We start from the raw sequence: 53,973 nt of genomic DNA on the forward strand, positions 1-53,973 counted from the left end.
GAGAGAGGGAACACAAGCAGGGGGAGTGGGAGAGGGAGAAGCAGGCTTCCCGCGGAGCGGGGTGCCCGATGCGGGGCTCGATCCCAGGACTGAGCCACCCAGGCACCCCAAGACTTTTCTCTGGAAACAATGAATGGGGCTTGTGGCTGGATTTTCAGAGAAATATTTCCAGCCTTGACTTGTTCCTTTAATGACCTGCCACTAGGAGGTGCTGTTTTCTCATTGAAGGGGGTTTGTTTACCTGACCTCTGCTTATAGCACTTTATGCCTGGGGCTGGTTTTCACTAGTGATTTGTTTTTAGTGTCTGGCTACATGTGTAATAGTAAACTCAGAGCTAATCTTAGAGTCCTCACCCCAGTTGAGCGTAATGCCGGTTTACATTTATACTGCAGTGAAGGTAACACTACATGTATGTACATATATGATGCATGTATCTTGCTTAGGGTACTCAAATATAATGACTGTGCATCTTACAAACCTGCTGCCAGGAAGCACCATGGGACAAACCTGTTGAACAGGTTGGTTCTTTGTAACCATCGCTCGGCACTTCCCTATCTGCCTCTTCCTCCTCCATTGACCACTCAGATTGCTGCCAGGAAAGTCATGAAAAAAATGAAACTTTGAATTTGTAAAGCCAGTTTCTGGCAGAGTGATATGAAAAGTATTGTCACTTGACCTTCTGCGGTATCAGCTGGAAAATGTAGATGGAGCATTCCTTATCTGGTTCCAAATCGAACAGACCAGCTTCATTTATTTTAGGGCCTGCCATCTGCTAGCTGCCCTACATGCAGAGCCTCCTTTAATTGTCTTAACCTTTATAGCGTGCGTATTCTTATCTTGGAGAAAGCTGAGGTTTTCCGACTGCTAAGGGATGGAGCAGAGATCCAAGCTCAGCGCTGTTACAGTAATTCCCTGGCTCCCTGTACGTTGGTCCTGGAGGATAGCGGTCCCTGGGGTCACCCCACAGGCTGGTGCCAGTCAACTAGGACCCATCCAACTGGTCGACTAGTAGGACTTCTATCCGTTACCAACACTCCTGTGGATGATGGGCCCCGGGGGAGTTTGGGGCTGGTGAAATTGCAGTGTTTCCGTTTACACATCCGTTACCCAAGCAGGGTCAGTGCAGAGGCAGTTGGGATTAGACTCGAATGTCTTGGCATCGAGGCTCGCATACCTCCCTCATCTTGGACTGATACAGATCTGCAGATACGGTAGCTATAAAGAGTCTGCTTCTTCATTTTGAAAGGAAACGCCCATGGCGATGAGGCGTGTGTCCGGCCTGGACTGCCCAGCAGGCCTCACCCTAGGCCAGCTCCACTCTGCTCCTTGGTGGCCCCGGCTCCTGTTTGGGGACTGAGAGAAACTTATTCATCCCCTGGTTTCTGCCTTGGTGACTCAGCTCTGCCTTCTGAGGAATGTGGCCCTGCCCACCTTGCCGTGGGCCTCGGGTGCCCGCACCTTCCAGCTGGCTTTGGTGCAAGGTCCTCCACCTCCCTGTCTGCTCTGTTACAAACCGGAACCCGGCCCCTGAGGTCAGAGCCAGCCCAGATGTCCTGGCAGTCTCCTCTGGTTTCCTTTGCTGTCACACTGATACCCTTACACTAGGAGACACAGATTGGGGGGCCATGAGTCTCTCAGATTTGGGGGGAAGCCCAGAGGCTCACTCTCAAGGAACCTACTGTCTTACCTCACTCATTAGAAGTGAGGGACATGGAGAAAATGGATGGAAGGAACTAGAAGGGCCCTCATGGCATCTCTCATTTCACAGTTCAAACATGACCACAGGTCACAATGCTATTCAGTGCAGAACCAAAGTCTGTGGTATGGGCAGCCGGTTCTTTTTTCTGGGACAAAAGGTAAAGTGGTTCTTTTAAAATAGTATCTTGCCTGGCTACCCCATGGGATATGGGGGTACTTCTGTCTGGGGATAATTCTATCTAGAGCTCCTTAAAAATCACAGGCTGTTAGTGCAAAACCACTGTGGAGAAGCCCAGGTGTCCAGAGGATGGGACAAAAGACATAATTCACAAATACTTGTTTCAGGATCCTTGAAATGGATGGGGCACGACTTGGAGACTCTTCAGGAGTACTTTGGCCAAGTTAACCCAGGTCCGAATGAACTTAAGATACTGAAGTGAGTGGCTCTTTCTGGTTAGAGCAGCAACATCCATCAAGAAAACATCTTGATAGGTGCCCTATATATATAGTTATTTTAAGATTAGATATATATACAAAGTCATAAATAGAAACTTGGAAAGCATAAAAAAAGATGAAATTATTTTTTCTAAATGTTATTTAATGAAGCCTCTTGGGTCCAGTAAAATATTACGAGCTTCAGTGCAAGCAAAGTGATTGCTTTCGTTCTTTTGTAACCAAAGTCCACAGTTGGTTCAGGTTGCCTTAGTTTTTATTGCTGTCCTTGTTCTGTCTCCGGATACCACATCATATTCAGTTGTGTCTTTCTAAGCTCCTCTTGACTGTGGCAGTTTTGCAGACTTCCCTTGTGTTTGATGATTGTGACAGTTTCGAGGTGTGCTCGTCAGGTATTTGTAGGACGCCCCTCTCCTGGGGTTTGCCTGACGATTTTCTCGTGATAAGACCCCGGCATTATGTGCTGCTGGGGAGGAAGACCGAAGTGCCATGCTCATCATGTCTTATCAAGGGTACATACTGTCACCATGACTTTATCACTGTTGCCGGCATTGCTCGCCTGGCCGGGGCAGGTCTGGCAGTGTCTTCTGCTGTGAAGATACTCTCACCAACCCCCGTTCCCTCGTTGGAAGGATGTCACTACGTGCCGCCCACAGTTAAGGAGTGGAGTTATGCTCTTCCGTATTTATTTTTAAATTGTGTTTTAACACTTAGAAGTAGAGCAATTACAAGTCTGGCTCAAAGTCTACTTGTTTCATCATTTAATGGCTATCAAAGCTGAAAGAGTTCTTTTCTTTTTGAAAGATTTTATTTATTTTTGGGAGAGAGCACGAGCGGAGAGGCAGAGGGAGAGGAAGAAGCAGACTCCCCGCTGAGCAGGGAGCCCGGTGGGAGGCTCAGTCCCAGGACCCAGAGATCAGGGGTCCAAAGGCAGATGCTTAACCGACTGAGCCACCCTGGCGCCCCAAGAGTTCTGGATTGTAGTGATGGTTTTATGAGTATATAAGTTGCACATATGTACAAGCTTGAACACTTTTAATAGGTGCAGTTGATTGTCAATTAACCTCAATAAAGCTGTTTAAAAAATCAAAAAGCCGGGAGAGGCACCTCGTACAAACAGGCTGGAATGAGAGGTGCGTCCTCAGCTCCGCCTGTTAAGCACAGTCCGATCTGTCAATTCTGTGTCTGAGTTTAGGTATGCGAATAGGTCTTTTAGGGGAGGCATCACTGTCCACAACAAAGTAACCTAGTGATGGAAACCTCTCTAGGTATTTTCAAACTTCCCCATAGCATGAGCTGCTTTAGAAAAAGCAAATCACGGGGCACCTGGCTGGCTCAGTTTGTAGAGCCTAAGATGCTTGGTCTCGGGGTCGTGGGTTTGAGCCCCACATTGGGCCAAGAGCTTACTTAAAAAAAAAAGAAAATTGGAACAGGTGTTTTTAGCTTAAAATACTTACAACAAACTGCAACATCTTTAAGTTCAACAACTTTTTAAATACTTTGTCACAAGATGAATCTCTGCGTGGGACAAAATGTTTTCTTGGTCACTTCCAATCTTATTTTAAAATATTGCAAAGATTCTACCATATTTTAAATGTTCCCGATTTTTATCAAAATAACTACATTGAAGACATTTTGTAACATATTGTGCACTTAAGGTTTTCACGTGGTCTAGCACCAGAACTTTATCTGGAAATATTTCTTTATTCTAACCAAAGCAGCCAATCCAATAGCATTTCATTTTCTGAGATTTTTCATAATCCATTCTTTTCCACAAAATACAGATTAAATTTAAGAGGAAGCTATAATGCTACATGTGGGAATTTTGAAGCCAAAACTGCCTGGCTCTTTTCCTAATTTGCCCACCTACTAGCTAGGGGACCTTGAGAAAGTTACCTAACTGCTCTGTGCCTTGGTTTCCCCATCTGAAATGGGGGCAGTGACGGTACTTACCGCATTGGGTTAGAAGTGAGTGACCACAGGGAAAGCTCTGAAACGTGGACCAGTGCCCAGCACAGAGCAAGTGCTCAGTGAATGTTAAGTATCATTAAAGTATAAGAGCTATCTTTTTTTTTTCTTTTTTAGAGGGAGATAAAGCAGGGTTGGGGGGAGGGGGAAAGGGAGAGAGAGAATCTTAAGCAGGCTCCACGTCCAGCTAGGAGCCCAATGCAGGGCTCAGTCTCATGACTCTGAGATCATGACCTGAGTCAAAATCAAGAGTTGGATGCTTAACTCCACCACCCAGGTTTCCCGAGAGCTATCTTTTTAAATTCTTTTTTTTTTTTAGTAATCTCTATGCCCAACATGGGGCTCGAACTCAAGACCCTGAGATCAAGAGTAGCATGCTCTTCCCACGGAAGTGGGAAGCCAGGTGCCCCAGGTATTATTATTTTAAACGGTTGAAAACATATCTTCTCCAGGACATAGGGCTCGCTCAAGAGACAGTACTTGTGTACTTCATGATTAAAACTGGCAAAGGGACGCCTGGGTGGCTCAGTCAGTTAAGCGTCTGCCGTTAGCTCAGGTCATGATCCCAGGGTCCTGGGATCAAGCCCCACATCGGGCTCCCTGCTCCGCAGGAAGCCTGCTTCTCCCTCTCCCACTCCCCCTGCTTGTGTTCCCTCTCTTGCTGTGTCTCTCTCTGCCAAATAAATAAATAAAATCTTAAAAAAAAAAAAAAAAAAACCCTGGCAAATACTATACCATAAATTGGGCTGTGGTAGAATCATCTGTACTGGGGCGCCTGGGTGGCTCAGTTGGTTAAGCAACTGCCTTTGGCTCAGGTCATGATCCTGGAGTCCTAGGATCGAGTCCCATGCGGGGCTCCCAGCTCGGCAGGGAGTCTGCTTCTCCCTCTGACCCTCTCCCCTCTCTCTTTCTCAAATAAATAAAATCTTAAAAAAAAAAAGAAACATCTGTACTTCCATCCAAACCTTCCATACACTAACATTATTTTTTTGCTTGTTTCTTCAAGCCTATGGTCATCCAACAGTGCTTACTGACAGAAGAATGTATTATAGTGTTGCCTGTTGTTTTCTTTGTATTGTTTCAAGCCATTCTTACTGTGGCAGGAAAAAGTGATTCTGCAGGGTCTTTGGTTTATAATTAAGAACCTCAGGCTGTACATTTATCATTCTTTAATGAAATTTTGTAAGCTACTAAATTGAGTATTGTATGACTTTAAGCACTAAAAAAATGCAGTGGTTTGTCATGTACTGGATATTGATTGATTGATTATTGATTGTAGGCTCCATGTCCAGGTTGGAGCCCAACGTGGGGCCTGAACCCATGACCCTGAGATCAAGACCTGAGCTGAGGTCAAGAGTTAGCACCCAACCAACTGACCCACCCAGGTGCCCCTGGACATTTAATTTTTTTTAAGTCTCATTAATCATGTTGGCCTCATAATACTTGTTAACACCTCAAGGCCCAACATACACTTAGAGTGAGGAACATCATTATTAATAGATGTAAGTCCATGATCTCGATGATTTAGAACCTTTTTTTTTTAAAACATTATTTATTTCTTTGACAGAGAGAGACACAGCGAGAGAGGGAACACAAGCAGGGGGAGTGGGAGAGGGAGAAGCAGGCTTCCCACTGAGCGGGGAGCCCAATGCGGGGCTCTATCCCAGGACTCTGGGATCATGACCTGAGCCCAAGGCAGACGCTTAATGACTGAGCCACCCAGGCGCCCGGATTCAGAACCTTTTAACCAACTTCTTAATCAGATGATAATTGTTGTAACCATTGGGCCATTGTTGTGGCCATTGAAGAGTTTGTACTGGGAGTAGAAATGTCAGTGGGGACATTTTCTTGTTCTGTGCTTGAGGTACTGGTATTATCTACTTAATTGCAGTGAAGATAATATTTTGTAAGAATCTTCTAAAGCCACACACACATATATTTACATTATTTGATTAAAACTTGAGTTCCTTTAACTAGGCCCATGAGCACTGAACTCAGAATGTAAGCAAATGAGTCAGGGTACTTTGATTTTTTTAAAAAGCCCGTGTAGGGGCGCCTGGGTGGCTCAGTTGGTTGGGCGTCTGACTTGGGCTCAGGTCATGATCCCGGGGTCCTGGGATCGAGCCCCACATTGGACTCCCTGCTTGGTGGGGACCCTGCTTCTCCCTCTCCCTTTGTCTGCTGCTCCCCCTGCTTGTGCTCTCTCTCTCTCTCCATCAAATAAATAAATAAAAATCTTTTAAAAAATAAAAAATCAAAAGCCCGTGTAGGCCCCATGCAGCACCATGGGTCAGGGAGTGGTAGGCTGGCCATAGCTCCACATATCAGATGGAAGAAGGGTGAACTTGGATTTGTGGGTGATAAGGATAGGGCAGGGGAAGTCAGACAAAAGAAAGTGCTCAATGATGCTGTCTAGACAGAGCATCAAATAAGTAGTAGCCTAGGGTAAATAGAATGCCTTTCAGAAAGGCTCTGAGGGCACATTCCAGACGACCAGCTCAGAGCACCTGCAATCGCCTGGTTTATAGACACCAGGGTATCTTTCGAGCAGCCCTCCTGTATTTGGAGGATTTCCACATTAAGAGTCCTGCCTACCCAAGGCAGGAAACAGAACTCGACTTCTCAACTGGTTTGCAGGTAGAGCACAGGCCTAACTTAGGATTGCCAATGAGGTGCGCTCACAGGAGACTTATTCAAGAAGGAACAAAGAAAGGACACAGGTCACTCTCTGGCTCGAGTAACAGTAGAGACAGACAGCTCGGGGGCGGCAGGGGGTAGCATTACTGCCTGCAGGGCGAGTCTCACTGGGATGAGCTGTAGTGCTAACTCCCTGGACCGGAGCGGTGGGGGGCAGCGGGGGGGCTCCGTGAGTGGCCCTGTGGTGTGGCTGGCCTGCTTCCTGGCTCTTGCCTCTCTGGCCCTCCCAGAGATTCTATGAACTTCCTAAGAATCTTTTAGTAATTTCCTCTTTTTCTTTTTTTTTTCTCAAATTAGCTAGAGTATTTTGTTGTTTGTAAATTGGCAAGTTGACAAAAACTGCATTAAAAACGAAGTCACTGAACTCTAATGAGAAAATTGTACTTGTGACGTTCATTTAACAAAAAAGATAGGGAAAAAAAAAAAGTGACATGGGAACAAGGACTCTCAGTGTGGGGGAAAAAATACAGATACAAGATAGAATAAGCTCTGTCAGTACCCGGTGGTCCTGAATGAATTTCTTGTGTATTTTATCTCTTTAAAAAATTCCTAGCTCTGTCCATCACCAAAAGCCCCAGAAGCAGTGATCAACTCAATAGGAATAAATATCCCTTGTGCCCAGGTGATTGTCTTGAAATACCGTTTCTCACTAAAAAAGACACCAGGATGTCTTGAAGAAATGGCTGATTGCATGTCTGCGCGAGGGATGAGTATATAAGAAGAACCTGCAACTCTTACCAGAAAGCAATCAAGTGATCAAAGATGAGTAGAACTGAGTCAAAAGTCACAGCCCATTAGAAGAGGCTCCCATTTGGGGCACCTGGGTGGCTCAGTCGGTTAAGTGTCTGACTCTTGGTCTCAGCTAAGTCTTGATCTCAGGCTCATGAGTTCAGGCCCCACATTGGGCTCGTGCTGGGCATGGAGCCTACTTTAAAAAAAAAAAGAGGGGTGCCTGAGTGGCTCAGTCGTTAAGCGTCTGCCTTCGGCTCAGGTCATGATCCCAGGGTCCTGGGATCGAGCCCCACATCGGGCTCCCTGCTCCGCGGGAAGCCTGCTTCTCCCGCTCCCACTCCCTCTGCTTGTGTTCCCTCTTTCGCTGTGTCTCTCTCTGTGAAATAAATGAATAAAATCTAAAAAATAAAAAAAATAAAAAAAATAAAAAAAAAAAAGAAAAAGAAGAAGAAGAGGCTCCCGCTCCTCAAAGGGGACAGTTTGAACATCACTAAGCATAAAAATGACAATGAACCAAAACATAATACATACGTTTAAAAATCCAAGAATTCACAATATACAAAAACAAGCCAACAAACACCAATTGGTCCTTTTGGAAGATGTTAGGGAATTAACTATTTTGAAAACCACTAAGTAAAGGGAAAGACTCAGGCCTTTATCTTTCCTTTCCAATACAAACGTTACCCCTGGGTAACTGCACAGACGGGAAATCTCGCCCTGAAGAGGTGTTTCAATCAGTAAATAAACAAAGAATGATAAACTGAAACGTAACTGTCCACATTTCCTGAATTTAGAATCTAAGCGTGAAGCTGGAAATAGACAGCCAGATGGAAACACACCACCACATATGAAGTAATCTTCCCTCCAAAAAAAAAAAAATCATACTTGAAAAAGGGGCGCCTGGGTGACTCAGTCGGTAGAGCATGTGACTTTTTTTTTAATTTTATTTATTTATTTGACAGAGAGAGACACAGTGGGAGAGGGGACACAAGCAGGGGGAGTGGGAGAGGGAGAAGCGGACTCCCCGCTGAGCAGGGAGCCCAATATGGGGCTCGATCCCAGGATCATGACCTGAGCCGAAGGCAGACGCTTAACGACTGAGCCACCCAGGAGCCCCGAGCATGTGACTCTTTATCTCAGGGTCGTGAGTTCAAATACCACACTGGGCCTAGAGCTTACCTATAACTAACTAAGTAAATAAATAAATAAGTAAACCTGCTGTTCTGCTAGGAAAGGAGTGTCTCCTATTGCCTCCTGGCTTCCTAGAGCATCGCCGTTTATCCCATGGAGCTAATAAACGCCCCGCACACAGGAAGCATCGAGTGCTCTCATTTGAATGCAATCCGCACACAGCACTTAAGCCAGTCCAGATTAAGAGGAAGCAATGCGGGCCGAGACCCTTCGCTACAATCAGTGTGTCAGGTCAACTTCCTGAGAGTGTGCTGGATGTGTCAGAAGGACAAGTGTAACCCTCTGTCATTACATTGAACCCGTTAGGTCTAATTCTCATAAAATTATGATATATTAGGTAAATACTCTTATTCTTAAACTGTACATGAAGAAACCCAAGAGCAGAAGCCGGAGCAAGGGCTTGATATGCTGCTTTTCCCATCAGCTTCATGGGCTGTCCTCACTCACTGCTTCTTGCAACGACATTTAAAGAGCTCTTACATGGACCAGGACAATCAAATGCCCCGTGATGTAAGCCCTGCCTGAGGAGTGTACCAGTTTCTGGGGGAGCTGAGGTAGAAGAGATTAATATGCCTGAAGAAAGTTCCACAGAGTGATATTTTAGCGGAATTTGGATTTCTGCAGGAGAAGGAGAAGAAGTGGGGTAGGGTGAAGTGGTCGTGCAGAGAGAAGGCAGAATCACCTGGCGGCTACTGAATAACTCGTATTTAGAAAGCCCCTTTCCACCTTCCTCCGGGAAGGGCTAGATCTGCATGCAGCACAAAAGCAAAAGTGGTCCTAGGGGCCAGTCTGTCAACCCCGTTGTTCCAGAAGATGTGGATACATTCACAGATGACGGCTCCGTAACTGGTTCACCCTGCGCTACCCTGTTCATGCTAAACCTCCCCCATGCCCCACACTGCTTGTCTGCAGACTTCTCCTGGCAGGGGTGGAATTGGCCTCCTGGCACAATCCGCTTCAGCGGCGTTGCCCCCGGTTCTCGCCATCTTGGACGGTAACAGCGCTCTGTGACTTTGAACTGGGGCTGGGTCTACCTGATGTGGCCCCACTCTCTCCCACGTTATCACCAGCTGAAGCCTGTTTTTTGGCCTCTGGTCAGGTCCACACTTGTACAAGCTCTAAGCGGCTCTGGCCCCAAGGACATTAGCAGTGGGCTAATTGGAGAGGCCTTCAGAGGGGGTCCCAGGGACACAGACCCGACTTCCCCAGCAGACAGAGTCCTGGGGTCAGTATGAGAAAGACTGACCCATGACGTGGCTGGCAGCTTTGGAGTGGGAGGGTCTGGGGCGAGCTGGGGGATGATGGAGGCTGTGTGAGTTGGTCATTGCAGCAGACAAATGACCCCGGCCTCCAACTGAAATCTGGGTGTGAGTCTGGATTTACCCCTTAAGAGCGTGAGAACCTGGCTACATCCTTTAGGCTGCCTGCTCTTGGCCTTCTTTGCTTATGATTTAGGAATAAAAGCACTTATCTCACATAATATAATTTTATGAGGATTAAGCCAAATCGGTTTAACGTGAATAGACATGACCCAGTGATCGCAGAGAAGGGTCTCGGTCTGCATCGCTTCCTCGTAATCTGGAATCAGAGTCAGTGCGCTCACTGCATGTGTATTGTGTTCAGCGGCACTTTCTGTGGGCCTTCTGTGGGTAAGGCCCTTCTTAGCTCCGTGAGCTGAGAGATGATGCCCTAGGAACCGAGGCGGTGATCTGAGACGCTCCTTTTGCAGCAGAACAGCAGATTTTAGCGCCACGCTTGCTGTCTCCCTTCTCTTACCTGGGATCTGGCTTACTCTCAATCACCCACACTAACTGAAAGCTATTGCGTCCTTAGTAACCACGGTGCCTACAAAGCACCGTCGGTGATTCTGTCCCGATACGCAGGAAATTATTTTTGAAATCTTCTAGTTAGCTTTGGAATGCTTTCTCTGGACAGTGGCAGACTTATTTTCCATTTATTAAACAGACCCGAGTTATCGTGCTCGTGTGCTGCGCTCTGAGACTCAAAGGTGAGTGAGACGCTAGCAGAAATGCCAAGAGAAGGTGATAAATTCCATGATAAACGTACAAGCAGACCTAGTTCTGGTTTAGAGGGAAGGAAAATCTCATGGAGGACGTAACGTATCAGGGTGGGCTAGGCTTGCGGCAATATTGAACAACCCTCAACTCTCCGGGGCTTACCATGCCCGGAGCTTGCTTCTCATTCATGCTCCACAGCCGATGCCCATCAGCGAGAGTCTCTGCTCACTGCAGCCGCTCCGATCACAGGGTGAGGGCAGATCTTACCTCAACACGTACTTCACTGGGGAAGAGGGTATGGGACTGTGTATTACTTCCTTGTACTCCTACCTGGAAGTGGTGTTTACCTCCTCATTTAACAATTCCTTGTCCACAGCTGGCCATATGACCACACCTAACTTCAAAGGGGAGGGAGTGCAATCCTAGCCCGTGCCCAGAAGGCAGAAAACGAAAAACACCCAGTGAACAATGACAACACACTCATGACTACCGTGCGTGACTCTGTCCCCATGTGCAGAGACGGGTGTGAAGGAGAAGGGCTTTTCTGTGCACGAGGAGCATTAGGAGAGGTGCACATGTTGGGAAGTCTGTTTGCAGAGACCGGGTCCAAACAGGAATGTGGGGCAGCAAGGCTGCAAAAGAAGACAGGTGACACTGTGAGAGTCATGCTAAGGAGGTTGGATTTGATCCAGAAGACAGGGAAGGTTTTACAGAAGCCGTGGCTTAGGAAGAGTAACTTGACTGCTGTGTCCAGGAGGGATCAGAGGGCACCAAACTGGAGACAGGCGATCCATTTGCTTCTTACACAAATCCAGGAAAAGGGTGATGAGGGCTTGTATTCAAGGGGGTCTTTGAAAGGGGGAGGAAAGAAAGTGCTATACCTGTCAGCTCTTGGAGAGAAAGACTTGGCCAGATTTGGAACTAATTAGATACAATGTGTAAGAGGGTGGAGAGTCAGAGATAATTCCAAGATTTTGAGTCTAGGAGACTACTATTATAGCCAGGGGAAGATGGCCAAGTCTGGGAAGGAAGTTTGGGGCTTGTTGATTGGAAAGCAGCGATTTTTATTTTGTTTACTCTTGTTTCCCAGCACCTACAACAGTGCTTAGCATATAATATGTGCTCAGTAATATTTGTTGACTATGTAATACCAGGAGAACACAAATGGAGAAGTTCTCGAGCAATTATTAATGCAGAACCAGCACTCCTTCCTGATGTCAACATTAGGAAGGCAGAGTTAACCTATTTGAAGTCATTAGATGAGATGAGTTGTCCAGAAAGGGGAGCAAAAGAGCGGAGGAGGCTGAGGAGACAACTTTGGGAAACTTGACCTTTAGGGACCAGAAAGTAGGACCAGAATCCAGGGAAGGGGTGAGCATTTGAGGATGGGATCAATCAGTACGGGAAGTGGCAAATAGGTGAAGGGGGCTGGGAACAGGTAAGATGGCATTTGGTGGAGCAACTGGAGTCTCTGGTCACCCAGCCAGGGAGAGCTGGACACAGACCCCAGTAAGGGCCTCCTAGCAGAGAGGACAGGGCAGCAATGGCCACGGCCATGAGGACGGAGGGCAGTGGCTGGAGGGGGAGGCTGGGTCAAGGAGCAGTTCTGGTTTCTGTTTGGGTTTGATGGGGTTATAATTGAGGCCTAGTCATGTAGCAAGGTGGCGAGAGATTGCAGACGCCAGAGGGAGGGAGAGAAACCATGGTTGGCATCAAGGAGGAGGATGGAAGGGTTGTCTCCCGGGGCAAACGGTCACCTCTAGGAGGGGAAGAGAGCGGTGCATTCACTTTTGTTCCTCTTAGCTACTCGCCTTGGGCCCGTATGGTTAATGCTAATGGCCACCACCACGCAGGTCGCCGAGTCTTACTTGTCCCTCACCTTCCGGGCCGTGGCCTGCTGCTCCCCTTCTCCCCGGGGCCCTGCGCAGGGCGGGAGCGGCCGAGGGGGCGGCAGCGGCCGAGGGGGCGGCGGGCCTGGGAAGGGTGAGCCGGCGAGGCGGCCGGGCGGCGGGGCGGGCCCGGGGAGGCCACACCCTGAAACTACCTGCCCGGGACAGGAAGAGTGAGGGCGAGAGCGACCGCCGGCGGCCGGCACGCCGGGCAGCGACCGGAACTCGGCCCGCCCCGCGCCCCCCGCGCCCCCGCGCCCCCCGCGCCCCCGCGCGCCCCGCGCCCTCCGCGTCCCCCGCGCCCCGACGGCGATGGGAGCCAGCCGTCCACGGGGACCACGCCTCTGAGACTCGCGGCCGGCCACCGGGACCATGAAGAGCAATCGGGCCCGCAAGGGCGGAGGGGGCTCCAAGGACCTCGGCGCGGGACTCAAGTACAGCTCGCGGCCTCAGGTGGGAGAGGGGCGCGGGCTTCGGGCGCGTCGTCGGGGCCCGGGAGGCCACCCCGAGTGGCCGGAGCTGGGCGATGCGAGCGGGCGCCGAGGGCCCCGGGCGCTGCAGCGCCGCGCTTTGTCTTGGCAAAGGGAACCACTCCATTGCCCATTTGTGGCCCGGGCTCTGGCCGGCCCCTGGCCGGCCCCACAGGTGGAATTTCCTGTTCGGCGAGTGCCTGGCGGACCTTTGGTACCAGCCCTGCCGCGCGCCAGCCGGCCACGGTGGAGGCGCCAACCCCAAGGCCCTTGGAGACGCCGAATCTCTCCCCCGACCTTCCTGCCCGCTCAGTCCTTTCCCTGACCCGAAAAATGGGCTCCATCTCGGTCCCTCCATTAACTCTGCGCTATTAGTGCACATCAGGAAAAAGAACCAGGGGTGGAGGCACGGAGTGGGGTCATTTGGGCCAAGGCAGGGAGGTTTCTAGGGGGCTTTGGACCAGAGCCATCCTTGGTCTCTGCAGGAGTTTGCTTTTTTCATTCCTGGTCAGAAGGCATTTTGTGACCTTTGTAGATTGCAACTGGGAGACCAGAGCTAAGGTGGTGCTAAGGTGCTAAGGACTCCAGGGTTGGGGTTGCCTGGGCTCCTCAAAGAGGGGATGGAGCTCTTTGGGAAGGTGATTCTCTGGGAAGGGATGTGAGAACATGTGTCTTGAGCCTTTTGGAAGCTCCCAAAGCCCGCAGCTCTTGTTTGACAGACAAAACAATGAGAGACCTCTTGAAAGATCTCAAGGACATTAAACCTTAATGCAAAGAGTTGGGGATGGGTTGTTCCTTTATTGAAGGACACCAAGGTGGCAGCATCCAGGCGGGACTAGCAACCAGGCCTCTACCTCTGTCTAGCTGGAACCCCGGGTTTCCCAAAATGCGGGTGAACTCCAGCTCACAGCGGATGCTGAGTGGGCGCTGAGAGGCAGGGGCTGTTTTGGGAGGGAGCTTTCCCCTCTGCAAATGATGGGGGGCTCTGCTGCACCACCAGCTCTCACTTTCTCTCCTGTCCTGATCCAGGAACATCTGCTGCCCCACATTGTGGCCATTGCTCCAAGTCAGGCCACATTTTGGAGCTCTCTGAAATCAATTCCTTTTCTCCAAGGGGGGGCCTGGTGACTTAGGGAGTTTGCAGAAGACCAGATCCTGGGGCTGCTGTGGTTAGCCGGATCCCAAATAGCCACCGAGGCTGGGTTACTCTTGTTTTCTCCACCCTGTGTGGAAGGAAGCACGGACAGGGCAGCCAGCCTGGAGGCTTGGGACTGGGTTCCTGCTGAGCCTCCCCGCTTGGCCGGTTCACCCCATGTATGCCTTTTATCTTCCCTTCTGTAACTGCCATGTTTATGAATCCCTGAGAATTGCCTGCTGGGCCTCTAGCCTCCTTCCTCCTCAGCAGAGGGCCTGCTGTTTGGTATTTGTTATTTCAGGGCTGTTTTTTCCCCCTCAACTTCCCTTTCTGGGGTTCGTCTTGTCTGTGCAGCCCCTCCACCCACACTCCCTCCTGACCAGGGGCCAGGCCTGGGGCTCATCTCCACACTCCTCTTGGAGCCCCCGACAGCCAGCTTTCTCTTGTCACTTGCAAGCCCTTGCTTATTTTTCCCCTTGGTCCCTGCTGGTTTTCTCATCTTTTGTGAAGCTCACACGTGCTCTCTTCCGTTGGGTTCTCCCCTCCACCTCTGATTCTGCGATTTTCCTTCACACAGATCACTCTGTCATGTTATTTCTCCTGCCAAGCTCCATTGAACCAATTCTGTACCTGATCCCAGGCCAGGAACTTTTGGAGGAAGGGTTCTCAAAGACAAATAAGAGATGATTGCTTCCCTTAAGGAAATCACAGTCCTGAGAGCCATGCTTAGAGACATGTGCAAAAATTAGATGTGATGCAGTGTGTCCTGAAGAAAGTAGCTGACTATGCCCAAAGCTCGTTTCCATTTCCCAGGAAGTCTTCAGATATTCCTTCCCATCCCATGCCTTAGCAGAAATCTCGTTCCCCGGATCACCTTGCAGTGTTTGCCGTCAGGGTCTGCAGACTCGGCCTTGACCTGTTCCCTGATCAGCAGGTGCGGCTGCTGCCCCTGGTTTTGCCCTGGGTGTCAGCAGAGCCTGGCTGGGTCATGCTGAGCCCTGCAAGGGGACTATCGCTTTCAAGTGCCATGTTCTGGCTACTTCCATTCCTGCATGGATGGAGAAAGGTCCTGTCTGGAGGTTCTTGTATATGGCTGCATCCTTCCCCAGGCCGATGACTGTAGCCCTTGCCCCACCCCAAGCTGTTCCCATCAAGCAGGAAGTGGCCACCTCAGTGTTCCCTACTGTCCCCAGGGCCCTGACGTACACATTGTGTCTGGGGATTGTGTGAACCCTCCCTCCATGATAGCAGGTGTACAGATGCCAATTATTATGGCCAGCAATGAGAACTGGGAAGCCTGCCTCACTGAGTGTCTGGGCCCTTGTTGAATATTTGCTGGATCCATTGGTGCCATCTCAAGTCAGGAGTGCCCTGGGTGGGACTCAGTATCCCCTAGGCGTGTGGAGACCAGGACTGGGAAATCAGGTGTGGGGGCTAAGCTGTACCGCTGCGGCTATTCAGAGAGTCATCTCTTTGTGAACTGGTCACACGTTCACTCATCCATGTAACAAATATTTATTAGATACCCACTGACAGCAAGTGCCAGGCACTGAACAGTAATGCTGAGACAGACCCCAGTCAGGGAGCCCCTGCCTGCAGGGAACACCCAGTATGCGTGGGATACGGGGAATTAAGTTCTGTGTGAATGGTAAGCACTAGATTCCAGAGAAGCCGGGGGCGGGGGGGCGGGCATCACGTAGGAGGCATCCACCCCAGGCCCGAAGGGTCAGGGTAGGGGAACTGGGGCATGCGGCCATCTGTGATGTGGTGGCCGGAGCGTCCAACATGATGGAGCCAAGACCTGGTGCCTCCACTTTCCTGGCAGGTTCCTGCTGAGCCTCAGTTTCTGTGACTATAAAATGGGGATGACATGTGTGTTACAGATTTGTTGCAAGGATTAAAAGGGATACTTTACATCACAGCCCTTTGTAAGTTGCAGGGTGGTGTACACATCACACAGGTTGGATTTCTGAGTTGGAAAAGGCCTAGCGACCAACAGGAAGGTGCTGTCTTATCGGTAGCAGGCATGCGCAGAGGCCAAGAACCCGGGCCGGCGCTGGGGCGCTGGCCTCCCAGAACAGCCGGCCTGCCCTGCTGACCACAGGGACTGTCTTAGAGGAGTTGTGGGAAATGAGAGCACCCTTTATGCACCTTCTATGGGAAAGATCCTTCTACGGGAAGGAAATGTGAGCCCATGACCACTGTAACTGACTCCTTCCCCTCTTCCTCCTGCCCCCCCCCTACAACACAAAACTTTTTAAAACAACTTCCTTCTTTCTGGGTTCTCTTGAGTGCGTGCCGGGCTCTCTCAGAGGCCCCTGTGCTGGGAAGGTGTGTGCAGGGGGTGAGGGGAGAGCCGGGAGGGTGGGCAGTGGGAAACTGGGATGGTTCTTTAGGTGGGGACTCGCCTCCCGGGTACTGTGAATGAACAGGGAGCCTACATACTCCAGGGGGCCTCCCTGTACCTTGGTCCTGGGAAGATCTGGACCTTCATGGCTTCATTTAGAAGATGGGGAAACTGAGGCAGGGAAGACAACCCTAGCTTAGTCGCTGCCCAAGTCAGAAGCCTGGGGCGTCTAAACCTGTGGGACCGTCCGCCGTGCCGGGGGGGGGGGGGGGTCTGAGTCATCGGCCTTGGGAAGGATGCAGCCATATACAAGAACCTCCAGGCAGGACCTTTCTCCATCCATGCAGGAATGGAAGTAGCCAGAGCCGGCTTGTTGGTGGGGCACTGCATCATCACAGTCTCCCCCATCTGGGCCTCTCACTTGCACCCCCAGGGGCTGTGGCTGCCTGCACTGTGGCCGTGGCCGTGGACGGTGGCTGCTGTGGTGCTGGAGTTCCCTTGGCATCAGTTCCTTCTCTGGCCTCTGGTCCTGCCCAGACTGTTGGCTCCTGTCTCTCCTAAGAGAGAAAGTCTGTTCGTAGAAGAAGAGAGTGTGACCCAGCCCCTCAGCCCAGGGCCTAAACATGTTGCTTCTGACATTGTACATATGCTGCTGGAGTGTTGAGATCATTGCTAGCATTTGGTGAGCATAGACCATGTATTATATACCTCTTAGTATTATTATCCCCCCTTCATAGGTGAGGAAAGTGGAACACAGAGAGGCTAAGTAACTTGCCTAAGGTCACAGAGTGAAACAGTAGTGGGATTGGAATCTGAAGCCCAGCTCAGTCTGCTGTACTGGGCCTACTGGGAGCGTCAGACAGTGCGTTCGGGACTGGACGGATTACTAAGGGTCAGGATTAGTTTGATTTGGGTAGAAACTGGATTTCTCTTCTTAGGATGTTGCTGAGACGTTGGCGGCTTACCAGAATTATAATGGCCAATTCGCAGATGGGAATGGGAATTTCTGGGCTTCTCCGAGAATTCTCACTCAGGCGGACCGTGGTGAGGTGTTTGGGGTTTGTTCAGAGTTCTCAGATAGTAATTGCCTCTTTTTCTTTGTTAAGAACTTTTCCAGAAGCAAGTCTCTACTAAAATTTCTGTCTTGGAATCTCATATTTTCTGAACTTGCTTATTCTGTTCAGGCTTAGCAACAGAATCCTTAGATTCCTTGGGACAGTTGGCAAACTGGTCAAAATCTCAGATCCTTTGTTTCTCTGACTTGGTGATGTTAGTGAAAAGGTAGATCGGACTATGATTACAACCATTTCTACCCATCAGTCAGTATGTGTATTTCAGTTCATCATCTCTCTCTCTTCTCACAGCAACTAAGGGAAAAAAAGCCCAGTTTACAGATGAGAATACCGAGGCTCCAAAGGTTTGCGTAATGGCCCAAAGGCAATTAGAGGTATACCAGGGTTCAAACCTAGATCTGTGTGACTTCAAAGCCTAGATCTTAACCGCAAAGCCATTATACAGTTGTATTCCAAGGATGATGGTGATTGATGCATATCCCCAGCAAAATACCGGAACACGTCATTAAACAAGAGAGGGGTGAGCATCAGGCGGCAACACAAGTCCACAAAAACCTCTCACACCAAACTTGTCTGGTTTCCCCTTTTGGTGAGGTTACTCATCTGGTAGACCAGGAAACTGGCTGGAGATGTGATTTCAGCAAGCCTTTGAACAAAATGTAGCTTTATTTATTATACACATGATTATGATCATAAAGGCAGTTTTAAAATGAAAAAGGCAAAGATTCGCCTACCCAAGCCAACAAATCGGGTTGTTTACATTTTTCATGCCCCCTTACCTGCCTTACCATATGCATATGTTTTATCGAGTTCCTTGTTGCGGAGACAGTTTGTGTCCTGGGGAATTTCTGTACCAGCCTTCTATCTGCTTGGCGTGGTGGAGGCCCAGGGGCTAGAAGACAGTAAGAGTGAGGTCTGGTTCAGGTCTGACAACAACTGTGCCCAAGAGGGTCCATTCGCGGACCACGTCACTCTATGCCGTGGCCTGGGGGCTGCTTCTGCTTAGTTCCTGGGTTCTGGGCCTTTTCTTGTTTACTAACAATTCTCATGAAGTCTTGGAGCATTTGCTTATCAGCTGTGTAGATGACAGCCTCCTTGGAGGAAAAGGCCAATACCTTGGATGACTTAATTCTGAGTCAGAAGGACCTGGACGGCCTGCATGGTGGGGTGTCAGGAATCGTGTCCATCTGCCTTCGGAGTAAATGCTGTGCTTTAGTGCACCACCCTAACGCTGGAAACCAAAACTACCTCCCTCCCACGGTTGGGATGTGAGGAGGAGACTGAGAAGGAACAAGCTGGACACCACGGTAGAGCCAATATTTTGAGTCAACGGCAAGCTCAGTAGAAGCCAGGCATGTTCCGTGGCTCCCTAAAATGTAAAGGAAATTCCTCCTTCCCCGTATTTTTATTTGGTTAGACCCTTTAAAATTATTATTAAAAAGATGAAGATATACATATTTAAAGAAAATTTGGATAACTCAGATAAATAAAAAGAATTGAGAAATGGGGGAAAGTGCCCTGGAAAGACATTTTTATAATTTGGTATTGCCTATGCATTTTTTCTAAAAGAAAAAAGTTGCTTTTTTTCTGAATACAAAAGTTAGGAAGGTTGTTTTGTTTGTTTGTTTGTATCAAGCAATACAGAAATACGCAAAGTAGAAAGCAAAATTCCTCTGAAATTCTTTCCCCTGGGTTTTCTAACCCCTATAAATAGTTTGGCTTATATTTTCCCACAGTCTCTTTTTAAAAAAACGATTGTATTTATTTATTTATTTGAGAGAGAGGGAGAGTGCGAGCATGAGCAGGGGGAGGGGCAGAGGGAGAGAGAGAAGCAGACTCCCCACTGAGCAGGTGGCCTGATGCGAGGCTTGATTTCAGGACCCTGAGATCATGACCTGAGCCGAAGGCGGACGCTTAACTGACTGAGCCACCCAGGCACCCCTGGGTGAAACATTTATTAACCGTGTTAACCCATGCTGGGACTGTGGAACAAAACAGCCTGTTTCTCCTATCTTTAAAGAGCAGGTGGTTGACCTTGAGATGGTGAGAGGCTGGGACTGGGGGGTGCTTGGGGTGCTAGGGAACCCGTGGGAAGTCACCTGACTAAAACAGAGGGGGAGGGGCCCTCCTTGGGAGACACCAGAGTTGAGTTTAGAGGGATGGGAAGTGCTTATATACTTTTTGACTTTTTTTTTAAACATTGTATCTTAGAGTTTTTTTCATGGTATTACCTACCCTTTGAAAATCCATTTTTGATTGCTGCATAAGCTTTCATCAAGTGGATATATCATCGTTTATTATTATTTATTTTTATTCTTTTTATGTGCTAATTGAATGTATTATTGGACGATTAATGAAGATAGAGCCCTGCGGAAGAGGGAGGTAATTGACAAACAGCCCCTGTGGAGACCAGGCTGGTCCGTGTTTGAATTATGCTGTTGAATTCTGGGCACCATGTGTTCATGGGAACATTGCTACTTGTGAGGTTGTGGATGGCCAGAGGTTTAGAAAACACATCGTTTGAATCATCGAGTGGAACGTGTTTAGCCAGATCAGGAGCAGACTCAGAGCATGACTGCCAACTCGGAGTCTTTCAGGAGCTGTCCAGAGCGGGAGCAATCTGGCCGGTTCTATTGTAATGCTAATGTACAGGGGTTATTGTGATGCTGATCACATTGGTGTGACGGAGAGCTCCTAAGATTGGCAGAAAAGGAAAATATTATCATCCCCGCCCCCCCCCCCTCCCGGGCGCCCCCAGTCCAAAGAATGGCCCGGGGAGGATGGGAGATGAGATGGTGTCTACAGTCTGTCTCAGCTCTAAGAACGTGATTCCAAGGACACACTTCGCAGTTCTCACCTCTTTCCTGTCCTTCTGCTTGCACCACAGGGATTCTGGCTCCCGAGAGTGTGGACTTGGGCCTCCAGGCGCCTTCCCCGCAGGGCCGTGCTTTCCTGTTTGCTTATCCAGGCCTCTCATTCACACTGACCGTTTGGTTTATTGCTCTATAAACGTGCCTGAGCAGAGGCTTTGGGAATGTAGTCAGTTCCAGGAAGCAAGGTGGGCTTGGGACTTTCGCACTAACTTCTGCAGATCCCTGGGTCCACCCAGGCAGCTGTTACAAAGGGTTTACGGAAAAGCTGTTACACAGACCGGGGTGCGTGCGTGGAATACTTTTCAGCTATAGAAAGAACCAGCTCTTGGTGCCTGCGATGACTCAAATGATTCTCCAGGGAATTTTGCTGAGTGAAAGAAGCCAGTAATCTTAAAAGATTATATGCTGGATGATTCATTTATATAACATTTTTGAAAGGACGGTTTTAGAATGGGAGGATAGATCAGCGGGGAGGGGGCGGGGAGGAGGTGGGCGTGGCTACAGAAGGGCGGCGGCTGTAGGACCCTATGCCCGTGATCAGTTACGTGATCAGTTACCTGGAACTTAATACTCACACACACCGATGAGTACAAGTAAAATGAGAAACCTACATCAGTGGATTATATCGGTGTTGTGGTATAATAGTACAATTTTACAAAAAGTTACCGTTGGGGGAAACTGGGCAGAGTGTATAAGGGATCTCTTCTTGTGTTATCTCTTACAACTGCACGTGAACGTAGTTCTCTCAATAAAAAAATGCAGTAAATGAAAAAAGCACCAGCCTGTGAAATCAGAATGTGGGTTCAGTGAGAAGTCGAGGAAAAGAATGAAAAGAATTGCATGGCCCTGCCCTCACCTCTTGGCTCTCTCGTTTCACTCCGGGTGTACTCTCTGGTTGTGCTGCTGCGGATCCCCCAGCCCCCTGAGTCCGGGACATGGGGCGGGGGAGGGGGATGCAGGAGAGGCGAGAGTGGCCGGGGCGGGAAGAGGATCTCAGGAGATTAAGGACCGGGCCCAGGCAGACGGGCCCAGGCAGACGGAGGAGGATGAAGAGCCTGGGGTAGGGCAGGGGCTGCTGGTGGGGCTCGCTCCCACCTGATCTGGAAGGAGAGATTGAATTACAAAAGAGCTTGTGTCCTGGGGGGAACATTTAATTGAAGACTTGGAGAGGAAGAGGCTGGGAGGGTCCATACGTAGGTGGGGCTGCCCAAAGCAGGTGGCCAGGACAGGGCTGACACCAAAGAGCTTGGGAGGCTGTCAACAGAACCCTGGGGTGTGGACTGACCATTCTCTCCCCTTCCAGGTAGATGAAGGTACCTTGGAGATATGAGTCTGGAAACTCTCTTGGGCCCTGGCACCTGGGAGATTCCCAGCTTGCCCTGGGTAGGCTAACCAAGTGTGGCTATGGAAAGAGAGGTCCCTCATTCAATCAACCAACCAATCAAGTGCTACCTCTGGGCAAGGTCATAGAGGGGGTTGGGGAGAGAAGCAGTATGAAGAAGAAACGGGGGTACCCTGACCCCCTAGGACTGCCTGGTCTTAGCATGGCAGTGGAGTATCACTGATGCCAAGTGGCTGGTATGGGTCATAAGGGAGGTGAGGTTCCAAGAGAAAGTACTGTGGGTGAAGGTGGTCTATGCAGGTTTTCTGGAGGAGCAGAGCCTTGGGCTGTGTTTTCGAGGGCAGGTGGGTTTGGTAGGTGCTGAGGAGAGCGGAGCCATTCTGAGTGGGCAGGATGGGAGCAGCATCCCAGCTCCTTACAGGTGTGGGGGCCTCCTGGCTGGGGGCAAAGTCAGAGGTGGGGGGAGTCAACACCCCTAGGCCAGTGTTGAAGGGGTGAAATGCATATACAGTGTTGGGCCAGCCCTCTCACCTCTCCCGCCCCAGATATGGGTTTTGTCATAGGTGGAGTTTTGCAGAGTGTTCTTTAAGGCAGTTCCTCTCTCACTTCAGTGTGCTTGTCTGTACACTGGGGGAGAAGGGGTGATAGCTGACCCCCTCGAGAAGCGGCAGGGTGTCCTGAGAACACCGGCTTTGGAATCTGGAATTGCACCCTGCCACTTTTTAGCTATCTGGGGTTTTGATGTTACCCTCCTTTACGCATTTCCTCATCTGGAAATGACACCTACTCGTAGGAATTAGAGATAATTTGTATTTAAAATGCCTAACGTGGCACAAAGATGCACAGAAATCATGAATATGTTTGTGGTGGCCTCTCCGTCCCTCCCGGAGCTGTGAGGCATGCGGACGATGGGGGTGAGGGCCCTGGCAACTATCACGGCGTCCCCAGAGCCTCTGTGGGCTTTGACCCCTTTCCTATAGCCCTCAGGAAGGCCTTGCGTTAGGCATTGTCTAACTCTGTGGCTTGGAAACCTGTCCCAGACCTTGAAGGCAATGTTTCAAGGAAGTCTGGACACCCTCTGGGTCCTGAGGCTACTTGAACCAGTCTGTTTATTATTTTATTATTTTGAGGTTCTGCAAAAAATTGCATTAGAAATGGATTTTTAAAAAGACTTATTTACTTGAGAGGGGGGAGGAAAGGGCAGAGGGAGAGGGAGAATCTCCAAGCTGACTCCCTGCTGAATGCAGAGCCCGACGTGGGGCTTGATCCCAGGACCCCCGAGATCATGACCTGAGCCAAAATCAAGAGTCACCCACTCAGTCGACTGAGCCACCCAGGCGCCCCTGAAATGGATTTTAATGTTTTAAAAAATGTTTTGGAAATGACCGGAAACTTGACATGTAGACCGAGGCCTAGAATGTAAGTAGATGGCAGACTTGATGGCTTTGCTAGGTGAGTCGCCTCTGGGCTGTGAGCGGGTGCAGAGGTCCCTAGGAGGGCTCCCTTCTCTCCCCCAGGCCAGTCCCCGCCTTGCTCAGAGGGCAGGATGGGACGGGTGGGAGCTGGGAAGGGAGCACGAGGCCTTCCTGGTGCTTTTGGTCAGGGGCGAGTGACAAGAGGGCAGGGGACACGGGCTACCTTTGAGGTTGCCCGGTTGTTTTGTTTGTTTCATTGTAATGTTTGAACGTGAACTCAGGCTGTTCGACGAGACCAGAGGGAGGGATGGGCCTTGGTCGGTTTAGGCAGGTTGATGGACTGTGGGTGGAGAAATGAGAATCGAAGGACGATAGTAGGGAGGCCTGTCATTAGCAGGAATCAGCTAATTATGTTTTACAACACCTCTACTTAGAAGGCTGTAAGGGGTTATTAACCCACTTTTTAGAGGGGGAAAACTGAGGCACAGTGAGAAATATTTGCCCCAGTGGCTCAGGGTTCTCAGGCCTGACCCCTCATCCCGGTGATGACCAACCCGACCCCTCAAAAAGGAAAGAAGGGATTTGGATCTGGTGGTCCTGCCCTCCGTCTGTTTTCTGTTCCCTTGTGGGGTCTTGCTGTGGGGGTGTGTGGCCCCAACCCGCAGCTGTGTGGGCAGGGTCTGGCGAGGGGGCACGGCGTGACACCTGAAGCAGCCAGATACTGGCCGTGAGAGCACTATGGGGTCTCGGTGCAGACAGAGCGCCCACGGTGGCTGAGTCAGGCCCCGGGGACTTTCCTTCCTGCTCCGACCAGGTGGGCAGAGTTGTGATTTACTTCCTTCAAGTAGAAACTGTTGGCTGTGGGTCAGCTTTTTGCTCCCCTAGATGGTCACAGATCCACAGGTAATTCTGGATCCTCCTTGGGGCCCCAAAGCCTCACCCGTTTCCCAGCAGCTGCTTCTGGTGTGGCAGCTGAGGACAGGGACGGGGTCAAAGGGCAAGGGTGAGAGGGTTGGGCACCAAAAAGGGTTTAGGGACTCCACCGCCTGCTGACCAGGCCTCGGCTGGGAGTGCACCTCTCTGAGGAGCTCTGGTGGCAGCCTCAGCGACTTCGGGGTGACGCTGATCCCCTATTCGGGGACCCTCTTGTGGGAGGGTCCCAGGGCAAGAAGCAAAGCCCAGCCCGTAGAGCAGGTTCCTCGCATGCAGGTGGTTGTTTAAAATAGGGCGGGTGAGACTCAACCTCGCAGGCTGCTCACAGCAATGGGAAGTGGGTGAGCCAGGCAGGCAGCCTCTGGGAAATGGCAGGCGGCGTTTCTCGAACTGTCAGGTTCCTAAGAATCACCTGGGGGTCTTGTTAAACTTCCAGATGCCAGAGCCCTGCCCCTGACCTCCTGTATCAGAAGCTCCAGGGAGAGGGCCTTGGGAATCTGGATGCCGGGCAAGCACTGTGTTTGCTTTATTTTATTCTTTTATGATTTTTCATGACCTGACAAGCCTGGGAAATGCTGAAGTGGTATGATCATGGGAACTGGAGCCTCATGTGGGTTTCTTGAGACTCCTAGCTTCTGTGGGATCAATTGCCTCGGCGTGGTTGAGTGGGTGGAGGATTTCAGTGTGGGCTTTCTTTCCCCTCTCATTTGTCCCCTCGGTCATCCCGTGCTGAACAAATCAAGTGTCCTCTCTGTGCTGGTCACTGGGGAGCCTCTGCCTTCGGGGAGCCTGTGCATGGGCTGGCCGTTCTCTGTCCACAGCAGCTGAGTTTGGAGAGAGCCCAGCTACGTAGGGACCCACCTCCCTTCTTAATCAGCAACTGGAAAAAGAGGCCTTTCTCCAGGGTCACCTCTGGTGGGTCAGTTCTGTGCATGTCTGTGCTCAGTATCGCCCAGGATGACCAATACAGCGCTCGTATTCGGAGGTCATTCCTTGCCCTGTTGTGTCAGGTAACTTTGAGCCATGCTGTGTTTCTGGGGACTTTGGCCAGGATTGGACTCAAACCGGCATCAGGGGGGTGGCCCCGGGGAGTTACGCTGGATTTGTCTTGCTCCTTGCAAAGGAGGGCTTCTTTGAGTGCCACAGAATACCTCCTCACCTCGGAAAACCATTGCAGAGGCTCCGACTGTCCTTTCCTGCTTGAACAATCTGAGGGATGTTTGCATGACTGTGCTGTGTGGTGGATGGTGGAATTGGGACCCATCTCATCTAGGGGTGGGTACACTAGCCACCGAAGCTGGAGGCGAAGAGCATCTGCCACAAGTCAATGACAGAGCTGGTGGTGTCACATGAAGCCAGCCACCCTTGCCCTCATCTCAGGCCAGAGCAGAACACCTGTGTCTCCAGCCGGTGACATCACCTCTTCCCTTGATCTTGATCTTCAGCGGCAGAAGCAGATTACCAGTTGTTGTGTGATGTCATCCCAGGACTCCGAGTGACTTCTTCAGTGTTTAGTTTCATACCCTGCCTTCCCATCAGGTCCCACCCAGCCGTAGCCAAATGAGGAACAATCTTCAAAAAAAAAAAAAAAGTCTGGCCTGAAGATTAATTTTTTTTCCCCCATCCGCTCTGATTGAAATCTTGTGTAGATTTTTGGATAGTCGGTGTTATTTTTGCTGTTTACAAATGTACACACTTACCAGTTGCCTTTTTGTCTAGTGAGGAGCACATTCTGAGCTACAATGGCAGGTTCTGGCTTTGGATTTGCTGGTGCCTGGAGCCCGTGACAGGGTGGGTCCTGGAGAGTTGGAGCTGGTGACAGGGGACCCAGGAGAAGATTCCTTTCAAAGTGGAAGGATTTTTTTTTGGTTGACTTGGACACCAGGTTTTGTTTCCTTAGCATTTAGCTTTCAGGTCTGGTGAGTTTTTTACTTGATGGGAGTCCGGTGACTGCAAGAGTCTTTCTTATATCATCACACACCTTCTCTAAGTCATTTTCTTTTGGACAGTCCCTGGATTTCTGACTGTACCTCCTGTTTGCCTCCAGGAAGTTGGATGGAAATGGTGGTAATTTGAGCTTGTCCCTGCAGCCTGTCCATTGGGTTCTACCCCTTCAATCCTCCTGGTTTTCAGTGTGTGTGTACTCCAAGCCCTTTATGTGCATCTGTCCTTTGGGAAGTCATTCCTTGCTCTCTTGTTTGAGCTGGTCTTGAGCCATCCTGTGTTTCTGGGGACTCTGGCCGTGATCTAACTTGAGCTGGCTGGTGGGAACTGGCCACAAGAGCTTTGTGGCCTCTATCTCTATTCATGATAAGCAAGCACCTGGCTTCACAGCACTGAGATTTTATGTACACCTGCTAATGTGTTTACTTTTATGAAAGAAAGAAGAGGCAGAAGCAGGGACTGGCATACTTTGTCTCCCGTTGGCTTTATGGCCCTGCAGAGAGATTGGTACGTGCGGAGAGATGGTTATGTATGCAATTGAGACCTAGTAGATGGGAGTTCCCCGTCACCCCCTCCTCTGGAGGTGGATGGATCATGTGCAGGCCTGAAACCCCACGTGGGGTTGGAAGGGCATGGCTCTTGTCTCGGCTTTGCAGCTTTCTGACCTCACTGCCTTTGTGACTTTGGACGGGTCACTCCCTCTCTGTCAGCCTCAGTTTCCTTATCAATAAAGTGACTAGGTTAGGCAAGATGATCTCTAATATGCCTAAGAGTGGAGCTGAGAGTAGGGTTATAAAAGGAAGCAGTCTAGTTACTGATTAAACAGCATGTCTGGGCAGAGTGGAGCCCCAGAATTCACATTGTAGGGACAACCAAAGCCCTGCCATTGAGCCAGTCCCAAAGCTGACAGTTTTGCTGTATAGCAGGGCTGGGGGTGGCCCCTGGTATCCACTGTCCATGCTGTCAGCCACTTTCCCCTTCCCAAGGAGCTTGCTTTCCATTTCCCTTAATACCTGCTTCCTGAGTTCCTGAAGCAGATCACACTGAGAGGTAGAAAACCAGGCTCAAATCTGGGTCTGCCACCAAGTCTGTTGGCTTGCAGTCATCATTTCTCCCTGCCTTATCTATAGAGTGGGAGTGATGGCACCAGTCATGAATGATTCCAGGATTGTTGTGAGCATCAGGTAAGAAAATATTGTGCAATTACTCTGAAAATTGAAAATAAACTTCATAAGGTATTATTTTGTTACATTTTACCTAACACATGTAAACATACACATACTCTATTCAGAGAGTCTAGCCAGAGCCTTACTATTTTTTCATTTATAAACCTGATTAGACTACCAAGGACCATTGGGCATTTAATGAAAATCTACACCCTGAAAGAGAAAGGTGAAGACAAAGTTCTAATGTAAGAAAAAAAAAAATCTAATTAGTATCCTAAGAAAGAGCAAGAAGGTAGTGCATTCATAAAATAAGAAAAGTCTGCTCTAAAAAGTAACCGTCAAAGAATAAAACATCAGTCTTGGAAGTGAAATACATGATTTTTAAAATTAAAAAAAAAGATTCATTGCCTTTATAATAAGGCTTGAGATTAGGTGACATTGGTCCTCCAGTTTTGTTCTTTTTATTCAGAGTCTTTTGCATTTCCATATGAATTTCAGAAGCACTTAAGCAATTTCTCCAAAAAGCCTGCTGAGATTTTGATCAAGATTATATTGAATCTCTAGACAAATTTGAGGAGAATAGCCAAATATATTGAGTCTTCCAATCCATGAACATGGGATATCACTTGATTTATTTAGGTCTTTTAAAATTTCTCTCAGCAGTTTCGTATTTTTTAGTGTACAGATCTTGTATATCCCTTGTCAGATTTGCCCAAGTATTTCATATTTATTATAAATAGTATTTAAAAATTCTCTAAATTTCCAGTTGGCCATTGCTGATATGTAGAAATATAGTTGATTTTTGTGTACTAATTTTGTATCCTGCAACCTGGCTAAACTCACTTAGAATTTCAAAAGCTTTTTTGGGGGCGCCTGGGTGGTTCAGTCGTTAAGCGTCTGCCTTTGGCTCAGGTCGTGGTCCCAGGGTCCTGGGATCGAGCCCTGCATCGGGCTCCCTGCTCTGCGGGAAGCCTGCTTCTCCCTCTCCCACTCCCCCGCTTGTGTTCCCTCTCTCACTGTGTCTCTCTCTGTCAAGTAAATAAATAAAATCTTAAACAAAAAGTGTTTTGATGTACAAAGCTACAGTAACGAAGACAGTGCGGTATTAGCATAAACATACATAAAGAGGTCAATTGAACAGAATGGATCTGGGAATAGACCCACATTAAACATTTTTTTTTTTTTTTTTTTTATTGTCACATTAAACATTATTAAAGAGAGCAATGGAATAGAATGGAGTCTGGAAATAGACCCACAAATATATGGACAACTGATTAAAAAAATTAAAAAATAATTAAAAAAAATATTTTTTTAAGTAAGCTCTGTCCCCAACAGGGGGCTTGAACTCATGACCCTGAGATCAAGAGTTGCCAGCTCTACCAACAGCCAGTCAGGCGCCCCTTGGACAACCTATTTTTGATAAAGAGGCAAAGACAACTCGGTAGACAAAGGATGGTTTGTGCAACAAATTATAGTGGAAGAATTGGATATCCATATGAAAAAAGAAAGAAAGAAACAAAGAAAGAAAAAGAACTTTCATCTATACCTTGCACCAAATAAAACATTTTTTAATTCAAAATGGGTTATAGGTCCAAATGTAAATCTAAAACTGTTGGAAGAAAACATAGGAGAAAATCTTTGTCGTTTTGGATTAGGCAAAGATTTCTTAGATACAACACCAAAATCACAATCCATAAAAGAAAAACTTGACAAATTGAATTTCATCAAAATGAAAATCTTCTCTTCTTCAAAAGACCCTGTTAAGGAAATGAAAATACAAGCCACAGACTAGGAGAAAATCTTCGCAAATTATGTATCTGTTAAAAGATTTGTATCCAGAATATATTGAAAGAACTCTCAAAACTCAGTAATGTGAAGATAAGCAAACCAATTTTAAAAAACTAGGGAAAAGATTTGAAAAGACACTTCTCCAAAGAAGACAAACAGATGGCAATTTAAGCACATGAAAAGTTGCTCAACATCATTAGTCATCAGGGAAAAGCAACTTAAGACCACAGTGAGATACCACTATACATCTATTAGAATGACTAAAATGAAAAAGATTGATCATACCAAATGTTGGATAAGATGTGGACGATGGGAGTCCTCGTCCACTGCTGATGGGAATGTAAAATGATACAGTCACTTTGGGAAACAGTTTGGTGGCTTCTTGCAAAGTTAAGAAAAAACCTGTCATGCAAACTTGCTATTCCACTCATAGGTATCTATCCAAGAGAAATGAAAGCATATGCCAATACAAGGTTTTGTACAGGAATGTTTATAGCAGCTTTATTTGGAATAGCCTTAAATTAGAAACACCCCAACTGTTCATCAACAGATGAATAAGTAAACAAATTGTTGTATATACATACAATGGGATACTACTCAAGAATAGAAAGGAATGCACTGTTAACGTAATAAACCTAGTGTCGTGGATGATTCTCAAAATATTGTGCTGAGTAAAAGAAGCCAGACAATAAGGAGTACATGCTGTAAAATTCCATTTTTATAAAGTTCTAGAAAACAAATCAGGAAGCAGATAAGTGGTTGCTTTGGGACTGGAAAGGGAATCAGGGAGGAATGGGAGGGAAGGGCCAAGAGGAAACTTTTGAAGATGACAGATATGTTTATTATCTTGATTGTGGTGATGGTTTCATGGGTGTATATATATGCCAAAAATTGCACACTTTAAATATGTACAGTTTATTTTGTGTCAACTGTATGTCAGTGAAGCTATTTTTAAAATTCCATAGAAGGTTCACAAGAGTAAATTTAAAAAATCCCAGAATAGAACCAAATGACAAAGAAATGTAAAATATGAGAGGGGGGAAAAACACCAGGATCTCCTCTGTCCTTGGTGTCCTGAAATTTCATCGTGATATATTTAGTTAAGCATGCTCTTTCATTTATCTTTCTTACTATTCAGTGAGCCCTTTGAATTTAAAGATATGTGCCTCTCTTTAGCTCTTGGAAATATTCTTACAGTATTCTTTGATAATGTCCTCTCCCAGGTTCAGAAATTGGGCTCAGGCTATGAGATAGAGGAGAGCTGGGGAAGGGCATTGTTAGAAATCTCCAGATCCCCACTTCGATCCCAAACAAACATACCCCTACCGCACCAGTCCCCCATAAGGAATGGGAAATTGATTTCTCTAGACTTGAGGACACTAGGTATAGAGGAAGGCTGTAGTGAGGGGTGAAAAATAGTCAAAGGCCTATTCTCTCATGTGTTTCAGAATGCTAGTGGCTGGGTTTAAATCACTCTATCCAGGAGATTAGAAAATTATTCTCTGGAGCAATTAAACCATCCCATAGAAAAGATAGACATAGCTTAACAGTTGGGAGTGCCTAGTAAAAAAATCTGGCTAACCACTTAATTGTAGCCTACAGCAAAGCCACTGGTGACAAACCATACACACAGAGCTCCCAAACTGCTTTTAGGACCTCATTCCTAAATATGAATGAACAACCAAACACCCTGAGGCATTTGAGGAAAGTCTTCAACATGAAAAAGAAAGTCAAAAACAGAGAAAAAGTACTTAATAGCAATATAAAGATGAGAAGATTTTGCATCCAAAATTCAGGGAACAAGAAAGAGGAAAATTCAACAAGAAAGAACTCTTGGAAATGAGTTAACAGCAGAAATGAAAAGTTCAGTGGAAAAGTTAAAAAACAATGAGACGGGGGTGCCTGGCTGGCTCCGTTGGTAGAACATGCGACTCTTGATCTTGGGGTCATGAGTTTGAGCCCCGTGTTGGGTGTAGAGATTACTTAAAAAAGAAAAAAGTGAGGTGGATAATAGAGGAAGGATAAGTAGAGAATCAATATAATAGGATGCAGAAAGACTAGAGAAAATGAAGGGGAAGACATAATTTAAGAAATAATACAGGCATACTTTGGAGATATTGTGGGTTCAGTTCCAGGTCACTGCAATAAAACAAATGTCACAATAAAGGAAGTCAAATGAATTTTTTGGTTTCCCAATTCTTATAGAAGTTATGTTTACACTATACTGTAGTCTATTAAGTGTACATTATGTTTAAAAAACAATCTATATACCTTAACTTAAAAATACTTTATTACTAATAAATGTCAAACATCATCTGAGCTCTCAGTGAGTCACAATCACTGATCACAGATCACCATAACAGATATAATAATAATGAAAAATTTGAAATATTGCAAGAATTAGCAAAATGTGACACAGAAACTGGAAGTGAGCAAATGCTGTTGAAAAAATGGCACTGATAGGGACTCCTGGGTGGCTCGGTTGGGCATCTGCCTTCGGCTCGGGTGGTGATCCAAGGGTGCTGGGATTGAGTCCCGCATCAGGCTCTTTGCTCAGCAGGGAGTCTGCTTCTCCCTCTGCCTGCTGTTTCTCCTGCTTGTATTTTCTCTCTCTCTGACAAATAAATACATAAAATCTTTAAAAAATTTTATAAAAAATTAAAAAAAATTGGCACCGATAGACTTGCTTGACATACGGTGCCACAAACCTCTAATTTGTAAAAAGTGTGTTATCTGTGAACTGCAATAAAGCAAAGCACAATAAAACAAGGTATGCCTGTACAAGAAAGTTTCCCAGACTGAAAGAAATGAATTTCCAAATTCAAAGGGCAGGTGGAGAGAGCTCAGCATAATGAAATTTAAAGACCCAATTCAAAGCACATCCTCAAAGCTTTCAGATAGGGATAACAAATTATGAATAAGAAAAAAAATGGATTTGTTCTGTTATCTTATTTCTCAAAAGCAAAATTAGAAGCTAAAAAACAATGGAGCCTTCGAAATTTTAAGTGAAAATTATTTGAAACCTATAGGTCTATACCCAGCTAAACTATCCACAAATGTGTGTCAGGTACTCAGAAACGTGCAAAGTCTCAAAAATTTTCTCTCTTGGGAAGCTACTGAAGTATGTATTCCACCAAAATGAAGCAAGCCAAGAAAGATGAACACATGGAATCCAGGAAATAGGGGTTTTAATACAAGAGGGAGAGGAAGGAAATTCCCAGGGTGATATTGCAGGAAGTTCCAGACAATAGCTATAGGAAAGGGCAGAGAGTTCTAGGAAGGGAAGCTTCCAGGAAAAAATGAAGTGGGAGGGTATTTGACAGACTTTATGTGTGGAAGAGTAGAAAAATATTACAGAGCTCTTAGACTGTATAGAAAGACCTGGGTATATGTTAAAAAGAAACCCAAGTAAATGAATTTTGCAGCAGGAGAAATAAATTAGTTGTACTGGGGAGGAAACAATAGTGAACACTATTTCCAAAGACTAATACAGTTGACCTCTGAACAACACGGGTTTGAATTGCGTTGTCCCACTTATATGTGGGTTTTTTTTTTAATACATAAATATAGTATAGTACTATAAATATATTTTCTCTTCTGATTTTCTTAACATTTTCTTTTCCCTAGCTTACCTTATTGTACAATATGTAATACATATAACATACAAAATATGTGTTAATCAGTAAGTCTTCTTGTCAACAGTGGGCTGTGAGTAGTTTTGGGCAAGTCAAAAGTTACATGTGGATTTTTGATTGTGTAGGGGGTGGATACCCCTAACCCTGCAAGGGCCAACTGTAATGAAAATATAGAGTGTGGATATAATTAAAAAAAAAAACAAAAAAAACAAAAAAACCTTTAGCCCTATAACTATTGGGAGGATGGGTGAGACAAAGAAAGGATATTAAAATTCAAATTATCATAATAGTAAGTCAGATGCTTATATTTTAAATAGATGAATCAAGAGATAGTGTTATTTAGAAATATGGAGATATATTCCACAATAAGCAGATCATGAAAGCATTTTAGGTGGTCACCTCTGGGCTGTGTTTCTTTCCTTTTTAAAAATTTATTTTATTGAGCTATAATTGACATAGAACATTGTGTAATGTTTAAGGTATAGAACATGTTGATTTGATACATTTATATATTGCAATATGATTACCAAAGTAGAGTTAGCAATGGGGTGTTTTTCTGTATGCAATATTAGGGTCACAAAAATAACCAATTACGAAACAGAAATATGAGTATCCAGGGTGGCAGGAATGGGGAGACTCTTATAATGGTGAAGTTAATAGATGATGTTTAAATGTAACAAATCAAGAAATGTCAGTTCAAGCACATCATTGAGAGCATTAGGAGGACACCAGAAGAATCACATCTGGAAACTGTTAAAATGGCCGCATCTGTGGAATTTGGGGGTGGGGGCCATTGCTTTGATTACATACCCTTTTGGAATGGGTCTGAAGTAGTTAAAGCTGAAAGGGCAGAGCTCCTCTCCGGGGTTTAGGGCAGACAGAGTGTGTTATAGTGCCGAAGAGTTTGCCTCCCTGTCATTGCGGGCCTGTAGACACCCCAGCCGCCATACTCATACTCCTCTCTTCCTGGAGAGCCCCTGACTGGGAGGAGCCTAGGAGGTAAGCTGCTGTCCTCTTTGTTGGAAGTTTTGCTTTTCCTGCTCTCCGGTGAGCGTGGGTGTGGATTCCAGTAGAGACCTGGCCTCATGTCACCTTGAGGTTCCAGACTGGGACACTTGAGGCGGGAATCAGTGGCTGGTTCCACGGTGGCATGGCAGGGCTGCCCGGGTTTACTGCCTTTTTACTTCGGGCTGGTTAAACATTGGCAGAGCAAGGCCACTGGGTAGGGTGTACGGTTTCTGTGCGGCCCATAGGCTCCTGCCCCCCTTCCCCCTCCGTGATCAGTGGGGACTGGAGCTGGCAGGGGCTCTCACACCACGCCCCAGGGCTGGGTCAGCTGAAGGAGAGGCTGCCTGTAGAGGCTGACACAGCCAATCATGGCCCCGGGCATGGCCCTTTCTCCCCACACACGGGCATCCACCTGCGTCAAAGATGATTCATTTAAGTGGAAAGCCTCCATGACTGGGTTTCATTTTCATTTAAACTATCAATTCTTAAGCGATACATGTGTGGTGCTGCCCAGACACGGGGATGCGTGGATGAGAAGGCCACTTCTCATTTCTCCCTGCTTTTTTCTCCACGCAGGACCTTACAAAGGGTAAACATTCTTCTTGGAGCAGGGCTGGGGAGGCTGTTGAGGGGAGGGAGAGTGTCTGAGCTGTGTTGCATTTCTCTGTTCAGAGCATGAACGGCATTGAGGAAGGTGTGGAGTTCCTGCCAGTCAACAACACCAAGAAGGTTGAGAAGCGGGGCCCGAAGCGTTGGGTGGTGCTGGTGGCCATGCTGGTCGGCTTATTCTTGCTTTCTCTCGTGGCTTGTTTCCTGGTGTGGCACTTCCAGTGTGAGTAAAGCCAGGGGGTGGCTCTGGGACGGGTGGTTTGGGGGTGGCTGTACCTCCCCTCTCAGTGGAGCGATGCGGGGGCTACCGGTTGCGGGGGACGTGAGGGAGAGAACGGGGGTGCAGATGGGGGGCAGATGAGGAAGGGTCCAGGGCTCTGTCTCCCCTGGCTCTTTGAAGCCATAAGGGAGAAGTGTTGGCCCAGAGGCTCATGTGTCCACTGGCCCCTCCTGGCATTCGCTCCCTGGGGGTTGCTGAGGGCAGCTTGAGGATGGCGGCGGGGACGGCGTCGCTTCCTCTGACCACCCTCCTTCTCTGGTCTCCCATAGACCGGAACGTGCGGGTTCAGAAAGTCTTCAATGGCTACCTGAGGATCACAAATGAGAACTTTCTGGATGCCTATGAGAACTCCAATTCCACTGAGTTTACAAACCTGGCCAATAAGGTGAAGGAAGCGGTGAGTCCAGCCCTTGGGCAGGGAGCCCCGTCCCTGCTGTCTGCCCTGGCACTCCCACCCCACCCGGGCCGAGAGGACACGGCTCCCTTTCCTCCCAGATCCCTGGGCTGCAGGTGGCATGGGCTTCCAGGCACCTGGGAAGGGGGCCCAGGTCCCCAGGGGGAGGAGGCGGCACAGGCTTGGGCAGGGGGGGTTGTTGCTGCTCTTTGGCCAGCCGTGAGCCTTCTCTCCTTCCCTCAGCTGAAGCTGTTATACAGTGGGGTGCCATCCCTGGGCCCCTACCACAAGGAGTCGGCCGTGACTGCCTTCAGGTGGGTGCTGGGGAGAAGGCTGGGTGGGATCAGTACAGTGTGTGTGTGTTTGGGGGGCAGAGAGCTCGCAGATTGCGGGGTGATGGAGCCGCGAGGTCTGGCTTGGGGAGCAGGGCACCAGGCCCTGTTCTTCCCTCAGCTCACGGCATCGTGCTGTCTCCCGGGCAGGGGTCACCGCAGGGGCGTTGCCAGGGTGACGTGGGTGAATGCAGGTGATACGGGTGAATGCAGGTGAATGCAGTGGCCACAGACGCTGTTCAGTAATGGTGGTGACCGTGTGTTACTTTTCCAAACTTGGCTTTGGAAGGCTTCAGTGAGTCTTCATATTTTTCTTGCTCAACCAGCCTTCAACATGCTTCTTTAAAAATAGACTTTATCTCAAAAGTGCTTTTGATTTTGTTAGTTTAATTTAATCCTTATGAATGCTGTGTGGCAGGTGGCATTCGCATCCTCTCTCCGAGATGAGGAGGCAGACTTAAGAATTTGTTATTCAGTGCGCCCAAGCTAGTGGGAGAGCTGGGTCCACAGCCCAAGGCTGCTGTCCCATTCCTAAACCCGATCTGGCCCCAGAACACGTCTGGTTGGGCGTGAGACTGAGAGTAGAGGGTCAAGGGGCAAGATGTCTGGCTTAAGGGATCAAAAGGTGCGGAAGCATAAAAGAATCTGGGGTGGGCCCCTGCCTGGAGGAAGGTCTCTTTGGGGGCCTGAGCCGTCCGGTCTGCGCCGGGGATCTGGGAGAGTATGGGGACAGGTGGGGTGCCCAGCACGCCCCCCCACCCCGTCCCGTGCCTCAGGCTCACCCCTCTCCCCTAGTGAGGGCAGCGTCATCGCCTACTACTGGTCCGAGTTCAGCATCCCCAAGTACCTGGTGGAGGAGGCCGAGCGCGCCATGGCCGAGGAGCGTGTGGTCACACTGCCGCCCCGTGCCCGCGCCCTCAGCTCCTTCGTGCTGACCTCCGTGGTGGCCTTCCGTAAGTACAGGGACGCTAGGGGTGGGCGTGTGTTGGGCCCATCTTCGGTGGAGCAGGGCCAGGCCCTGGACCGTTGGGGGAACAGCACTCCCGAGCCAGGGCACGGAAGGAAAGACTGCCTGCTGGCCCCGCAGCCCCCTCTAGGGGAGCAAGAAGCAGGAATGAGGAAATCGACCACGCCAGTAAATACTTCGTTCTCCTTCTTGTTCTTCAGCCACTGACTCCAGAACAGTACAGACCGCCCAGGACAGTAAGTATCACGCCCATCTCCCAGAGAAGAGGACGGATGTGGCCAGATGCCCCTTCAGTCAAGGGGGTCCCCAAATCATGCACACACACCCCCCGCCGTCTCTCCCAGGCCATGAGAAGCCCCCTGTTCGGTCTCTCCCGGGTCCAGGGCAGCCTGGGACATCTCGGAGGGCCTGGGTGCACCACCAGGGAGGCTCCGGTGGCTCCCCCACGGCCACTCTGTCTCCCACACAGACAGCTGCAGCTTCGCCCTGCACGCCCGGAGCGGGGAGGTGACCCGCTTCACCACACCCGGCTTCCCCGACAGCCCGTACCCGGCTCGGGCCCGCTGCCAGTGGACCCTGCGGGGGGATGCCGAGTCCGTGCTGAGCCTCACCTTCCGCAGCTTTGATGTCGCGTCCTGTGACGACCGTGGCAGTGACCTGGTCATGGTGTATGACACTCTGAGCCCTGTGGAGCCGCGTGCCGTGGTGCAGTGAGTGTCCCGGGGACGCAGAGGCGGGCGGGGGCGGGGCGGTGGTGGGCTTGGTGGCTGCCCACGGAGGGAAGCACAGCGTGGGCTGGAGATAGACTGTGGGACTCGAGGCCCCCGCACACGTTCCAGGCAGCAGGGATCAGGTGTGTGTGGGCCTCGGCGTGAGCTCCCGCAGAGCAGCTCAGAGGCGATTTCATCAGCCGTGGCCAGGGTGAGGAAGACTCAGCGGCCCCTCGGTGCCCGCGAGCTGGGTGCGCTTCCTTTCCTCACCAGAGTGGAGGTGCAGACCCCACTTTATTACACTCACTTATGTTGAGGCCGATGGATCAGGATTGAAAAAATCAGGATCTTTTCAATGATCGCTTGTTCCTGACAGTTCCCAAGAGGAGGGGCAGTCCCCAGGTGTGGGGCCACATGGGGAAGCCCCAGGGTCAGTCAGGAGGCAGAGGGGGCTGGGGGGAAACAGGGGCCAGAGCCTTTGTCATGGTTTCCGGGAAAGGCAAGGCCAGGCCTTGTATGCAGGTTAAGAATTGGCTGGTTCAAATAATTCCAGTGGGTTCTGGGGCACAGGGCCATCTCTGGTTGTCTGGGACCTGGTTGTGGGGTGATTAGGGCCACCTCCATTAGGGTGGGTGGTCGCCTGGAGGGAAGAGCCCCATGGAGGAGGTGGTTGGGGTGTGGGCTCTGGATTGAGGGGTGTTTGCATGTGAAAGGCTTGCCCAAGGGTGAGTGGGAATTGGCTAGTCCTGGGAGGGGCAGTGTCTCCAGAGTCAGCAAGGCCCCAGCGGCCAAAGCATCAGGATTACAGGAAATAAGAAGGCATCATACACCTGCTGAGGAGGTGGGGGTGCCCAGATGGCCACCCGCACCCCCCACCCCCCGCCAGGATGGAGCGTGCCTCTCACAGCGCTGCGGGTGGGGGTGGACTGCCCCCTCCTCAGCTCTTCCTGACTCAGTGGGCCAGAGCCTTCCCTTGCTGTCTGCAGAAATGAGCTGGGCAGACGTTTCGTGATAAATAATGGGCTAGAATTCAGGCTCCAAACAGGATAGAACCATCTGCCGCCACAGCTCAGCAGCCAGGTCTCCAGGCTGAACACCCTTTTTCTGCAAGGTTTCTTTCCTTCTCTCTAGTTTATGAATTGTACAACAAAATCAGCACATGGCTCTGAAGGGAAAAACTGGGAAACAGACATGCACAGAGAGCACAAACCTCAATCATAATCTTACTATCTAGAAGTAATCACTGTGAGATTTGTGATGTACGTTCTTCACTCTTTTTGCTGTGTATGGGTGCATTTGTGTATAGATTTAAAAATAGGATTGTGGTGGGCGCCTGGGTGGCTCAGTTGGTTAAGTGACTGCCTTCGGCTCAGGTCATGATCCTGGAGTCCCTGGATCGAGTCCCACATCGGGCTCCCTGCTCGGCAGGGAGTCTGCTTCTCCCTCTGACCCTCCCCCCTCTCGTGTGCTCTCTCTCTCTCTCATTCTCTCTGTCTCAAATAAATAAATAAAATCTTTAAAAAAAAAAAATTAAAAAAATAAAAAAAATAAAAATAGGATTGTGGGGCGCCTGGGTGGCTCAGTCATTAAGCGTCTGCCTTCAGCTCAGGTCATGATCCCAGGGTCCTGGGGGGAAGCCTGCTTCTCCCTCTCCCACTCCCCCTGCTTGTGTTCCCTCTCTCGCTGTGTCTCTCTCTGTCAAATAAATAAATAAAATCTTTAAAAAAAATAAAAATAGGATTATAGGGCACATTTGGTTTTGCTATCTGCTTCTTAAAACTGAAGTATATCATGATGCTCTTTCCGAATCAGTAAGCTTGTTTTTGTCATTTGTAATGGTTGCATAACGTGGCGTTCTTGTGTGGAAGCTTCGAGACACAGTCCTTGGCTGCGTCGGTTCCAGAGCCAGGATGCCTGAGTTTTGTTTTCAGCTCAGTCACTTATTAACTGTGGATCCTTGGGCAAGTTATATCACCTCTCTGTGCCTCGGTTTCCTGGTCTGTAAAGGGGGGGGATTATAGTATTTACTTAGTAGAGTTGTTAGGAAGAACGCCTGAGTGAATAGATACATAGCACTAAGCAGTGCCTGGCATGTTCCTAAGTGGTGTGGGTGCCGTTACTGTTACTATTATTGTTATTATTTACCTCATAGTTGAATGAATCTTCTGTGGTCAGGTATTCGAGGTTTCTGAGTTTTTGCTGTTTGTTTAAAAGGCAGTCTTACAACTAAATCCTTATTCAGGTCGTTTTTGCAGGGAGGGGCTTTGAAGTGACCCCACCCTTGGCCTTTTGTGGATGGGACCGGGGTTAGGGACGCCGGGGTTCTTTGTGCTCTCGGTAACACGCACCCCTTCTGCCCCCCCACAGGCTGTGTGGCACCTACCCTCCCTCCTACAACCTGACCTTCCTCTCCTCCCAGAATGTCCTGCTCGTCACGCTGATCACCAACACCGAGCGGCGACACCCTGGCTTTGAGGCCACGTTCTTCCAGCTGCCTAAGCTGAGCCGTAAGGAAGGGCACGGCGGGGCAGAGGAGGGACAGATCCGAGGGGCGGGCCTGAGCCCATGAGGCGCAGGACAAACCCTTCGGCTGGTGAACTGGCCTTGGTCGGTGACAGAGGTGGGAACCTTAAGCCACAGGGCCTTTTGCCTCTCATGTGGGTCGGAAGCCCTCCCTAAAGGGGTCGGACTCCCAGCACTCACACTTCCCAGCCACTGGTTGCGGAGTGTGCAGATGCCCAGGCGTGCAGCTTGAGAGAAGGGAGGGCCGGCTCTGCCGGGGTCCTCGATCCTCAGGCTCTTTCTCCTGCGTTTCCTTTCAGACTGTGGAGGCTACTTACGTGGCACCCATGGGACATTTAGCAGCCCCTACTATCCTGGCCACTACCCGCCCAACATGAACTGCACGTGGGACATTGAGGTAGGAGCTGTAGGGTGCCCGTGAGAGCAGAAAGGGGGAGAGAGGGGGAGGAGGTGGAAGCGGGAGAGAGGGCAGGAGAGCTCAAGGGGGAGGGAAGACAAGAGAGAGGGCTGCTCTAGGATGGCAAGTGAGGAAGGGCAAGGAGAGGGAGATGGGCTCCCTTAGCAGCTCCCAAATAGCAAGTATCTAAAGCCTTGCAGGGTGGGACAGGGTGGAGGAGGGCTGATCTTACAGCGTCCCCAAGACTCAAATCCTAGCTCTTGATCAGCGGCAGCCTGAGGGACCTCGGGCCAGTCACCCCACCTGTCAGTGCCTCAGCTTGCTCCTGGGTAAGAGGAGAGTAACGGTGTCTGCCTCTCAGAGGTGAAGTCGCAGAATGCGCATGAGGCGTGGAGAAAGCACTTGCTGGACGGCAGCGAGACGAGAGTCTTGCCGCCCGGGCCGCCCCTCACGCCCTCCGAGTCAGCGACCCGGCTCGCCTTCCTTTCTTCGATGATGCCGGGAGGACCTCCAGCTTTCTTTAGGAATAGAAGAGTGTTTCTTGCCTCTGAGGCTAGAAGTTCTTCCAAACGTCCAACCTGAGGCCCTCCTGCTGTGTGTTCCGTATTGCCCACACGGGTCGGAGAGAAAAAACGCAGCAGTCGTGCCGTGTGCCATGGTCCCCCAGTGCCCGTGGCCAGCAGCACGCCGTGTCCCTGGGTTTAGGAGGAGGGAAGGACGCAGCAGACCCCCCAGCAGCATCTCCCTCCTTAGGTGCCCAACAACCAAAATGTGAAAGTGCTCTTCAAGCTCTTCTACTTGGTGGAGCCCAACATTCCCCCGGGCTCCTGCCCCAAGGACTACGTGGAGGTCAACGGGGAGAAGTGAGTGCCCTGGAACAGTGCCGTGCTGGAGGGGCAGGGGTGCCGCCAGCCCCTCCGGATCCCCTCCTTACCCTTGACCGCCCCCTGCAGGTACTGTGGAGAGAGGCCCCAGTTTGTAGTTACCAGCAAGAGCAGCAGGATCACTGTGCGCTTCCACTCCGATCAGTCCTACACCGACACGGGTTTCCTGGCCGAGTACCTCTCCTATGATTCCAGTGACCGTGAGTACACGTCTCTAGAAGGAGGAACCTGGCTAGGGGGACTGGCCCACAACGAACCCTCTGCTCTGTATCTTCCTAGCATTGTGCTTCCCTGAGTCTGAGATACCAGAGAATGCAAGGTGCATATCACTCCTGTGGCCTTTGGAGGGATAAAATAAAAGGCGGCCATAAATGCATTTCTTGGCAAAGGTGGGCAGGGAATGCTGGTACAGGCCGTGCCCTCGAGTCTCTGTGGGAGGCACCGGAGCCCGAGGGCCCCCGGGTTCCTTTGGGCCATCTGTGCCTGTGTTTCAGCATGGCCACGCCTCTGCCGATCCGTGCCTGTCTTTGTGGCCTTTTAGCCCCTTGGGGAATGGCAGCGTAATTCTGAGACACGGGAGAAAATCCTGGGGCAGGACTTGTCACGTGAACTACTCCGAGCTCTGAAAATTCTGCAGTCTCCACCTAAGAGATGGGGCAGTTTCTGTGGCCTTTAGTTTCCCTGTCTGCTGTGTGCAGAGAAGTTCGTCCGCATCCATGGTGACTTTTTGTGTCAGCCCCACGTCAGAGAGTAACCTTCTGGGAGACATTTTAACTACACACGAGAATCCAAATTTAAGTTAAAACGCAACAGCACGGCTCACCACCCAAAGTGTAACTGGCCGACCGAAGCCCTTTGATAAGTAACTAAGCACCGATGCAGCGCACAGGTGAAGGCCCCAGCTTCCGGGCCAGGCTCACCCCCATCCACCCTCAGCTCCGTCCCCGGCCTCACGACGTCGGTTGGCGGACACATTCCAATTGCAGAAACACGGAAATGTGGGAAAGGCCTTAGAAGTAAGGAAATCTCGGGATGCCATTTGGCACTTGGATAGGATGCGTACGTCATCGATCCGCTGAGCTTCGGTTGTTCTGTGCTGGGCAGGGGGAGCCTGGCACTTGGGGCCATGTGGCCGGCAAGGACACAGGGCAGGAGAACCGAGTGCACACCCAGCCAGCCTCTCTCCACTTTGTCTGGAGCTCCCTGGGGCTTGGTCACTGGCAGTCAGGAGGGGCCCCTCGCTGTGGGTCTGCGGCTGGCCCTCCCGTGCTGGCTGTAGGTTCTAGGAACCCCACTTGCCACAGCTGGGTGGGGCTGGAAGACCCCTGCCCTCGGTGCCAACTGCAGCCCGCTCCTCTCTACACTGAGGGCTGGACGGGGAAGAGTTTTCTGTTTGGTCCTCAGTGTGGCGGTGAGGGTGGCCCCGAGGGAGGGCAGCCGGCGTGGGAGGCAGGGCTGGTGGCCGTGGACTTGAGGCCTGCCCTCTCCCTTGCAGCATGCCCGGGTAAGTTCATGTGTAGCACGGGGAGGTGTATCCAGAAGGAGCTGCGCTGTGACGGCTGGGCGGACTGCACGGACTACAGTGACGAGCTCAACTGCCGTGAGTCCCCTCTGCCCACGCCGTGTCCCGCTCCTGGATGCCGTCCCCACCCCCCACGCCCCGTGTAGACCTCACGCCCCACCCCTCCTTCTGCGGTTTGGGTATTTCTGCAGAGTAGAGTAGAGAATTTCTGCAGTACCAGGCTCAGCTTCCATAGCTCGGGACGCCGGGACGCCCCAGAACCAACCCCCCCCCCAGCAGGGAAAGGGGTCCCCAGGCAGCTGTCTGGTCGCGCCTGCTTCCCTGGGAAGCAGTGAGCAATGATTGATGTCAGAGCGAGGGCCCGGAGCCCAGCTGAATGCTACCCCGTACTCCCTTTAGAATGCAACGCCACCTACCAGTTCACGTGCAGGAACAAGTTCTGCAAGCCCCTCTTCTGGGTGTGTGACAGCATCAACGACTGTGGGGACAACAGCGACGAGCTGGAGTGCAGTGAGTGTGGGGTGGGGCTGGACCGGCCTCCCTGCGGCCCACCCTCAGCAGGGGCCGCCGAGCCACTGCTGAGTGTTGGTGCATCCCACCCCCAGGCTGTCCGGCTCAGACCTTCAGGTGTGGCAATGGGAAGTGCATCCCACAGAACCAGCAGTGTGACGGGACGGACAACTGTGGCGACGGCTCCGACGAGGCCACGTGTGCCCTCGGTGAGGCCTGGTGGGAGCAGGAAGGAAGGAAGCCGCCGTGAGCACATTCACACTGCAGGGGGTCCCAAGTTTAACAAACACAAACCACCTTAGATGTTAAGTGTGATGAGAAAGTGCGTCAGTGGGGGGAGAATCTTCCGGAAGGTGGAGAACCTTTGGCGAGGCTGGGAGGACACGGGCATGGGTGCGGATGGGTGGGACAGGCTTGATGAGGAGCATAAGGAGGATGGATCATTAGGTTTTGGTTGGGTGCTGCAGAGGAATTGATTGCCTGCCCCTTGTACTCCTTCTTGAACAGTGAGAACTGTTGCCTGCTCCAAACACACCTATCGCTGCCAGAACGGGCTCTGTTTGAGCAAGAGCAACCCCGAGTGTGATGGGAAGAAGGACTGTAGCGATGGCTCAGATGAGAAGAATTGTGGTGAGCAGGGCCGCTGCATACAGTTGTGCAGGTTGTTCACTGTGCAAGGCACATACAGAGGTGGAACACATGCCAGTGCCTCACTCACCTAGCTCTGCCCTAGTGAGAGGGTGTGTTTGCCTGGGGGAAAGGATGACTTTGCTGATTGGCACAGAGGCACTGTGATCCTGGAGGCAGGGCCCGGGGCCGCCAGCCTGTCAGTGCCTCTGTGGCAGAGCTGACGTCCTGGCCAAGGTGCTAGGCTGGCCCCTGCTGGCCATCCTGCCTGGAGGAGAGAGGGCACAGCTTGCCAGAGCAGCCGGCAGGGTTTTGCCCCCAGCACACCCATGCTTCAGTTTGCGGCCTCGGGTGTATTTCAGAAGCGCTGGCCATAGGTTAAATCTGAGCACAGCTATAGCCGTTCTGTGATGTCACGCCACCCATCCGCTCTTTCCTCTGAGAGCTGTGCCCGTCAGCAGTCAGCAGGGAAATCTAGGCAAATGGCACTCAAATTAAATCCAAGCAAACCGGCAGATGTCTGAAGGCCTCTAAATGCATTTGGACAGGGATGGGGGGGTGGGAGTGTGAGGGTTTTGGGTTTGGAAGGAGGGAGAGGGGCCGGGGGAATGTCAGTGGGGGTCTCTGAGTCTCCGAGATATTTGTAGGGGGTCCCACGAAAAGGTGACTGCCTCACACGGCCTCTTGCTGAGCGCGGGGAGGGGAGCGGGGGGCTGGTGCCCCCACCTGACTCTCTGACCTGTGCGTTTTCTGCGCCTCCCAGACTGTGGGCTGCGGTCATTCTCCAGGCAGTCCCGGGTCGTCGGAGGCACGAATGCTGACGAAGGTGAGTGGCCCTGGCAGGTCAGCCTCCATGTCCTGGGCCAGGGCCACGTGTGCGGGGCTTCGATCATCTCTCCCAACTGGATGGTGTCAGCAGCTCACTGCTTCATCGACGACAGAGGATTCAGGTGGGCCGCTGGCTGGGAGGGGTTCTCCTTGTGTTTTCTGGGCTCGGAAAGCCCCCGGTGTGTAAGTCATGCCAGGGCGGATGGCGCTGCGACAGGACCAGGAGGGGTGGCAGACCCCCCAGGATGGGGCTTAATAACAGTAATCATAAAAACAGACCCCTGTTAGGTGCGCCCTCTCCGTAAAGCAGTATCTCAGTGCCTCTCCTAACAACCTGGTTAGGCGGGTCTGGTTATGTCCCCATTTTACAGAAACGGGGGTTCAGAGAGGTCAGGGTGTGTGCTTGCGGGCGTGCAGCTGGGGAGCGGCACAGGCAGGCTCGAGCCCGGGTGTGCGGGTTCCAAGGCATGTGTGGTCGGTCTGTGCACGGGGCCGCCCCGGGACCGGTTCAGACTCACATTCACGCCCCAGCTCTGCTTGCCCAGTGGCCGTGGGCTAGTGTTTCATGCTTCCTGGGCCTCGGGTTCTTCCGCAGGAACGGTGACACCGTGAGTTCTTATCCCTGGAGGCCCGAGAGTACCGTGCTCGTGCACCTGAAACCCTGAGCTCTGCGCCTGGCACACAGTGCACTCTGCCCGCTGGGCCTCGGGCCCACGGGCGGGGTCCAGCCTGGCACAGGGGAGGTCACTGAGGAAGGGTCCTGCTGGCATCTCAGGAAGGGGGGGCAGGGCAGCGGGATGGGGGAGCCTGACCAGCTCCTTGTGTCTTAGAGTCAGCCAGCCCAGGCCCTGTGGCCACTGGCCATGGAGGAAGTCTGGTGGGACAGCCTCCTCCGAGGGGAGCGGACCTTCCAGGGGCTCCCCACCCTCAGTGCCTTCTGCTGGGCACGTACCCTTCTGCCAGAGGCAGCTGTGAGAGGTGACTGGGCTGCCACAGTCACCCTCTTGCAGGGAGGAGAGAAGAAGCACCGTGAAGTCTCAGGAGAGCCAGGACCTAGCATGGCCAGGCAGGTGCACATAGGCATGCGTGATGGCAGTGACCGCAGAGGTCCGGAGCGAGCTCAGGGCCGTGGTCCCTGGGGCCCTGCTGGGCTGAAGGGCAGCCTCATCCCGCCCAACTGCCCTCCCTCTTATTTTCTCACACTCTGCTCTACCCTGGGCAGAAATCATTTTGTTCCTTTTTGGGGTGATGGGAGCTTACTTAAGAATTTTGTAAAAGAAACTATCTTGGGATCCAGACGAGTTGCAGAGATAGTACGGCGTTCCCGCGTACCCTCACCCAGTTTCTCTCGCGGGCGGGGTGCGTCTGTCAGCACTGAGAACCCCCTGGGCCCTGCCATGAACACCCCCGCAGGCTCTGGTGGCGTCCGTGGGGTTTATTCTCAGATCCTCTCTGCTGCAGGAGCCAGTCCACGTTACCACTTTGCACTGTTGTCCCCTGTCCCCAGTCTCCGATCCGTGACAGTTGCTCAGTCAGCCTGCTTTGTTTTTGTGATCTTGACAGTTCGGAGGCCAGGTGTCCTGTAGAATGTCCCCCCCACCCCAGTCTGGGTTTGTCTAATGTTCTTGTCATGATTAGACTGCGCTTCTGAGTGTCTGGAAAGAATATCACATGCCGTCAGCGGGCCCAGGCTACCAGCCTGACTTATCACCGGTAACGTGAGTCCTCCGCTGGTTGAGATAGTGTTTGCCAGGCTGCCTCGCGGTGAAGGCCCCCTTTCTTTATTCTTTGGAAGTGAGCCAGTTTGGAATTCTTCTGTGAGGAAGCTTTGTCCCTTCTCTTCCATTTATTTATTTAGTTAGCTATTTCTATTCGTATGGACTCATGTATATTTACATTTCTTTGGATTGTAATCCAATGCCGTGATAGGACTTTGTTGCTCAGATTGTTCCAGATTCGACCATGGCACTCTCTCCCAGGTTGGCTCCTGTGTCCCTTTGATCTGCCCCCATTCTTTTGTTCTTTTGAACCACTTCCATGCTTTCTGGCCCTACCAGGTGCTCTAGGCCTGTCTTGTATTTTCCCTGGCCCAGGCCTGGAATGAGCCATTCCCCTCCCTGCCGCCCCCCCGCCCCGGGAATCCTGTTATCGGAGGACAGCGAGACCGAGCCCCATATCCTCAGTGTTACTGCAATCCCACTGCTTCTAGACCCTCAGCAGGGCGAGCCAGGATCTCCATGTATGGTCCCCGTGCCCTCTGTTCCTTCTCCCTCTTTCTCTTGCTTCATCACTGAATGTCTCATTTCCTCTTCCTTCATTTTCTCTTGATCATCAGTCTTACTTCCGCCAAGTGATAGTGCAGTTAATCCATTCGACACCCCATGCTGTTATTAGCACCGGGGGCAAAGATGAATAAGCCTTCTTCTCCGCACTTCCCAGGCTTCCCAGGCTGGGGGGACGAGATACATGACACATGCTCATGCACGCACACGTACATGCGCACGCGGCAAGTGCTGTGTGGGAACTGTGCACAGGTTACCTGGGCCCGGCGTGTGGGAGTTGAGAACTCCCCCCTGGGCGGGGGATGGAGACTTAAGAGTGCCTCTGTGAGCAGGGGTGTCTGGTGTGAGTGTTGAAACCTGAGAGTGTTTGCAACTGGACAAGGTGACGCAGACTTTCCAGACAAAGAAGGGTGTGAGCAGAGGCAGGTGGGTGTGAAGTGTGCAAGGATCTGGAGTGCAGTTACTTTGGACACATTTCTGAGTTGGCAGGTGCTCGCAGGGTGTTGCTGTGGTTAAAAGTATAGGCTGCCTGGGTTCAGTCCTGTCCACGACTTATTAGCTGTGTGATCTTGGTCAAGTTACTTAGTCTCTCTGTAGTCTGAGTCCTCATCTAAGAATGGGCAGCCCTACATTGACGGGCTGCCTGGGGGATGAAATGACTTGACGTGTCAGCACTGAGAAGAGAGCTTGGCGTGGCTACCACCAGTGCCTTCCCAACCCCACGGCAGCCCCCGGGGCGCCTCAGTGGCTGGACCTTCACACTTGGTCTCTCAGTTGCTGGTGAGCGTGTGTACCTTCAACGACTAGAGACTAAGTCTGCTCAAAGAGTCGAAGGCTGTCCTCGACCGAGGAATGTGGACTGGAGAGAAAAGACCATCCTGGCAGGCTTAATGTGAGGAAGCTTCGAGAAAGAGGGGCTGGGGTTGCTGGGTGAATGGGGCTGGCAAGGGGGTGGGGGCACGGGGCTTAGCATGGGCGCAGGGTGACAAAGGGATGTCTGTAGCGGGTGATGAGATCACAGACAGATGGTGCCAGAGGGGAGGAGGATGACTCTCCCACCCTGTCCCCCCACCCCACCCATCCCATCCTTTCAATCGCCGGCCCTTGCCTGCTAAATATCCCAGACCATCTCTACTCTTTCCCCCTCACATTGCTGCTGCCCTCTAGCAGCTGCAGCGCCCTCTACCTGATCACCCTCTTGCTTCTCAGCATGCCTGCCTGTCTCCACAAGGTGGGAGTGGTCTTTCCAAAGAGCTAATCTGATCCTATCAACCCCTTGCTCGGGGTAACTTGTAGGATAAAGCAGAAAAGGAGTAACATGACCAACAGGGCCACATTCTCTGGCCCGTGCCATCTCTCCAGGCTCAGTCTCCTGTCCTGCCCTCACACCTTCCGTATTTTCAATTTCGGGGGGTATTTAACATTCCCTTGGCTCTCTGTGGTCTTGCTGCTTTCTCCCCCACCTGCAGGCTTTGACTAGCCAAGTCCTATTTGATCTCCAAGGCCTTGTTCATGACATGCTTCCTCTCCCCGCCACCCACCTCCCACCCCATACTCTGCCATAGCCTGCTGCCCATCATTCTGGAGGTCACCCATGCTGGGCTGTCATGGGTGGTTTTAATGGCTCCCTCCCCGAGGACGCGGTACACTTGGAGGTTAGGTCTCATGCAGTTCCTGGAACACCATAGATGGTTGGGAGAAGTCAGAAAGGGTAAGGCAGAATTAATGCAGATACAGAATGCCTGGCTGATCTGGTGGGTCTTGGAATCATTTCAGGGTGTTGAAAACGGCTCTCACAAAAGAAGTTTTCAGGAAGTTCTCATCTGGTAGCAACAGATTAAAAAGAGCAGAGGCAAAAAGACCGGTTTGGAGGCTAGTGCTGCCGTCTGGGTGTGAGGTTCTGCAGGGAGGTGGTTGCAGGAACGGAGAGGAAGGGATAGAGGCGCGGGCTAGCGGAGGGCGGGGCTGGCGGGGGGCGGGGCTAGCGGAGGGCCGGTGAGCTGGGCTTCAGGGGCAGGGGGAGAGAGACAGTGGAGGAGGAGGTAAGGTTCAGAGCCCCGAGGAGAGAAGGCGCCGTGCCAGGACATTTTAGCACTGGCCACTTCACTAGCCTCTTGACTCTCTTGATAGGCTAGATAAAGTGAAGCTGATCTTCGTGCTTTTCTTCCTCATGCAGACTTTCTATTTTAAAGATAGACTTTTCCCAATTTTTTATTTTGAAAAATTGTCAAACCTACAAAAAAGTTGCAAATATAATGAAGGAAAAAATGACAATGAATACCCTCATACCCTTTATCTACATTCACTACCTGTTGAATTTGACCACATTTGTTTTATTTCTCTCTCTTTACACATGCACGTTTTTCTGAACTGTCTCCGAGTTGGGTGCAGCCATGATGACACCTGTCCCCAAGTACCTCAGCTCGTGTCTCCCAACAACGAGAGCTCCCCCCCATACCCACAATATGGGAATCACCTCCAGAAACAACAGTGTGGACACAGTACTAGTGGCAAGCACGTCTTTCATGCTTCAGGTGTCCCCCAGTGACCCCGATATTGTCTTTTGTAGCCTTTTTTTTTTTTAAATCTAGGATCCAGTCAAGGGTTGTGCTCTGTATTAGTCCTTAGTTTTCTTTAGTCTCTTAAATTTATTTATTTATTTATTATTATTTTTTAGACATTTTATTTATTCATTTGAGACAGAGAGATAGAGAGAGAGAGTGAGAGAGCATGAGTAGGGGAGAGGCAGAGGGAGAGGGAGAAGCAGGCTCCCAGCCGAGCCAGGAGCCAGATGTGGAGCTCGATCCCAGGACCCTGGGATCATGACCTGAGCCCAAGGCAGATGCTTAACCATCTGAGCCACCCAAGCGCCCCTAGTCTCTTAAATTTAGAACAGTTCCCCTAAACCTTTATTTTTTAAAAAATTTATTATTATTTTTTAGGCATTGCATGTTTGAAAAGTCCAGGCTGGTTATTTTGCAGAATGTCTCTCAGTTTGGATTTTTTGATTGTTTTTTCATGGTTAGAGTTAGGTTAAACTTTTTTTTTTTCCCGGAGAACACTATATAGGTGATGCTGTGTCCTAGCCCATTGGTGGGAATGGCTGGGAGGATAGTCTGATCACTTGGTTAAGGTGTGGTCCACGGCTTTCATCCATTATAAGTGTGCCCCCCCCTTGTTATGAATAATCTTGGATGACACTTTGAGTCAGTGTGAATATCATGTTGTTTCTCTTTGGAGAGGGAGAGAGAGAGGAGCGGGGAGGGGCAGAGGGAGAAGGAGAATCTTAAGCAGGCTCCATGCCCAGTGTGGAGCCTGTTGTGGGACTCGATCTCACGACCCTGAGATCATGACCTGAGCCAGAATCAAGAGTCACACGTTCAACTGACTAAGCCCCCTAGGAGCCCCCCTGGCAATCTTTTACCCAGTGTTTTTAGCATCCATCGATGATTCTTGCTGGTGTTGGTTATTGCCAAGGTAGATGCGAAATGCGATTTCTTGTTATATTGTTTCTTCTGTATTTATTAGCTAGTGTTCTTCTGTAAAGAGTGGCTTTCCTTCTGCCCTTACAGATTCAGGATGGACTCATGGATTCCCCTCCCCCTTTTATATTACTCAGCATGCACAGTACTTTAATCCTGTTGTTCATTTTGATGTTTGGATGGTCCTGATAACTGACTCAATGATTGTTTGAGCACTCACGTGCTTACTTCTGGTAAAACAAAATGTTCCAAGGTCGCTTTATGCCTTCCGTGCTTCAGACCTGAAATCAACCATTTCTCCAGGGAGCCTTGGTTCCTTTTAATGGAGAAGAATATATAGAAACCAAGTTCTGGGTGTTATTGGGGATGTCATTGCTTTGGGGCCATTTTTTTTGGAGAAATCCTGAGCTTTGATTGCTACCTCTGATTGCACTCCCTCCTCCCCTACTCCCTTTGTATCTCCCTTTTCCCACACCAGAAATTGGCTCCCAGCAATGGCAGTGTGTTATCTTTACTCGTGCAGTACCCCAGTATACATGATACAGTTCGGAATTGCTACACTTGTCCCACCACCAACGGCAAACCTAGTAGATGAAGTTCAGTCTACTTTCCAATTCATTTTGTTCTTAGAACACGTACCACTGTGTTAAAAAAGTATTTGTGCTGAGTTCTGTGTTTTTCTTTCTGTGAAAGATCACATCGCTAAGAAATGTGTTTTTGGTAATCAGATTAAAAATCTATTACAAGAGGGAAACAAGGAGGTACAGGGGGCTGAGTGCTGTGGGCGGCTGGGGAGCCACGCAGAAGCCACAGCCCCGTCCACGGTCCGGGCAGTGGCAGGTCCGTGCTCAGGCAGCTGTGCGGCCCCTCTCGCAGCTACTCTGACCACACGCTGTGGACCGCCTTCCTGGGCCTGCACGACCAGAGCAAGCGCAGTGCCACCGGGGTGCAGGAGCTCGGCCTCAAGCGCATCATCGCCCACCCGTTCTTCAACGACTTCACCTTCGACTATGACATTGCCCTGTTGGAGCTGGACAAGCCGGCCGACTACAGCAGCTCCGTGAGGCCCATCTGCCTGCCCGAATCGTCGCACAGCTTCCCCGCCGGCAAGGCCATCTGGGTCACGGGCTGGGGCCACACCCAGGAAGGAGGTGAGCGGGCGCGGGGGTTGGCTGGTGGGGGGAGTGGGGGGCGGGGCTGGCGGCCGCTGGGCCGCCCCCCCTTCTCTCTGCCTGGCGGGGCCGGGTTGTTCCGGAGTGAAGTGCAGGCTGGGCTCCGGGTGGAAGGCCTGGCCATGCCGCTGAACTTATCTGAGTGACCTTGGCGGTTGCTTAAACTCTGAGCCTGTTTCTTCACCTGTGAAGTGAGGGTAAGACACCTTCCCAGATGGTGCTCCGTGAACGTAAGGACACTGGTGGGAGCGCTGTGTGACGCAGGGGGGCCTGGCAAGCTGGGCCCGTGTCAGGTCCTGGGGCGGGAGCCCCGCCTCCTCGGCCCTTCTGCCTCCATCTGAAGGCACGTTCGTTGGTCAATGGCAAAGGGGAAAAATCAGTTATCATAGTGCGACAGCACACTGTGGCAAATCTGTAGAATAGATAGAGGAAATAGGGAAAGAACCCGACTTAACACAACCCCGGAGCCGCTGCGTGGTGCTTTCCGTCGCTCTCCTGTTTCTCGTTTCCCACACCCCGTTCCCACGCCGAACGTCCGATCTGTCCCCGGTCGCCCAGTTCCTTGAGCATTTGTCAGCCACGGGCAGTGGGGTTGTGTCCGGAGATTTGCTAGTGAGGTCACTGCCGTGGAAGAGCCTGGAAGGGGGTCCTGGCCGTTGCACAGGCCGGTCGGGGCGCCACGGCCCGGCTCAGCCTCGTCCCGCCCTCCTGCCCCCCGCCCCCCAGGCTCGGGCGCGCTGGTCCTGCAGAAGGGCGAGATCCGCGTCATCAACCAGACGACCTGTGAGAGCCTGCTCCCGCAGCAGATCACCCCGCGCATGATGTGCGTGGGCTACCTCAGCGGCGGCGTGGACGCCTGCCAGGTGCGCGCGGGGCGGGGCCCGAGGTAGGGGGCGGGGCCCGCGGTAGGGGGCGGGCCCAGGGCGCGGGCGCGGGCGCGGGCGCGGGCGCGGGCGCGGGCGCGGGCGGGCACTCGAACAACGAGGCGCTGGTCTCCCCGCAGGGCGACTCCGGGGGCCCGCTGTCCAGCGTGGAGGCCGACGGGCGGATTTTCCAGGCCGGCGTGGTGAGCTGGGGTGACGGCTGCGCTCAGAGGGACAAGCCCGGCGTGTACACGAGAATCTCTGAATTTCGGGACTGGATTAAAGAGCAGACTGGGGTGTAGATGCAGGGGCCATCGTTGGGCCACCCCAACGTGCACACCTGCGGGCCAAGGACAGGATCGCTAACAGCACCCCTGACTTGAGCTCCCCAGAACCCAGACTGTGAACGGAATCCCCAGGACTCTGGAGAGGGTGACTCGGCCTGGAAAACTCCTCTCTTCCCTCACCTCCGAAGCAGAGGATGGGAGGTGGGGAGGGAGGACACTGGCAGTGCCAAGGGGCACAGGCTTGAAGACACAGCCTCTCCCCTCCAGTCCCAACCTGGGCTGAGGCTCGTCCGGACAATCTGTGGGCTCTGCCTCTCTGATACAGGAGCGGTTGTAATGTTGCTTTGGGACCCCTACGAGGGGCTGGTGGGGGCACTGTGGGCTCCTAGGGTCACACTGTTCAGGAGACCCAGGCCAGAGGACCTTGGAAGACACATGGGTCTAAAATTTGAATTTTTACCAGCTTCTGGGGTGGGCTTCAGTGTATGTATTTGTGTGTATGAGTAAACTGTTTTTAGGTACATTTTTTTTCTCACTGGACTTGATGGGCTCTCCTTCCTCCTAGCCCCAGTTGCAAGCAGTAAACTGGGTTTAAATTCCCATCAGCACAGACCCTGGAGTCAGGCTAAGAGCAGAGGCCACAGTGCCCTGTGGCCTTCTCCAGGCCAGCAAGGGATGCTATGTTTTGCTTCTGAGACCAAGACCTGGTGCCCTGAAAGGAGGGGTGTGCAGGGCAGAGGGGGGCTGGCGGTGAGGCATGAGGTGGGAAGGGTGTGCAGTAGCTGCCCAGCCTGGGCACCCTAGGACAGGGAGGAGCTGTGTGTCCCAGGAAGAAAGGAGGAGGTGGGGCTTTCCCTCGGGCAGGGAGGTGATCAAGTGAGTTCTGTGTACGCGTGTGTGTGCTTGTACACGCAGACATGAGGGTAGGCACGATGTCGAGGCTGTCCAGTGTGGGCTGAGCAGATGGTCCCTGAGCCTTGCAGGAGGGATGGTGCTTTGCTTAATGTTCTCACATCTCCAGTGTACCTTTGATTTTTACTTATTAATTTAAAATATTCTCTCTCCTTGCTTGGAGTGACACAGAATGACAGCATCAACGATCTAGGGAGGGCTTAGGGAGTTCTTGAAGGGACATTTGAGAACCTTCTGTATGCCAAGGCACTATACGGGCTGGGGCTAGGGGCAAGAAGGGGCTTAGGAAGAGAAATCAGATGGCCAGTGTCATGAACAAAGACGGCGTGGTCTTTGCTCATCACCATATCCCTGGCTCAGGCCTGGCTCCTAGAAGATGCTAATACATACTTGTTAAATCAACAGTCTTTGCCCTCCAGGAGTTTTGGGAACGGAAGGGAGGAAAACGCAGTTTGATTGGAGCAATCTGGACAGAGCTCTAGGAGGAGATCAGCTGCTGCTTTGATTTTAGCCTGAATGTTTTACTTTCTGGAGGGAGGGGAAGTTTTGTCTTCACACCTGTGCAGGCGTGCGTGTTAGATTTTCCTTCCAGGGAAGGGAAAGAGCAACCATTCTT

General features: G+C 50.8%; 1 protein-coding gene across 1 annotated transcript; it reads left to right on the forward strand.

Annotated features, from left to right (window-relative positions):
- The first annotated feature begins 12,960 nt into the window (after positions 1–12,960).
- Positions 12,961–52,915, forward strand: ST14 (suppression of tumorigenicity 14). The gene is made up of 19 exons (XM_032426377.1): positions 12,961–13,100; positions 34,449–34,608; positions 34,935–35,062; positions 35,303–35,373; positions 36,187–36,344; positions 36,559–36,594; positions 36,828–37,068; positions 39,436–39,575; positions 39,891–39,988; positions 40,742–40,851; positions 40,942–41,072; positions 42,368–42,472; positions 42,794–42,904; positions 43,000–43,113; positions 43,412–43,534; positions 44,295–44,481; positions 51,000–51,274; positions 52,022–52,158; positions 52,299–52,915. Exons 1-19 carry the CDS (start codon positions 13,020–13,022, stop codon positions 52,458–52,460), a joined length of 2,568 nt encoding a protein of 855 aa, XP_032282268.1. The 5' UTR covers positions 12,961–13,019; the 3' UTR covers positions 52,461–52,915.
- Positions 52,916–53,973: the final 1,058 nt, after the last annotated feature.

The sequence above is a fragment of the Phoca vitulina genome, unplaced genomic scaffold (assembly GCF_004348235.1).
Source record: "Phoca vitulina isolate PV1807 unplaced genomic scaffold, GSC_HSeal_1.0 scaffold34, whole genome shotgun sequence".
Lineage (NCBI taxonomy): Eukaryota > Metazoa > Chordata > Mammalia > Carnivora > Phocidae > Phoca > Phoca vitulina.

Coding starts and splice junctions, on each gene's coding strand:
- ST14 (XM_032426377.1), top strand. CDS start 13,020: ATGAAGAGCAATCGGGCCCGCAAGGGCGGAGGGGGCTCCAAGGACCTC. Junction 35,063..35,302: donor CCAATAAGGTGAAGGAAGCG/GTGAGTCCAGCC, acceptor TCCTTCCCTCAG/CTGAAGCTGTTATACAGTGG. Junction 40,852..40,941: donor GTGGAGGTCAACGGGGAGAA/GTGAGTGCCCTG, acceptor CGCCCCCTGCAG/GTACTGTGGAGAGAGGCCCC.